This window comes from Akebia trifoliata, chromosome 11 (assembly GCF_017979445.1).
Source record: "Akebia trifoliata isolate Shusen 1 chromosome 11, ASM1797944v1, whole genome shotgun sequence".
Classification (NCBI taxonomy): Eukaryota; Viridiplantae; Streptophyta; class Magnoliopsida; order Ranunculales; family Lardizabalaceae; genus Akebia; species Akebia trifoliata.
The window spans coordinates 40,570,172-40,641,799 of NC_141385.1; the positions used below are offsets into that span (position 1 = coordinate 40,570,172).

At 34.4% G+C, this 71,628-nt stretch overlaps 5 protein-coding genes across 10 annotated transcripts in view; 3 read left to right on the top strand and 2 right to left on the bottom strand.

Annotated features, from left to right (window-relative positions):
* Window positions 1-5,112: 5,112 nt before the first annotated feature.
* Window positions 5,113-16,078, bottom strand: EMB3006 (embryo defective 3006). Its single transcript, XM_086458828.1, has 9 exons — window positions 15,920-16,078; window positions 14,958-15,080; window positions 13,554-13,622; window positions 12,838-12,867; window positions 11,066-11,098; window positions 7,134-7,204; window positions 5,884-5,965; window positions 5,499-5,591; window positions 5,113-5,374 (listed from the first exon to the last, which is right to left on the bottom strand). Exons 2-9 carry the CDS (start codon window positions 15,060-15,062, stop codon window positions 5,333-5,335), a joined length of 525 nt encoding a protein of 174 aa, XP_086314954.1. The 5' UTR covers window positions 15,063-15,080; window positions 15,920-16,078; the 3' UTR covers window positions 5,113-5,332.
* Window positions 16,079-27,983: 11,905 nt separating this feature from the next.
* On the top strand, window positions 27,984-34,758 carry LOC147391667 (E3 ubiquitin-protein ligase SINAT2-like). Of its 4 annotated transcripts, none has more exons than XM_086458296.1 (4): window positions 27,984-28,307; window positions 30,665-30,921; window positions 31,350-31,736; window positions 34,235-34,758. In XM_086458296.1, exons 2-4 carry the CDS (start codon window positions 30,709-30,711, stop codon window positions 34,553-34,555), a joined length of 921 nt encoding a protein of 306 aa, XP_086314422.1. In that variant the 5' UTR covers window positions 27,984-28,307; window positions 30,665-30,708; the 3' UTR covers window positions 34,556-34,758. The 4 variants fall into 4 exon arrangements, with proteins under 4 accessions (XP_086314422.1, XP_086314419.1, XP_086314421.1 ...); XM_086458293.1 differs by having other exon boundaries at window positions 27,988-28,307; window positions 30,529-30,921; XM_086458295.1 differs by having other exon boundaries at window positions 27,988-28,307; window positions 30,537-30,921.
* Window positions 34,759-36,803: 2,045 nt separating this feature from the next.
* On the top strand, window positions 36,804-54,133 carry HGL1 (heteroglycan glucosidase 1). 3 transcript variants are annotated; one of them, XM_086457641.1, is made up of 23 exons: window positions 36,847-37,271; window positions 39,200-39,491; window positions 39,588-39,656; window positions 39,750-39,887; window positions 39,994-40,111; window positions 41,554-41,636; window positions 41,980-42,075; window positions 43,140-43,308; window positions 43,385-43,527; window positions 43,600-43,686; window positions 43,864-44,049; window positions 44,577-44,744; window positions 46,360-46,480; window positions 46,604-46,673; window positions 47,173-47,260; window positions 47,367-47,487; window positions 48,632-48,825; window positions 48,948-49,056; window positions 50,089-50,244; window positions 51,146-51,248; window positions 52,681-52,854; window positions 53,359-53,504; window positions 53,781-54,133. In XM_086457641.1, exons 1-23 carry the CDS (start codon window positions 37,102-37,104, stop codon window positions 53,972-53,974), a joined length of 3,195 nt encoding a protein of 1,064 aa, XP_086313767.1. In that variant the 5' UTR covers window positions 36,847-37,101; the 3' UTR covers window positions 53,975-54,133. The 3 variants fall into 3 exon arrangements, with proteins under 3 accessions (XP_086313769.1, XP_086313767.1, XP_086313768.1); XM_086457642.1 differs by having other exon boundaries at window positions 37,131-37,271; window positions 39,153-39,491; XM_086457643.1 differs by lacking the exons at window positions 50,089-50,244; window positions 51,146-51,248; window positions 52,681-52,854; window positions 53,359-53,504; window positions 53,781-54,133 and adding an exon at window positions 49,178-49,944 and having other exon boundaries at window positions 36,804-37,271.
* A 2,534-nt stretch (window positions 54,134-56,667) lies between these two features.
* Window positions 56,668-62,552, top strand: LOC147391669 (uncharacterized). The gene is made up of 5 exons (XM_086460158.1): window positions 56,668-57,054; window positions 58,322-58,823; window positions 59,229-59,430; window positions 60,563-60,976; window positions 61,944-62,552. Exons 1-5 carry the CDS (start codon window positions 56,742-56,744, stop codon window positions 62,304-62,306), a joined length of 1,794 nt encoding a protein of 597 aa, XP_086316284.1. The 5' UTR covers window positions 56,668-56,741; the 3' UTR covers window positions 62,307-62,552.
* A 7,953-nt stretch (window positions 62,553-70,505) lies between these two features.
* The window catches only part of LOC147391670 (ubiquinol oxidase 2, mitochondrial-like), a 4,310-nt gene continuing 3,187 nt past the window's right edge, over window positions 70,506-71,628 (bottom strand). Inside the window, exon 4 of the mRNA XM_086459244.1 lies at window positions 70,506-70,819. Within this exon, the coding sequence (XP_086315370.1) occupies window positions 70,760-70,819 (60 nt within the window). The 3' untranslated portion in view covers window positions 70,506-70,759. The remainder of the gene's footprint in view (window positions 70,820-71,628) is intronic.

A 71,628-nucleotide genomic window follows, 5' to 3' on the forward strand; every position in this document is an offset into this window, starting at 1 on the left:
CCTATTATTCAAGTGCATATTTTTCAAAATTTCCAAAAACCTACTATATTAGTGTTGTTTTTCAAGTTGGTATGAAATACCTCTAGGATTAATTGACCATTGACTCAACCTATTGCACATAGGACTTTTCTAGGGGGGCGGTGTGTGTGATTGTGGGATTAGTCCCACCCAAAGGGTGAGGATACCCACGATATCAAAAAATTAAGACTCAAAACGATGGTTTTAAAACTCGTTTTGACACCTCATCTCGTCCATGAACGAGACCGAGTCAATGCATGATTTTAAATCTTGTCCAAGATCGAGAAGACTCCTCTAATATGTCTCAGTATCATCCACCAACAAGAAAAATAGACAAGTCAATGAATTAGACGGGATTTAAAACACACGTTCATTTTTCTCATTGTTGAACAAGATGTCTCAAACGTATCAAAAAACTTGTCTGAGATGACTTAATCTCGTTTATAGATGAGACGAGACAAGTTTTAAAACTATGGTCTTCATTGAGTCTTTTTTTCTTCTTTTTTGATATCGCAAGTATCCTCACTCTTCGGGTGGGACTAATCCCATGGTCACATGCACCACCCCCTTGAAAAGTCCTACGTGCAACAAGTTGAGTCAAGGGTCAACTAACCCTGGAGATTTTTCATGTTAATTTGAAAAACAACACGTGTATGATAGATTTTTGAAAAATTTACACTTGTACGGTAGTTTTTGTAAAACTTTGAATGGTAGATTTTTCATACTAACTTGAAAACATTATTATTCGAGTGTAGATTTTTCATGCTAACTTGAATTAACAACACTTGTATTGTCGTTTTTCATAGGTTGTTTTTTGGTAATTTTCCAAAAATGACTATTCAAGGTTTATTTTTATACTTTTAAAAAAATCGTAACTTTTATTAAAAATTGTATTTAATTTAATTTTTTTTAATTTCCCATTTAAATTACCTTAAAATTTATATTTTGTTAATAAAATGAAATGTGGAGGTACAAGAGTAATTTATTTTAATTAATTTTTTTATTAAAATATATTTTTAATTAATTTTTTATTAAAAAAATGTTAAATAAGAGTTTGAAAATATTAGGGTATCTCTAATATTGATCAAAATATGGTTTTATATTTAAATTATTCTTAAAAAATTGTAAATGTAGAGACGTGGAGGCATGGGAGTTATTTTTTATTTAAAAATATTTCAAATTAATTTTTTTATTTAGAAAATAATAAAACGTGGCAATATGGCATGGGAGTTTTTTTCTAATTAATTGTTTATTAAAAACTATATTTTTAAGAGTTACTATTGACACACCGACTTTTACTAACGCCACACCAACTGTGTGCGCAATTCTTTTGGTGATTATTTACATAGGAATTGGCATGGCATTAGTAAAAGTTGGTGTGGCAATAGCAGCTCTCATATTTAATTACTTTTTTATTTAAAAAATGTTAAATAAGGAGTTTGAAAATATTAGGGTATCTCTAATATTGATCAAAATATGGTTTTATATTTAAATTATTCTTAAAAAATTGTAAATGTAGAGACGTGGAGGCATGGGAGTTATTTTTTATTTAAAAATATTTCAAATTAATTTTTTTATTTAGAAAATAATAAAACGTGGCAATATGGCATGGGAGTTTTTTTCTAATTAATTGTTTATTAAAAACTATATTTTTAATAGTTACTATTGACACACCGACTTTTACTAACGCCACACCAACTGTGCGCAATTCTTTTGGTGATTATTTACATAGGAATTGGCATGGCATTAGTAAAAGTTGGTGTGGCAATAGCAGCTCTCATATTTAATTACTTTTTTATTAAAAAAATGTTAATTACTTTTTAAATTTTAAAATTATTTATTTATTTATTTAAAGATTTTAAATATAGACCAAAGTTAGAAAAGTTCTTTTTTTGCTTTTTACGGAGGTAGAGGATTAAGTTTAAATATTAAGGTGAGGGATATTTTTGTAATCGAACTTTTTTGGTGTCCACTCACATCTACTCAGCGGGCTTTGACTCGTTGTAGTGGTAAAAAACTTAGAATAAATTCTCTCGTTCTAATAGTAAAGATTCCAAATCGATATATATCACGATTTTTAAACTCGTCTGAGATCGAGATGTATCATCCGAGTTAACTCGGTATTAGAGCTGAACGAGACCAACTCACAAAGTTATTTTTGACCGAGTTTTACGTCTCACAGTGTGATTTTTTTAATTATCTCATGAGACATCTTAAACATATCGAAAAACTCGTCCGAGATGACTCAGTATCAGAGCTGAACGAAACGAGACACGATACCAAGTTTAAAAACCATGATATATATTAAGATTAATGTTCATCTTGACGTGGTGTGGTGGTGCCTGCATGTCTTATAGGTGTGTTTTCTCCGAGATATGAATAAAATGCATTTACGAACATGCACGTGCCACCACATCAAAGTGTCTCCCGTGACCCTCCTTTGAGCCCACTTGTATTGAATGCATTCCCAATCACATGAGCCCACTTGTATTGAATGCATTCCCAATTTACAAAAGTACCCTCATTAGACTTGACGTGGCATACATTGGAGTGTAAGTGAGTACTGTAACGAAAAATTTTGTGAGAAAAAAAAAATCTCTTGAAGTTTGCTTAGTAATATATGAAATCCATAAAACTGTGTTATTTGTTGAAATAATGTTTAAAACCTGTTTCATAGGGCATTAAATTAGAGGAGGCAAGGTTGTCGACTCGTGTATTTGTTTCTAGTTCACCACTTGTCTTTCTTTCTCTTTTCTTCCTTGTATCTTTTATATTATATTAAGGCGCAAATTTTCAGCATTTTTGTCAAATTACCACATTTGTTTACTCCATATCTTAGTGCTTAAAACTAAAAATAAATGAAAAAAATTCAGCACTATTTTTATGCTTAATTTTTGCATTGAAACGATAAGCACTTCTCTTTTTTGGCACAGATAAGTATGCCCTTATACTTAAAAAGACCTCTCTTATATCCCATGGGTAATTGTATAAGCTCCCCACAAATTAATAAACCCACACCATAGCCTAATTGTTTTATCTTATATGGGTTAAAAGGATACTACCTCTTATATACCATGGATAATTATATAAGCTCCCCACAAATTAATAAACCCACACCATAGCCTAATTGTTTTGTCTTATATGAGTTAAAAGTTTCGAAATGAATTGATTTTTGGTGAGGATGATCTTTACAATGAGGAGATCATCCTCACCAAAAATCAGCCCATCCCGAAACTTCTAACCCCATCAAAACAAGTTTAAGAACCGTAAATCGTCATCTTTTTTTTTTTTTTTTTTTTAAATCAGTTTTGATGTGGTTAGAAGTTTTAGAATGGGCTGATTTTTTTGTGAGAATGATTTTTAGACCATATAGATCATCATCGTCAAAAATTGGCTCATTCCAAAAACATTAAGCCATATAAGATATTAAAAAAAAAAATTGGCTATGGTGTAGGTTACCCTTATTAATTTGTAGGGCGCTTTTATAATTACATATCATTCATTTCCATCGAAAATTATTCATCCAAAATTATGTTCTTTCATCTTTGAAATAAGATGATAGGATGATCCAACTATTATTACGAGTGAGAAGATTGTGCATGTTGTATGAACAGATTTTATGACAATGTTAATTTCAAATTTTGGTGACTTATAAGACATTATTGATTTAAAAATAAAAATTATTATTTAGAAATTAAAAATTTGAGTATTACTTATTATTTAAAAATGAATTGTATTTTAATTTTATAAGAAATAATATATTTTATTGTGTTTGATAAGATATATGCACTTGAAACATGCAAACAATGTATAATATGATTGTAAAGATAAAAAAGACAATTTAATGCATAATAAATATGATTCTGTGAATTTAACGCTTAATTTTAATGACTATGAGGAGACTAGTGTGATTACCACATTGATAAACCATTTACATAATATTTCACAAACCAATTGCACCTCAATTTCTTAAATTATTCAAACCCTAATTAAATAATTTCATAAACCAATTCCACCCCCAATTTTTTTTAATTATTCACACCCCAATTAAATATTAAAACATTCTCTTCAAACATTACAAAACTTCTGTTGGCAAAAGGCTAAAAAAATTTGACAAAAATTATGTTGCCGCCTCAACTTTTACTTATTTTCTACCATCATTTTTACTTCTTTTGTTTTTCATTGGGTATAATGAGTAGAAATTGGGGTGCCAATTGCAACTTTGTTTTGAGGAAAGAAGAAGACATACCTATAGGCACCCCAACATTTACTTATTCTCAACCGTTCATTTATTTTCTTTATTTTATCCTTGGGATGTATAAGTAAAACACCTCCTTAATAGAAACTCAACAGAAAATTGCTCATAGAACAAGAGCATCATCAAAAAAATTCATCAAATTTGCCATTAAATTTTAATTTTAAATTTGAGAGATCTGTGAGAGTTTAGTAAAAAAATTCTAAATAAAAAAGATTATTTTTTGCCATTAAATTTTAATTTTAAATTTGAGAGATCTGTGGGAGTTTACTAACCGGCATTTTCAAAACCTTAGATCAAGCCAAAAATCTAGAGGGCTGTGATGTTGGATTTGCCTATTTGGTAATCCTTTCGAGGTCAACTACCCTTAAATCTTACTATGGAAAGTGTTTCTCTAAATTATTTTACAAAATTTTAGCCATCCATTAAATGGATGGGTCCATTTGAGAATAACCCATTAATAAAAGAAACAATCTTGATTCTTTAATCAGTATTTATAGTATTAAAAAAAAAATGCTTATCAAATCTATCCAATTTGACATATAAATTACATATCACTATTATCAAAGTCTTATCCCAAATATTTGAGTTTTACTAAACAAATCATGTTCAACCTTCTTCTTTTTCTCGCCCTATTTTTCCAAATCTTTATTTTTCCCTATGTGCCCACGTGCTTTCATCGTGTGTGCTATATATTTTTCATCATTTGGTTGTCATAAAAGAAAGTTGGTATGATTTAACAACCATTCAAATACAAAATAGAAAATTTTCGATTCAGATTTTTACATTTAGAAGTAATTTTTCAAACCACATTTTTTTAACTTTTGAACTTCTAAAAGTAAGGAAAAATAATTACTTTTTAAAGTGTATTAAAACAGGCTCTTAGCTTTTGTCCAAAGTGAAAAAGGTTTAATAGATTTAGCATGCAGTTTAGACATACATTCGGAAGCCAAAAGATATAGCTGAAGACATCCAAGGGTTCAAAAAAAAAAAAGAAACAGTAGTAGTTCAGCAAAAGCAATTTGCACCTTCAACACACCAATTTGATTATGGAATCCTCTACTGTGATATCTGCCCATAGTTCACATTCCAGCTTCTCAACTGCAAAATTCACAAAAATAAAAAGGACCAAAGCACCCTATTTACTTCCATAAAGCATGAAAATAACGATTTCTAAATCCAACGAGTAACATCAAGAGTTCAGGACATAGGAAGTAAAATTTACCTTCCCAACAGCGTCTGCTGTCACCGAGGAGTCCTGACTTTCCTTCTTGAGGGATTCAATCTGAGCTCTCATGTTGCGGTTCTGTTGTATAGTCTGAAATTCGAGTTTAAGAACCAATCACGAGAAACGAACTGACTTGAAAATTTTATGGCCCTTGTAGAATAAGGAACATTCAACATTGCTACAAAACTATAAGCTATATTGCACAGTTGCTCCAGAATGAAACGATGAAAGTGGACTAGCTCTTTTTCTTAAAATGAATAACCTTAAAATAAAAGATCTTCCTGCGTTTTAAGAATCTTTGGAAAAAAAGAATGAATCTAAGAAATAAATCAGACTATATCAAAATTAAATACAAGTTCAACAAATTTTCGTCGTTTCTTACCTTTTCCAGCAAACTCGTCAAGTAAATGATTTCATCCTTCTTAGCTTTAGACACCTCTTTCTTGACATCAATAAAACTTGTCCTGCATTTGAATCATTGTAACTGTCAAATATGGTGGATATGTGCAACTATATGTTGAATTTTTTTTCCAAAAGGCAAATTTTCGTAACTCTATAAGGACTCGGCTGGAGTTGCAAATGCACTTAAAAACTTATCGCTTAAACTAATTTTTTTTTTAAAGTACCTTTTTTTTTGCAAACCCAATGTAGGCCAAGATCAAGGGGGCTGAGCTGTCATTGGGATCGACATGGCCCACCTTGGTTCAGGCTCTATATGGTCCTTCGGTCCATGCAACCTAATATAGATAAATAGAAAGAATACAAGAAAAATACGAGAGAAAAGAAGATCTATTTTAACCATTTCCCGGCGAGCAAGTAGGCTAAAGCATTAGCACTTCCATGGTTGTGATGCAGTCTGACCTAATCTAATCAATTTTGCTAGTATTAGAAAAGCTTATACAATAAGCTTCGAATTGAGCAAGAACATCATGTAACACCAGTTGTATTTATCATGTAAATACAATTACATGTATTTATGTAGGCAAGTCTCGCCTTGGGAATGGGGGTGGCTGCCTAGGCAACAAGGAAGGTTTGTCACCTAGGTGTATGCAATTGTTTAGAGTATTTGACAATCTTGGAATACTATAAACCAAAAACATTTCAAGTAGAGATTATTTCATTCCATTTACTACGCAAGCAAAATAGGAAAAGGTTTTCGCCCATAACAATTTTATGTCAGATATATTTAGAGAGTTGTTATTAGCACCCCAACTTTTACTTATCACGCCCCAATTTCTGAAATTATTAATCACCCCCCAATTAAAGATTGAAACATACTCTTCAAACATTACAAAGGTTTGACTCAAATTATAATCTCAACATTACAGAACATTGTAACACCACTTTTCAAACAATTTCAGTAGTTGTTACAATTAAGATTGGGCTCACATAAAATCCTAAACCTAAAAAATAGAAACCTAGCACACAAAAAAAAAATGAGAGAGTTTCTATCGACACCCCCAACTTCTGCTTTTTCTCAACCATTCAGTTATCTTGTTTATTTTTAATTAGGATGTAATAGTAAAAGTTGGGGTGCGAATAGCAGTTCTCTCTATATTTATCAGAACAACAATTCCATTGAGAAAATAAAAAATTACTCAATTTTTGTTCAAGATATTAGAAGGTACTTACTTTTCTTTAGATAGAATGTCTAGAGCCTGCTCCTCTACAAGTTGCTCTACAGTATCAAGAGTGATGCAAACCTGAGGAATAAAGAATTGGAGATCGTAATGTTCATTTCTTATACATGTTTGCACTATTAAGCAACCTAAATAAAAATGCAACACACCTGAACCTAATACAGACCACATAAAGTAATCCTTTCACGCGTTCGATTGTAAGGAGGGGCATATCCCTCCCTGACCAAGTTTTCGGAAATGCCCCTTTTCCAAGTTTTCTAATTCTTCACTATTCATGTTCGGTTAGCTCTCTTCCTTTTGGATGTATTCTTAGGAGTTAGAACACCAAATCAAAGTGGGAGATGATGACTCAAGCAAGAAAGAAGATGGGCATCATAGAAACAGTTTTTTTTATTATTATTAATAGCAGGAAAAAACAGCAAACAAATCGGGGAGGTCAAACTGACCTACACCAAAAGAAAAACACAAGAAAAGAAAAGAAGCACAAGGAAGAGAACACAAAACACCAAGCTAGGCCTTTGACAAACTCTTAGCAAACTAAAAAGTCCTTGAAGAACACCCCTTTGAACTCCTTAAAGATCTTGCACCAAAAGAACAAAAGCCCAAGGATCGACATACATAACTCTTGAGAAGACTGCTCCTTCCCAACTGAATCCATTCCCCAAAAACTTCTCTCCCGGTACCCGGCACACAAGATTCCACTCCAAACTAGAGAAGAAGTGCGCCCGTGAGCCCAAACCTCTTTTACCAAGGGGCAATGCAAAAGAAGGTGATTTAACAAGCAAGTGCAACAACAAATATAGTTTGTTTTTCCCTTCCTTGTCATGCAACAAGTAGTCCCTGAACATTTTGTCCATTTTCAACTTCACACTCTTAGGCAGCGAGAAAAGAGAAAGGAAATACACAGGAATACAAAACAACGTACTTTTAATCAGAGTTAACTTACCACCCTTGGAAAGATATCTAGTTTTCCAAGACCCCAATCTTCTAGATATCCTCTCCACCACCGAATCCCAAATGCTTTCTCTTGAAGGATGCCCCCAGAGGTAAGCCCAAGTATGAAGAAAGCAAAGAACCCACGTTACACCCCAAAGAAGTTGCTAGAAACTCCACATTCGAGACCTAACCCACAGAAATACTTTGCTCTTGCGAATATTCACCTGTAACCTTGTGACCACTTCCAAACAACACTCACCCAAGAATCTAACTTGACCAATGTCATCATCTAAAAATACTAACGTGTCATCTGCAAACTGTAACTAAGTGACCAAAGCACCCCTTGCACAAGGGCCTAAAGCCTCCCAAGTCCCCATTCTCCCCTGCTTTACCAATCATCCTCCCCAAAGCTTCGACCACTACCAAGAACAAGAAGGGGGATAAAGGATCGCCCCGACACAAGCCTCGAGAACTCTTGAAGAAACCTTCAGGAAAGCCATTACCAAGAATGGAGAAGGTAGGTGAGGAGACACACTTCATAATCTAGTATATCCACTTATGACCAAACCCTACATCAAGCTACTCCAACTTACGTGATCATAAGCCTTTTCAACGTCTATCTTACAAAGTAAACCTGACATTCTTGATTTCAACCTCAAATCCCAGCTTTCGTTAACAACTAGGACCCCATCCATGATCTACCTCCCCCTCACAAAGGCTCCTTGGCTCATGCCAATGATCCCATCCATCACCTCTTTCATCCTTATGGCAAGCAATTTCGATAGGATCTTTTAAGTAGCACCTACCGAACTAATGGGTCTTAGGTCTGCAATATCTTCAATCTCCAGCTTCTTTGGCACCAAAGTAACAAAGAAGCAATTTGACACAATATCCAAAATACCATGATCATAAAAAATCCTTCAAAATTTCCATAAGATCCCCTTTAATCATATCCCAACAAGTTTTAAAGAAGCCGAATGTGAAACCGTCCTAACCGAGAGCCTTATCCGAGCACAAACTAGAGATGGATGCCAAGATTTCCTCTTCCTCAAACGGCCTTTCCAACCAAACCCTTTGCATCTCAGAAATGCTATCAAACTGCAACCCATCTAGCTTGGGTCACTTGATGAGTTTTAGAGTACAACCCGGTGTAGTAATCCACCACTCTCTTCCTCACCTCATCCTCCCCCTCGATCCAAGAACCCCCAATCTTGATTTTTAAAATGCGGGTTGCCCTCCTATGAGCATTTGCCATATGATGAAAAAACTTGGTGTTCCCATCCCCCTCTTTAAGCCATCTTATCCTCGATTTCTATTTCCAACTCACCTCCTCCATATTCACCCTTGCTTGTACTCTTCCTGAAGACCACCCCCTCTAACCCTTCCCCTCGGAGAAAGAGGCCCACCCTCTTCCCTCCTATCTAACTCTTCCAATTCTAACAAGATTTCCTTCTTCTTCACCTCCACTCTACCAAATACCTCCCCTATTCCACTCCTTTAGATTCTCTTTGATGAATTTTAACTTCAGTCTAAAAACCACCCCCGGTCTTCAGATGAAAGTTGCACTTGACCACCAACTATCGATTAGCTCCTTGAAATTACTATGCAACAGCCACATAGTTTCGAACCTGCAAGGAGAAGGACGCCTTGAAAACTGCCCAGTCTGAAGAAGGATGGGACAATGGTCTGACGTCAGATTAGGAACAGACTCTTAGGAATGCCTTTGATGAATTTCTGTTATTAGACTTATTTGTTAGGTCCAGGGTAAGTTGGCCTTTCGAATTAGAAGACTTTAGTCGATAACTTGATTTTGATTATTACTGGACAGTAAGTAGTACTAGTATTATCCTGGTTTCATATGCAGTGTTATGTTTTGTTTTGTTTTTTAATGGATAACCTAGACTTGAACCCACGACCTCAAAGTTGTTTTGCAATGTGTCAAACCAACTGAGCTATGGGTCAAGCCCTAAGCAGTGTTAATTCTAATTTGATCGATAATAGTTACATTTTATTCATAGATTCTAATTGAACTCCAGATCAAGCATGACTCAGCCGACATAAGGATTAATATCTGATACAAAAGTCATAACATTAGTGCTCCACTTAATTATATAATCTTTAAAGGAAAACAAACTTGTCATAAAAAGTATTGACATTAAGAGAAAAAATTGAGGAAACATAATAAGGATGGATTTTATATTTGCAAATGTGGACGGAATGAGTCGTAACAATATAGTACAGAAATAGTTGTGGCATTGTAAGACTTGAATGTGATGATGGGCTCTTTTCCAGTTTCCAAGGCAAATGTAATTGTAGAAATTCACAAATTGCTTGGACAACTATAGTGCAAAGATGGGAGGATCGGATTAGTACTCGATGAAAATGAAGCTAGACTTACCCAGGTATGGTCGAGAAAGAATGCGGGCTAGAATAATTCATTACTTTCATCTCCTAAAGAAAAAGTTATAGTAGAACAGAGATTTGTCTCTAAAGAAAACTCAGATCTGAAATGTTCCAGGTACCATTCTAATGTAGCTATAATCGATGGATGCAAATATGGTTGATGTTCTTCTTGAGATTCCCCGTATTTTATTCTCAATCTTCTGTCCATCAGCTATTGGTGAATAATTTTTATATCGGGTTTTTTTTTCCAGACCAGTTGGGTTTATTGGTAAATAGTTATCTTCAATTGGCTAAGCTACATATCATTGTGCTCTGTTCTTCATATGTAAACTAACTTGGATGAGCTAGAAAGAACCCCCAATAGTATAACAATTGAGGATCACATGCTATTCAAAAAGGTATTTTTGGAAACAATACACACCCATTCAATAAAGCAACCAATTTGAGGCGGAAATTATAAGGAAACAATCAACAAGCTAGATTGTCTTGCATCTTGAATGGAAAATTGCATCCTTAGAATTTTCAAACAAATATTCCTCTAATATTAACTGGAAAGGAAAAATAATAAAAGCAGCAAAAACACACCTTTGTTTCAAGACATATTGACTCAAACTCTTCCTGTGAATTCAAAAAAGATAGTTTTGGTTAGAACCTAGGATTCAAACTATAAGATCCATGCCAAACTTTTCAGAATGAGAAGAATGAGAAAAGAGAATGAATGGGCATAATATTCTTGAATCAACAACTCAAAGAAAGATGATATATATATAACTAGAGTTAAACATCCTTCTATAAAAGCCCTTGCTTGGAATATTGGAAACCAGGGAATCATCGACAGTGACTAACAGCAATTTGGAAAAAAAAAAATTAGTAAGTGCATTCGCAAAGGACTTTGACCATGGCGAAGAGAAACAGAGACCATCTCACACAACTAAGACAAATTAGGTTTTAAGACTAGATTTTTCAGTGGAAAGAGATTATAATTATAAGTAGGTCCCTGCCTAGTTATCCCTCTCTTACCATATGATGAGTGTGACCAAGAAACTTAAGAAGAGGGAGGGATGCTTCAAGAAAAATATCATTTTGTTGAATGGGAGAGATGAAACTTCCAAAAGTAGATATGAGTAGGGTTTCAGGCATTTGAAATTTGTAAACATGGTCCTTTTGGGACTTGTGAACAGGGGCCTAGATCCTTGGATGGAGTTGGGACTTGGGAGTCAGGAAAGGTATCTCCAATCTTCAAGTTTCTTTTTCTTCGTGCACCTTCTAGATTCATGGTTCCAAATCTTCGATGAGATTCTAGGACAGTCATTGGTGTTAGCATTGCATTGTTTTGGGTTTTTCATAATCTAAGCACAGTATTTGATCATAGATGTCCACTATGATCAATGCATTATTGGGGTCCAAAATGGCTCCTCAAAAAATCTCAATCTAAAAGGAAGCAGTTGGGAGGTCAAAATCTTGTTACTTTGCTCTCTGAACTTGGCATTTCACCTGACCTACTGTTCCTTCCAAGGTTGCGTTCTTTGTTTCGGCACTTATCCTAGAAAAAATTCTCATTACTGGTCAACTGATCAGTAGGGCATATCCCTAATGAGTGTTCCAAGTTTACAACACAACGAAGATTAGATCATAGTATTATCCATTGTCCTTTCCTAGGTGGACATAGACTTTTTTTCTTTTCCTCATGTTTGGAGTCCGTTGGATGGTTCCCAATTGAGCTATAGATCTATTCAATAGAGATCCAAATAAAATTATCTTTCGAAAAGGTAACTCCATTCAGCCCATTCTTCCATTTGCAACTTTTAGGGCCATTTGGAAAGAAAGGGACAATCGTGGTATCAACAATAAGGAAGTAATGGGGACATCATCGTGTTGAAAGTCAAGGCGCCCTCATATAAATGGACTTCTATTTCAGGAGGGATCAAGGGCATTCAGATAAAGGACTTTGTATTTCACTGGGAGATTCTTATTCCAAGGTATTCTTAACCATCTTTTTTCACCATTTTCATTTGTATTCCCTCAATCTATCATATTTCATATATTCGGCTGAGGGTTTAAGTGAGTTCCTCTCTCACTAATCCCTCATCTCTCAAAAAAATTTATTCAATTCATAGTCTATCGAGAAACTGCTAAAGTAAATTCAATTAACTGATACCTCATGTATCAGTATCATACCACTAAATTAGATTCAAGACATCAAAAATCCGGAATAATTTATTATACGAGCATTTGAAAATTATGGCAAAAAGAAAGCTAAGTAAAATGTTCATTAGTACACAAAGCTAAACAATAAATCGTACAAGAAGAAAATAAAATAAGCAAAGCAAGAAACAGATGATATCAAGAAAGTGTACCTCGATATTTTCATGAAGAGAAGTGATAACCTGAAATAAAGATAGAACAGCACGGAAGATTGATTAAACTTATAATAATTTGAAAACAATCAAAAGATAGTCAATTTGACATACAGGGATAGATGAAGTTATGCAATGTAAAATCATTTTGTTCGGGAGCAAAAATATTTTTTGATGATTCATAGACCATCACCTAACCCAAACGTGGACCATGGAAGCCAAATTTCTAGTGAAATCTAAGAAACGTGATGGATTAAGGTAGTGAGAGCAGATACGAGAAGAGTACACTCCTGAACTAAGAAATACAATATATTTTTATTACTAATGCAGCAAAAGGAATGTGGATTAAGGTAGAGAGAGCAGATAAGAACACACTTGAACTAACAAAAGAAATGACTTTAGACAGAATTGAATGGTTGGGAGAATGCTTTAATGAAGATGATGACGAAATTACATATTCCACTCAATATATTACTTTCTTTGATTTAGATGATAATGAAATTACATAATCCACTCAATATATTACTAATGCCAAGTATTATAAACGGAGTAAGAACCAAAGTTCGTTGCAAATTTCCTGAGCCATCACTAATCCTTGATTTTGCATTGAACAAAAACAAAGTATTGGAGAATCCATGACCATTAGAATTTTCAAACTTAATAAATCAGAACCATTAATGTCAAAATGCATGGTTTCCAAATCAAGAAAAACCTACCTGAACGTATAGCTGAAAAAGACTCTCTTGTTTGGCTTTGTCGAAAGTCGAAAATGCTTTACAGAATTCCTACAATTTCACGTAGATCAAAGAAACTGTACACGCATAAGCATCATAAAATGGATATTATACTAATGAATGAAATCTTCAAGACCAAATACTAGAAGGGTTATGCCATCAAATGCTATAAGAAATCATCATTATCAGTAAAAGTGAAATAAATTGAGTTCTTGATTAGTAATCAAAGTTAATTTAATGAAAGTAGAAAAGAAAAAAAAAAACATCTTTGATAGCCAATGCTCAAGAAAATGACCGAAACCGCATCTCTTGATCAGTGTACCCAAGAACACATCAAGCTCTCGCAGGATCCAATCGTATAATGTGGTATTTAAGTATAAAAGAAAAAAAAATAACAATAACAAAAGTGGGCGAAAGAACCCCCTACCCCCAATACAAAATGAAAGGCTCTTGAACCCTACGGCGTCGGCCATATCACTCAAGAGTGCAATTTTGTTTTGATCGATAAATGACTAGAATTTCATTAAGATAAAAAGTAATGAACAAAGACGAGAAGAGACTTCCTCATTCAAATAGAAAATAAGAAAGCCAAAAAAAAAATTCACACCAGGTTTTGTAAGTTACCCTTGTACGTACCTTTTTGAATCAGCACATGAATGATTCAAGTATAAATTCTAAAACCTCATCATCAGGTACTTTGGATTGTTGAGCACTAACTTATATTACCTGTCAGTTGGGGCTTCTTTGAGCTTTCACTAGGGCACAAAGGTTGTGCATTGGGGTTTCAAATCATAGGATTTCATGTTTATAGAAAAGGCAGCATCAAAAGTTGTTACCCAGATAGTTTAGAAGAGGTTCATATCCACAACAGATACATAATTCTAACATGTAAATTCATATTCATGTTCTATCCTTGGCATATATATATTTGATAGGCAAAGAGAAAGATTTTATTAAGAAGATAACATAGATAAATGTCATAAAAGCCTTAGTTTCACAATATTTGAGGTTGTGGTTTAAGAAGATTTTTTTTTTTTTTCTCACAAACCATTCATTTTGAACAATTAAGACAGGAATATTTTAGGATTCCACCACTTGTTTCATAAATAAGCAGAAACCTCATAATTGATCATAGAAAACTAATACGTTAATATTATAGTAGGAGATAACAAAACACAACGATAATTGGTTGGGTGGTGGGAGGGGCAGAAGTGACCATAAATTCCAACCAAAACAAGGACAAAACTTCTTAATGGGTTTAAAAAAATTATTTCCTACTTTTTCACAATGCAGAAAACTATATAATGTGGGGAAATTTAAATGGTTAAGAGAGATGACTAATGTATATTATTCAAGAAGAAATCAAGATTAAACAACTACAATCACCTCTTTGGAGCACGCGGTTAATAGAGAACGTATACCCAACTTAAATGACTTCTTTAGATTCAATTGCCTTAGACCCGAGGGAGGAAAATGACCTTCTTGGTCCATGGATGAAATAGTGTGCACCTACAAAAATGAAGCAACAATATAGTGAGCCAAACCAATAATAAATGCTCGGTAATCACGCTTCGGGTCCATATAACATGAGGAAAACTATGTAATTACAGGTTATATTCCTACGATGGTTTTAAAACTCGTTTTGACATCTCATCTCATCTATGAACTAGACAGAGTCGTCTTGGATGAGTTTTCCAATACATTTGAGACGTCTCGTTCACCATGAGAAAAATGAACATTGGGTTTTAAATCTTGTCCGATGCATTGACTTGTCCGTCCGTCTCGTAGCTGGGTGATACCGAGACGACTCAGGTAATATGTCTCGGTCATGGACGAGTTTTGAAACCATGATTCCTACCCATGTTTCATTATTCAATATATTTTGTCATGGGACACAAATATTCCATTTACTATGTCACAATTATGAACTATGAATCATTAAATATTCCCATTCAAACCCATTGTAAAGAAAAGAAATCAACAAAAATAAATATACATTGAAACATAAATGTTCAGATATTAAAATTAATTTAAAGTATATTTCTTTCCGTGGACAAAACTCGATACTTCAAACCCTCTTATTAGCTCATTCGGAAGACTAAGAGTTGAGGGGCGTCTCTTTGTTGGGTTCAATATATCAAATGAGAGCTTTCGACGTCTTATTCTCATGTGGTTGCTTACATTTGGGCTTTCCTTGGGATGAATTTCAATCAACGTTTTGTACCCATTTTATCAAACATGAAGAGAGCACAAAATTTCATTATAAATATTACATAAGAAATTAAACACATTTCGTCTTTCCACTTAACAAGAAACAACTAAATATTAAATCACGGAGAGAGAGAGACCTGATGAAGGATATGGAAAGGCAGTTGGTCTTGCGGAAGCCGGAACGAGAGTGAGACTTTCCTCTACTGTATATTTGTAGAGAGAAGGAGAGAGAACCCTCCCAGTAAATTATTTGGTAATTTAAAACATAGAAGTTCATGTTTGGATGAATATTTGAGATACCACGCTATTTTTTCAAATTAATGGCATACCCCTTGATCTCAGTCTTCTTTGAGAGACTAATAAAATTGACCAAAATGCTCTCATCTTAATTCACTAGCCAAAATCCCTTCATTTACCTACATCTTCTAGAAAATCCTCTAGGAGAAATTATTTTAGTCTATTGAACTACATCTTCAACCTCTTATAGAAAATACTGAACTTTTCTACCCGAGATCGAGATATAACTTATTCTTGATGTTTGAGCATTGTAGGGATAGAATCTCAGCTTGAAGATGAGGTTGTTTGAGTCATTTTATGTTAATCTTCTAGAGTAGAACAACGTCAAGGAGGATTCCATCATCGATTTAAAAGTACGGAGTGAATCTCAAATAACTACCAAAATATGGATGGGTATGTGTAAATAACCTATTCCACTTAAATCATTTGATTTTAGGAAAAATTACTTAAAGCATCTTGGCGAATGGACTTTTTTTTAAATAGTCCCTAAATTTTGGGTGATCTCTTAATTGTTCATTTAATAAATTTTTATTTTCTTAACAATCCATAGATCTCATCTCCCACATTTCTCCTGATTAAATGCCTTAACCGTTTGAACTCATCATTTCCATCTAAAAAATTGGATTATTGGCATTCCAATCAAGTTTTAGAGACTTCATTCCATCGAAAAGAATTTAAGAAGGAAGAAAAAAGGTATTTTCAATGATTTTTTCATATATTACGAAGATGTGTGTGAAAAATTAGGGTTTTAAAAAAAAAAATCTTAATTTTTTTTTTATTATTATTTTAATTTATGAAAATCGATTAAGAATGATTCGTTTGAGTTGAAATCATCTCAACAAGTCATTATCTCAAGTTTTAAGTCGATCTTTTTATGTATTTTAGTCCAAAAAAAATTAAAAAAAAAAAATGAGTGGGTTTTACCAATGATGAACCCGACCATAAAAAATTGTGAAATCGACATTAAATAAAAAAGCATCAAGTTCAACAATAAATAAAAAGTGGTGTTTTCGACAATAAATAAAAATAAAAATACAGTGAGTTCTCCAATAATGAGGAACCATTAATAAATAATTTTTAAACTAAACATCCTATCAAGCTACCGTAAAAAACTTGAGGACTATTTAGAAATAAATCCTTTCATCGGGGTATTTTAAGTAATTTTTCCTTGATTTTATGTGTGATAAGAAAAGTTCGTGCGGTATTGTTAGCTTTTGAAATATTGAACCCTCGCTTACTCTTTCTTTTCCCAAAATAATAATAATTTGATGGTCCAGTCCTCTTTCACTGGACCAAATAGGTGGAAAGCGAGGTATTTTGACTACCCTCGCAACCACTACCTCGATTCGTGATTGAACCAAAAAATTGGATCAGGTTGGGTCAATGTGGTGCAACTAATCGGATCAAATAATGCGATAAAATAAGGAAAACTATTGGAAAATCATAGGATCTATGTGATTGAAAATGGTGAAAAATATTTTTCCAATTAAAATGTGTTTTTTAGGTATACGAGTGGTCATTTGCAGGGAAAACAAATTCTAACCCAAAAATGATTTTTCTACCTCGTAATAACGTGTTTATCTCAATATTATTCCCACCCCATAGTGACAAAGTTCTCCAAATTTTTTTAGAAGTCATGATTAATTCACTATTATTTCAATTGGCTATTTTATCCCGATTTATACATCTTTATAATATATTTTAATATGAATTTTTTGTCATTTTGATTAATAATATGTTAAACAATGGTATATTTTTAATTTTTTTCACCTTCTAAAGATTTTTTTCCTACCTTTTCCCTTATTTAATTTTCTTGAATCCCAACTTTGTCACTCTGCCCACCCCCAAAATCACAAAAACAACTCTCTTTTAGGCGCTTTCCCAAGTGCAATCAAATGGTAGAGTTGATCTTCCAAATGAAATTATTTTCCTTCCTTCAAACACAAGGACTCTTGAGTTTATAGCTAAAGTTAATCCCTTCTGTATGGCGAGTAGTTCGTGATGTACTACCGACTTCGGCTGAGAGCTCCCTGCGTAGGCAACGATCATGTCTCCGTAGTGATCTCTAATCAACGCTCCCTCACCACCCCGCTTAGCTCGCAAGGATCCGTCCGTGTTAAGCATGTATTCTCCTTCGAGCACAGGTGCCCTTCTAGAAAATGTTGAATTTACCTATAGAGTCTCTTAAGAAATTTGATCTCATGGACTGCCTTATTATTTATTTTTGGTGTATGTGTGCCTATGTGTTCACGACTATGTTACCTGGTTGGTCGGTTGGAATTTGGATTTGGGATTTGTGGTTTGCCATTCTAGAATAAACCTGGTTTGTAGGGGTAGGTAGAGATATTTTGTTTCTTGGGTTGCCTTAGATTACTAACTTGGTTCATTTGTCCATATATATATATATATGGGAAATGTTCAGCACCCTAAGCTTTACCCTACACTTTAACAAACGTGTTTTGTCCTACATGGGTTAGAAGTTTTGGAATGGACTGATTTTTGGTGAGGATGATCTCTATTATTAGAAGATCACCCTCACCAAAAATCAGCCCATTCCAAAAATTTTAACCCTATGTTTACAAGTTGAAAAATCATGGACTGTCCATTTTTTGTAAACCATTTTTGACGGGGTTAGAAGTTTTGGAATGAGCTGATTTTTGGTGAGGATGATCTCCTCACCATAGAGATCATCCTCACAAAAAATCAGCCCATTCCAAAACTTCTAACCTATGTAAGACAATACACGTTTGTTAAAGTGTAGGGTAAAGCTTAGGGTGGGGAACGGGACCCTATATATATATATGGGTCCCTTTCAGCAACAAACATTTTAGCAAACATTTTGGCAAAACATTTTTCAAAACATGGGTTAGAGGTTTTGGAATGGGCTGATTTTTGGTGAGGATGATCTCTACGGTGAGGAGATCATCCTCACCAAAAATCAGCCTATTCCAAAACTTCTAGCCCCATGTTTACAAGTTGAAAACCCATGGACCGTCCATTTTTTGTAAACCATTTTTGATGGGTTAGAAGTTTTGGAATGGGCTGATTTTTGGTGATGATGATCTTCTCACCGTAGAGATCATCCTCACCAAAAATCAGCCCATTCCAAAACCTCTAACCCATATTTTGAAAAATGTTTTGCCAAAATGTTTGTCAAAATGTTTGTTGCTGAACATTTCCCTATATATATATAGGGAGGGAGGGAGGGGCATTCTTTTGACAAAATCCTAGACAAAATTCTAGATAAAATATTTTGTCTTATATGGGTTAAAAGTTTCGAAATGGGATGAGTTCTTGTGAGAATGATCTCTATGGTGATAAAATCATCCTTGCAAAAAATGAGCCTATTCTGAAATTTCTAACCCTAGTTTATAAATTGAAGAATTATGAACCATCAAATTTTTACCGTTAGTTTGTAACTACTTTTCATGGGGTTAGAAATTTCATAATTGACTGATTTTTTGTGAGGATGATCTATGGACTATGGAGATCATCCTCTTAAAAAATAGCTTATTACAAAACTTTTTAGTCATATAAGACAAAACTTTATCTAAAATGTTGTCTAGACATTTATAATGTTAAAAAATTTCATGTCAAATAGAAATAAATTAATATAATAATCCAAAATTTAAATATAATAAATTGATTTGAATCAACAAACCAATTTTTTGGTTGGTCAAACCCAATCAAAATTTGGTGGGTTCATGGTTCGTTTGATTTTATGAACGCAGTACGAACCGTACCACGAATTGACTTGCTTCATGCCGGTTCGTGATACATACTAGTAACAATGAATTGGGTAACATAGATTTCCAATACTGTGTGTTTTCTCTTAGAAGTGAAAGGCATGGCTTGAACAATGATTCTACGAAGAGCGAGTTTAGTTTAGATTCTAGAATCCAATGTCACGTTTATAATAAAATCAGTTATCTCGTGACCAGGATCAACTAGAATCCTAGACAGGGTTGTGTATCTTTTTAGTAATCTTATAGTGCTTTCCTCTTTGCATTTTTTGTGTGCTAAAGTGGCCTTTTTGCTCTCCGATGTAACATATGTAGTCATAAACATGGACACGAGGTCAAGGAAAGGAGAACTCTTATTTATAGGCTTTGAACTAAGCATTGTTCCCAAAATCAACATTTGCCAAGCAAGATTCAAGATTTTGAAGATCAATTACCATAATTTAATTCTAACAATCCAAGATCATAATTTGAAATCAAAATCAAAAAATTTGAACCAAATGAATAAATGATAGAGAGATGAGCATAAAGCGTGGGAGAGGAATAAGAATCACCACATGCAACCGTCGATGGTCAAGGGCTCTGTCTTCAGTTTGAAGCCCATGGAAAAATCTCAAGTATGCATCAAAAACCTAAAAGGCATATGTGATGCAAACGAAACCCTTACACCAAAAGCACTTAGGTCCGTTTGCAATGGAGTTGACGCTCATTATGGCAGCTTTCACCTAATACTGTTATTTCAAAAGGAGCATATCCTCTGTAGTTCTAGTTTCTTGTAGCTCCCTATAACATTCTTCTCACAGTAGAGACGTAATGTTGTAAACGGAAATTAATACATCAGGCAGGTAAGGATCATATCTTAGATCAGAATGGGGGAAAAAAAGTATTTTTAAGCCAGATTAAAGGATTTGAAAATGAACGGTCAATGTTGAACTCCAAAAATTATGACGGAGGGATTTTAATGTTGCTGCCATGTGGTGTTTTCTCAACGGATTAATTGCACTGCACTAAACTACATAAAACTAGGACTATAGAGGATCCACTCCCTATTTCAAGACCCTCGATAAATAATAATTTTCTCAAGAGGGTATGACTCTTGGCTACTTTAACTTTGGTATCATTCCCAACTCCTGAGCCCCAAGTAATTAGTCCTTCCAGTAGGTCATTTTTTCCGAAGTGAACTTGTGATGTGTTGTGCTTGTTTTAATACCAAATTATACAAGGGTTTTGTTAACACGTGCCCTAAGGGCACAAGTTAAAAGTGCAATAAATACACCAAGAAAATTGAATTTTATACCAAAAATACCCTAAAAAGGTATTTTGTTCGTCAAATGCTTATTCCTAAAGTGTATTTATTGCACTTTAATGTGTGGCCTTAGGGCACACGTTAACAAGACCCATTATACAAATCCAACCAATACATCAAAATCACCTAGGTCTCAGTGATGCAGAAAGTAATATTTCTATCCATTTTGGATAATAATATTAAGTCAAAATAGGATCATGTTAACATGAGCCCCAAGGGCAACCGTTAAGGTGAATTAAATAAGTATTTGAGGATAATTTTTATAATAATTTTTTAGGCAATTTAAGTGGAAAAATTAGTTCCCAAGGTGATTTTAATGCAGGTGTGCCCTAAAGACAAACGTTAACAAAAACCCGTCAAAATATTCCCATAATTTAAAATAAATTGTCAGTAACAAACCCGGTATGATGGATCTCAAAGCGTACAGTTTGAATAGTTTTCCAAATGATCCATTTTTACATAACCGGATACATTTGAGATTTGATTCAGATCCACTTGCCATTGAATCGGGTCATTGGCATACTCAATCGACTCCCTAATGTGGACAAGCCCAAGAAACGTAGATCTATATGCCTCGAGATACATGACTCCCTTAGGATACACTTTTATGGGGAAGTGCAATTGTGTATCTCGAGACGTACAGATCTATGGTTCTCGAGCTTGTTGCGTCAAGGAGCCGATTAAGTCTGCCATGTGGCGAGTCATATTATCATGACTCTTTATAATAGTCGTCCTGTGCTATTGTGTAAAACGGAAAAACGGATCAGGGTAGAGTAAGGTACTGTTGAATTGACACGGGTTAACCTGATCCATTTCAAACCAGATATAATGATTGTATACAGCCGACAATATTATGAGGACAACCACCGCCACTTGTTTGGAGTATGGTGCCATGCATGCATTATCACTTAATTAGTTATTTGATGCTACCTTTGAACAAATCTGATATTGACACTCGAACTGTTTATATAACCTCTCAATGATTGAGTCTTATAATATATTATTCATTAATCTTATATTTCGTAGGTAAAATGAAAATTATAAATACAATTAACAGATATTCAAATAAATTTTTATTTTATATAAATAATTCATTTTTAATTATTATAAAATATTATTTTATATAGACTAATATTTCAAAATATGAGAACAGTAGTCTTGAATCTCAAACAATTCAATCTAATGGATGGTTTACAATGATTCTTTGTCTTGATTACCATTCTTGTTTTTCATCATTTGATTTATTTTTCTTTTTAAATAGAGATATTTACGAAAAAGTGACCAACTTTTGACAAATTTACAATTTTGGCTCACTCTTCATTTTTATTATTAAAGCGTGAACAATAACGAATTCTAAAGTTTTTAAAGTGACTATTTCGCAGTTATGTTTGTTAACACTTCTAAAGCCTGAAGTCTAGTTTTTGTTTTCTGAAATTTATAATTTAAAGTCTTATTTTAAAAAAGTTATTTTTTTATCGTTTTAAAAAAAAATTTGTTACAAACAAAATTTTTAAACATAATAGTCATTTTGACAATATTATATTTTTGTAGTTCTAATAAATTGTTAATTAAAAAACATAACATGTTATACATAATGAAATCATCTACATATTTAATTTCGATTTCTGAAACAGAAACACTAGAACAAAAAAAATACAAGTAGACATCATAGATGATAGAAATCTGAAACACCAGCGATATAAACAGATTCTACTTTACAAAAAATACAAATTTAACAAACAAAAACAAAAGGAAAAATGGATTGAGATGTGAACTAACTAATAAAAAGAAAAAGTGGAGAGATCTTGACAATACAGTTGTAGAGTAATAAGAGGTAGAAAAGAAATGAGAGACAAAAAAATTAAAAATAAGGGTTTTAAGATTTGTATAAAGAAGGGACAAGTGATAGAAATCAATGCTTTGAGAAGGTATTTTAATAAAAAATAATAATTCAGAATTCATAAGTTTTATCCAATACTCCGTCATCGTTGAACCAAAAGTTTTGAATTTTGATTCTTAAGACTGAAATCTAAAAAGAAATAAATGACAATAAAACTTCTGAAGTCTGAAATTTAAAAGTGGACTACCTCCATTCAGACTTTGGAAGTGTTACCAAACACACACTTAAAGTGACAAATTCACTTTGAACATGCGAAATAGTCACTTTTTTTTTTTTTTATTTAATTTTTTTAACAAAAATGTGATTATTCATTTTTTTATAATTAAAAATGAATAGTGAGCCGCAATCGTATATACCTCATTTTTAGCTCACGAAAAAGTAATTCACCCTTTTAAATAAATTTAAAAAATATTATATCAAAAGACTTCAATGGAACATTATCAACCATTACAGCTAAGTTTCTTTCATGATTATCAAAAAATAATATTATTTTTTATCCTTTAAAATGAAAAGATATTAATTTTATTGAAACTATTTAATGGTATTTTTATAAATATCTAAAATCTCAAGAATTATCTGGAAATAAGAGAGCCAACAAAATCTTACTTTTTGGTATAAGAGACAAAATATTAAAAAGAAAATTAAGGTATTTCTTGAAGGGATATTCTAACGTCCAGGCCTTCGTTGAGATGTTAGCATCATCCACAGCCATGCTTATTCCGTAAATATTCTTCAAAAAGTATTTTCATGGAGAGCTGCTATTGGCACCCCCAACTTTTACTTATTATACCACAATTAAAAATAAAGAAAATAAGTGATTGGTTGAGAATAAGTAAAAGATGGGGTGCCAATAGAAATTCTCTTATTTTTTCTTTGCTAGATTTCTATTTTTTGGATTTAAGATTTTATGTGATCCTAATCATAATCATAAACAACTACAGAAGTTGTTTAAACAAGTGTTATAATGTTGAGAATTGAGATTACAATTTGAGCCAAACGCTTGTAATGTTTGAAGAGTGTTTTTGAATTTTTAATTGGGATGTGAAAAATAATTTAAGAAATTTCGGTGTAATAAGAGTTGAGGTGCCAATAGCAGCTATCCTTTTTTTTTTTTTAGTTTTAATATCAAAGAAATGATTTTGTAATCAATTTTTATGGTTATTTTTCAAAAATAATTTTATTATTGGCATAGAAAGTCCTTAACAATGCCAACAAAATCTTAAAGAAAAAAAAAATTGGCACTAAAAGGGGAGGTCTTGAGTTGATTCCCAACTTAAGGGCCACCTTCAGGGATTTATCTTAGAAATTGCCAAGTGCGTGTGGGGGAGAGGACTACATATGCCCTGAAGATTAGTCAAGCTTTTATCGGATATCTTGGTATTGAAAAAAACAAAAAAAATATAAAATAATTGCTATTAGCAAACCAAAATTTACTAATGCCACACCAATACCTATGTAAATCACCAAAGAATTACATACAAATGGTGTGGCATTAGTAAAAGTTGATATGGCAATAATAACCTTCTAAAATAAACATGAATAATGCTTAAGTGATCTTAGACTTGAATCTCATATCACACTTCTTGACCTGAAAGTGTATGGAAACCATAGATTCTTTTATTCGAGATCAGAGTGAAAAATCATCTATGATTCCTATCCACTTTCACGTCAAGAAGTAGAATATGAGATTCCAACCTGAGGTCACTCTAGCACGACTCAATAAACATATAACATGTCTATTCAAGAAACCTAACAATTTTGGTAGTATATTCCATTTTTTCAAACATTATTTTTTCGATTGTTGAACCCTTAAAAAAAAAAAAGGAACGATCAACAAAATCTCAATAGAAATTGTTTTAATAAAGAAAAATTCTATGTTGACTACATTAGTCAAGTTCCTAGCTTGACTAATTCTTCTAGGAACATCAAATAAAGGGAAAATGGACTATAACCGATTACTTCGTATGTGGGATTAGCTGATTTTCCCTTAACGTGGTGTCCCCAAAAGTGTCAGTCAGGTTAGTCCTACCTCATATGCAACATAAAAAAAATAGATGTTTGAAAATATATAATTTTCAATACCAAACCTTTCTTCCAAATCAAAGTCAGTTCTTGACTGATTTGATTTCAACGTTGAAATATTTGAACTAGTTTTATTTTAAAACATGATTTAGATGGGAAGTGTGAAACCGATTTTATGTTGAAAAGTAAACTCACGTGAGATGAGAAAAAAAAACAGGGAGATTTTATTTAAAAAACTCCCTTACTTAATCAAATTTGTACAGAGCAAACCTTACCTTATGAATCATGCTATCATGACTAACTTAGTAAACTCTAAAATCTTACTAAGGGTCTTTGGGCTCACATGAATTATCAAACTAGCAATCCAACAACACACACTTCTAGGTTTCATAGAAAATCTCAGATTAAGCCGACGAAATTCAAAAAGTAAAACCCTTTTTAAGCTTGATTGTAGGTATTGAAATGGATGACTACTGAACTCCCAAATTTAAAATCAAAATTTACAGTGAAAAAAAAAAAAAATATATATATATATATATATATATATATATATATATATATGGGAAATGTTCAGCACCCTAAGTTTTACCACACACTTTAACAAACGTTTTTTGTCCTACATGGGTTAGAAGTTTTGGAATGAGCTGATTTTTGGTGAGGATGATCTCTATGATTAGAAGATCATCCTCCCCAAAAATCAGCCCATTCCGAAATGTTTAGCCCCATGTTTACACGTTGGAAAATCGTGGACCGTCCATTTTTTGTAAATCAATTTTGATGGGGTTATAAGTTTTGGAATGAGCTGATTTTTGGTGAGGATGATCTCCTCACCATAGAGATCATCCTCACCAAAATCAGCTCATTCCGAAACTTCTAACCCATGTAAGACAAAACGCATTTGTTAAAGTGTGGTAAAACTTAGGGTGCCGAACGGGACCCTATATATATATATATATTATATTTCTTTTTTTTAATTCTTAAAATTTTATCCTTTATAACTGTCTGACATTAGATCATGTCTTTGGATGCTATAAATTGAATCAATAAGAATCCACTCCAAGGTATGTTAAGTATACTGATTAAAAAAAAAAAAAAAGGTATGTTAAGTAGCAAGTGAACGACATAAATTTAAATTTTATGACGTGGATACCACTCCAAGGTTTGCTCGATAACAACCTTAATAAATTGAGGTTTAGTGGGTAACTAATTTCATAAAGTAAGGTTCTCTTGGAGTTCTGAGAACTTCAAGGGAGATTTTGTAATAAAAATGCAATAGTTGGGCCTGCCGACTAAATCTCAAAAAATTAAAAGAAAAGTGTGGGCCCTCAAAGCTACCAAAGACTTATTTGAGAATTGAGATAGCTCTGGCCTCTTCAAAACCATAGCCTACCTTCATTGACCAATGTTTAAAAAAAAAAAACATGATCTCATCAATATTGAGACGTAAGCCTATTTTTACTTTGATATTTTTTAGAAGGTGTAAATACCTTTATTCCTCTCCTTATCTTTCCCACGAAGGGATTCGACTTTTTGTATGATACTAAGGGTATATTTGTTACGATTTTTTGTTTGGCAATTTTTTGGATTTTGAGTCGAAAAAGTCAAAAAAGCACGTTTGTTGATAACAATTTATGTTTCGTTAGTTTTTGCCGAAAGCCCAAAATAGTATTTTTTGAGAAGTCTTGCTGTACTATTTTCATGCGAGAGGCCCTGATAGAAGCCAACATAAAAAAACGTATTGGGGTAAAATGACGATTTCACCCATCATTCTTCTTAACTCATCAATTAAATAACAAAATCAATTCAACCCCTCAACTACTTTTTCATTAATTTTTACGATAAACAAGATTCTCTTGGAAGTAGTTTTTTGGATTCTAAACTTCTACTTCTCCTAAACACAAAATCCTAAAGTAAAAAAACTAGAATCCATAACAAACAGACCCCAAACTAAGTATTTATTAGACTGGGTCTTTCAGGTCAATTGACACAAGTATCTTTACTCGCTTGATGTTGTAGCTCTTGAATCCATTGATTGAGTTAACAGTCACTATCATCAACTCCAACACTGACTCACCATCGTCGTAACCATTATCTAGCTCCATCCATCATGCTCATAATCATCCCATTGTCATTGTAAGAGATGTTAATAGATCAGACCAAACTCATAATCAAATCCAAAAATTGTGAGGTAGTGTGTAAAATATATTATGTCATTAAATATATACATACAATCCCATTAGATTGTATTCACATTCATTTTGGTTCATAGTATTGACATCCGACAAAAATCCTATTTGACAAGGATCCAATACTATTTTTATCAAATACGATCCTTATCTTTGATCCTAGATCCGCCTTAATTCAAAATGCTCCCAATTTATTAACAATCCTAATCAATAATTATGGTTGCATGGGGAGTCATTTACATCTAGATTTACAAAAGAGCCATGATAATCTGACTATCCCACATGGTATACTCAATCGATTATCTAACATGACAAATTCGGGAATCGTAGATATGTACTCTTCAGGATACATAGATCTCCTGAGATACACTTTTTATGGGGAAGTGCAGTTGTGTTTCCTGAGGATTGCAGATCTATGGTATCCAAACTTATTACGTCACGATAGTCGATCGAGTTTGCCATGTGAGGTAGTCAGATTATCACGATTATTTACAAAATTATCCATGCATCAACATTGATACTTATAAAAATACATTTAAATAATGTTTTTCATCTTTTGCATCACGTGCATAGCACGTATCCCTTACCCCTCGCTTTTCTTTCTCCTTTTTTTTCTTTTCTTTGCTTTTATTTCCTTTTTTGTGCCATATGAATGAAAGCAAATTCATATTCATCTTCTTGGAGTTTTGTGATACCCGTGCAGCATTTTAATCCAACAATATTCACCTTCTTCACGCCACGTGGCTTTCTCTTTGGCCCACTAATACCAAACACCAATCCATGATTTTCTCACCTACTGATCCCTCCATCAACGTTACGACTTTCGTACAACGCAGACTCACCTAATCGATTCTCCTCTCTACTCCACATTTTAGTAAACTGCTGTTGGGAGGATGAGTTTCGCTTAGAAATGGACATTTCGAAGCAGACAGACTCACAGAGCAGACACTATTATTTCCTGAAACTCATATAAATCTTCTTCAGAAAGCGAAGCACGGAGCTTCAAACTCGCACGCGTGGCAGAGAAAAACTAGGGTTTCCTTCTTGTATTTTTCTTCTCGACCTTTACCTAAGGTGATGAATCTTCACCGCTTTTTTCACTCTTCGATTTCATCGTTGTTTTGTGGTTCTAATTCGTCTTCACAGGCAGATAATCCACCATTTTTTTTTTGGATTATTTTGACTCTCTTAATCTCTCAAATTCTTAGCGTTTTCATTTGCGGGTTTTTCGAAAGAGCTTCGTATCTGGTAATTTATTTTCTTTGTTTTTGGTTTGTGTTCTATTTTAAAGTTAGGATTTTGGTTTGAATTTGAAAATCTGAGGTTGTGTGAACAATGATTTGAGTAAGGTTTATTTATTAGGGTTTTGTTGGATTTTTTTAATATTGATAATTGCGAGAATCGCGATCGTTATAAACTGTTATCAGTTTGGCTCAATCGCAATGTACCAACAGTTTCTGTGAATTCAAGCAAAAAAAATGCCTGATTTGATCACCTAATTTACTAAATTGGTTCTCGATTCGTAGGATGTTTTAGGTAAATTAGGCAACATTGATCTTGACTGCTAAACAAATTGATTATGAAGCTTATTGGTGAATAAGTTCGTTTTTGATTGAGTTTTGCAAGTTAGGTCCTGCGTGGAAGCTTTGAAAACAACTTATCCTTGGAAAAACTTCCCTTAAAAAAAAAAGTTCCGCTGTTTTCAAACTTGTCCGAAATCATCCCAAAGCAGTAGAAATTTATTGCAAAAAACAATTTGAGGGAAAATTTTCAAAAGAAGAAATTTCAAAGGTCCTTAAATTTTTTTTGAGACACAAAAAAAACTATTTAAATAGGTTTGAGAAATTGTTGAACCTGTTTGTTGTTTCTATAATCCAGTAACCGTTGGATTGGGTATTTAAGTTGATTTCCAGTTCGTCGCTCCGTTTTTATGGCTTTTGTTATGTTAATTTTATATAGGGAACATAGCATATCATGAGGATGAGATTTGCTACAAAGAATTATATACATAATGTGGTCATTCCAGACTGTATATTTGGTGCAATCGTTCCATTATCCATATTATTTGTATACCCTACCCTATGTAGCACTTATTGCATTTTGTCCCATATGAGCATCGGGCATTAAACATTTTAATTTATTCTAAACTTTAAGATAAAAAAGAAAGAAAACAAGATTTTTTTTCCATGGGGGTCTGAGACTTGCCATGGAGATGTTGAGGTGGTGAAAAAACATGGATCCTTCTGGTTTGCCACCTCAGCATGATAAATTGATTAACTAAACCTTAACTCAAGCTATTTGGGGTTGGCTACATAAATGCTGTGCCGCCATTTCACTATTTCCATGGGCCACATACTTTGTTAGTGACTTTGTATCTTTTCTTATTTCCTCAATCCATATTATTTCTCTACATCAGCTGCCAGGTGTTGGGAGAAAAATAAAAATAAAAAAAACCTTGCCGCTCCACTTAAAAGGTTTGGGGTGTTGCTCCAGAAAACTCCTTCCTCATTTTATATTTTCTGCTATGTGCATTTATTGTAGTTTTCTCATTATTGAAATCTAACTAATAACGATATTAGTTGTGGAAGTATTTTAATGATATTGGTAACTGCAACAAACTAAATTGTCTAGCTTTTATGTAAGACAAAATGTAAATGGATTAGCATTTATCAATTTTTTTTTTGATTAGTATCACTTTTGGATGTGATTTTATAACAATATGACAATGTTATAGCAGTGTCAGTTGTGACCATTAAGTTGTGTTAATAAATCATCGTTATCTTGTACATCTTATCCATATAACGGCCCTAAATATAATTGTCATTACAAATCATTAGCTCTGCTCAGAGGCCGCCATCTTGCTATTTTAGAATTGCCTTTTCTCTTTAAATGCATTTCCAATAACATTTCATCATTTATTCTCAAGTAATATATATATATATATATATAGTGATAGTAATTGATATTAAGAATAAATTGTCGGAAAGAGCAAAGAATTAGAATAAAGTTCTGTTGTAACGTCCATTATAATGGTGAGTTATGATTAAGGTCCACAACTGCTACTCAATTATTTTGTTATTTGAAAATTGAAACCTTTCCTTTGGGCTCTTTCTAGTTCCTCCCACTTCTTTGGACGTTCTGTCGATCATGCAGTTGTCAAGCCTAAAATAGCTCTAATTGTTCTCGGATTAATTGACACTATAGTATCATCTTAGTTGTAAAATTAAACATTAAGTATACTTACGTTGCCATCAACTTATTCTTTGAGAAACCTGATCTGATGTTATTTTCTTAGGTGGTCAGCTCTACTAATTTGGATTCTTGACTCTAAACCTGTGAGGGTGGTGGATTCATATGAGCCTGAAAAATTAGTCAATATATTGAACACATTACTTCTTGAGAGGGAGTTGATTTATTGCAATGTAATATAGGTTACTGGCTGCCTGGATTTTCAGAAACCAAAATTGGTCTTAGTATGGCTCCAGGAAGTAGTATTTATAAGGAGATTCCTGAATCTCAGTCAACAGATATGGAATTATGTACTGCCAATGATCAACTGGAGAATTTCCAGCCTAGTAAGATTTCCAATACTTGCGGCCTTAAAGGAGGAATATCATCTACGAATGGTGTGCACGAGCTTCTTGAGTGCCCCATTTGCACCAAGTTAATGTACCCTCCCATACATCAGGTCTTTCTCCTCTCTTCTAGGCCAATATTCAATTCCGTCTCTTTGTTAAAATGGAATGTGACATTGTTTCCTATTAAGTTGGTTCTCTTATTAAATAAAGTTTGCTAGACGTGGATGAGTTGTGCACCCTCCCGATTCCCCCCGTTTTCAATTAATTAATTTTTTAAGATAGATTCTATTGCCACACTAACTTTTGCCAACACCATCCCAATTCATATGTATATCACCAAAGAATTAGCACACTTATTGGGGTGGTATTAGTAAAATTCGGTGTGGCAGTAGAAGCTCTCTTTTAAAACCATGTTATATGTAAGCGTTATGTTTAGTCAACCCACATTTTTGGGATGGGGCATTGATGATGTAAGATTAATGTTTATTTTTATTTTTATTCTACCTCATTTATTTGCTCGCATTGTTGCCATTTGTAGTGCCCCAACGGTCACACACTCTGCTCAGCTTGCAGACTTAGAGTACATAACCACTGCCCTACTTGTCGCTATGAATTGGGGAACATTAGATGCCTTGCTCTTGAGAAAGTGGCGGAGTCACTTGAACTCCCATGTCGACATCAGGATCTTGGATGCCCCGATGTGTTTCCGTATTACTGCAAATTGAAACATGAACAGCTGTGCAGATTCAGGCCCTATAATTGCCCCTATGCTGGTTCGGAGTGCCTGATCACTGGTGATATTCCTGCGCTTGTTTCTCACCTGAAAAATGATCACAAGGTGGACATGCATGATGGGTGCACTTTCAACCATCGATACGTCAAATCCAATCCACAAGAGGTTGAGAATGCTACATGGATGCTCACTGTGAGTCTTTTTTTCCCCAATATTCTAGTTGGTTGAGGTTAGCAGACATGTTAGTCAATGATATATGGGTGGCCGGTTTTGAATTTTTTATTTATTTTTCTGTTGAAGTGTAATATTTATTAATAAAAAATGAAAACTGATGATTGAGGTGACCATCATGATACAGAAAGTACACTAAATTAGCCGTTTGGATGCCCTTGAACTCTTCAAAAAACTTGACCCAAAAAAGAAAAAGGAAAAACTCCCAAAATGGTAAAATTAGTTCCTGAACCAATTATCCTCCCTTCTAAAACTCAGTTGTTCCTCTTCTTCCAAAGATCCCAACAAATCACAAAGGAAAGTAGGGCTCAGACCCATAGCTCAGTTGGTTTGACACATTGCAAAACAACTTTGAGGTTGTGGGTTCAAGTCCAGCTTACCCATAAAAAAAAGAAAAAAGAAAAAAGAAAAAAAAAACAAACAAACACAAAGGATAGTAAATACCAACTCGCTCTTGAAAGGCTCAACATTGCCAACTCTCTCAAAGCAATTGAACTAAGGGAGGGAAACATCCAGAGTTATCAAATGACTGTGAAACAATATCACAATGATTAGTCACTCTGAAATGTTCAAATTGGAAATGTTGGAGTTACTTGTAATAGTGACAATACCCACTTGAAGTTCTGCAATTTTTTTTAAATCCAAAAGTCAAAGGCATATCAAATAGAAATTGTACCAACTCAACAGAAAAAAGTATGTTTTGATTAGCTGACTATGCATGTATCTTTTCCTTGGTCCTAACTCCTAACACTCTCTTTGACTAGTTCTTTTTGTTATATCTTTCTGATTCTTTGGTTGCTTAGTAAAATTCCTTTTTATTGTTAAAGGCAAATTCTTAAAATATTTTCTGAGTGTCCTGGATCATTTGGAACTTGCAATTAATCGCACAGAATTTATAATGATCTATTTGATGCAGGAAATTGTAGGTACCTTTTGGCTTTTCTCTTTTATTATTAAATTCTGGATTTTTGTGTGAGAGGGTTTTGATGTGTCTTATTCATGTGTCAGGCACACACCGACCCTCGTACTCAGATGAATCTTAATTTATCAAATATTTTGCTTAAGCTATTATGTATATACTTGTTTACATGATCGTTATTTATATTAACTTAACTAAATACATATATTATTTTTTTACTTCTTCATTTTCTTGTGTTTTATGTATTTTATGTATTCTATATTTAATATGAACAAAATAGCAGGTGCCACCTCAGTGAGATGGTAAAGTCTGTCTGTGGTATATATCACAGGCCTAGGATAGAAAGCCCATTTTCATACTTACACCTATCAAATAAAATAAGTTTCAATCTGAAAAAAAATATTTTAGTAGTATATCTTCTTATTACAAAACTATCAAGTAGAAAATTATCTCGAATTATACACTAAATAAACTTTATGGTCGTTTCGGTGTATCAACTTTGCTGGGTTGGTATGCCTGGAACTTCGCATATGCATCTGACACAAACACTTGTTTCCATTTCTAATTTACATCTATATGCTAAAAGACCACCGTGGGCCCCACTCCCTTTACCTCCCTTATAAATAGGGGCTGGGATTTAATCTCGCTACGAATTTCGAGGACAACTTTTAATTTTATTGTCTTTCTTCTTTTATTATTGCCTTTCCTCTTCTACGTCCCTTTCCTAGAATTCCCCTCCAACTTTATTGCATTTCCACTTTTCCCCTTTTTTTTTCAATAACCTCCAACTTTATTGTCTTTCCTCTACTACTTCTTTTCCAGTAATGCCCCTTCAAATTTATTGCTTTTCCAATCCTAACCCATTAATCCTAGCACGGGCAAACTCTCGTTTATTATTCTTGAAATTAATACATCAGATCCAAAGTGCAGTTTCTGTTGGAAAGTCAGATCTCATTCATTGGCTTCTAAATGTGCTATTAATGCAGACTAATCTTTTCTTATTTAAAGTAACTGATGATCCTAAATCGTTCCTTAGAAAATTTGCTTTGTTAGATCTTGGTGTTTAGTAGAACTTCTAAACACCAAAGATGTTGATTCCAACTTCCAAGGACTAGTCTCTGGTTAGTAGTGGACATGTGACTTGGGTGGCAAGTGCCACAAGTGTCAGGCATGCGCCTCCAAAAATTTCAGACATAGGGGCATTTTAGTATGCAGTATACATAACTCAAAACAAATTTTAGAAATTGAAAATCAAAATTGGCATGGTTGGAAAAAATACCAACTTAATTTTATACCAAAATTAAATAAATAAATGAAACTAAAATATGGACTACTTATGAAATAATATGCCATCCATTTCAAGGGTGTAAAAAAATTCCAACTTAATTCCCCCCTCCCCCCTTTTTTTACGTTGTTTTTTGAACAAAAATGACCTTTTTACCTTTATGCGGGTTTGGGTCTGGCACTGTAAGCCTAAAGCTCAACATGGACGGAGTTTTATTTCATTTGCAGTTGTAATATTGGTTTATTTTTTCTACAGGTTTTTAATTGTTTTGGACAACATTTTTGTCTCCACTTCGAGGCCTTCCTGTTGGGAGTGGCTCCAGTTTATATGGCATTCTTGAGATTCATGGGAGACGATAATGAGGCAAAAAACTTCACCTACAGTCTTGAAGTGGGTGGGAATGGTCGGAAGCTAACATGGCAGGGTGTGCCAAGAAGCATTCGGGACAGCCACAGAAAGGTTCGGGACAGTTATGATGGGTTAGTCATCCATCGCAACATGGCACTCTTCTTCTCTGGTGGAAACAGGCAGGAACTGAAGCTACGAGTGACCGGTCGTATATGGAAAGAACAATGATGGGGTGAAATGATCCCATCGACCCAATCCCCAAGGTCTTCATTCCTTCGTTGTTAATTTATTTGTGCATAAAGTTAATCCAAGAACAAAAATTGGTATCCTATATGTTGCTTGCTTCGAACAAAAATTGCCCGTGAATTAATGGATTTATGTATCTGATAGTCTTCGACAGTAACCCAATTGAAGTGAGTGATTTTTAAACATGTCGAGCTATTTGAGTACTTGATGATTGGTTGATGACAGGTGTTGATGAGGCTGAAAGTGAAACTGTTTGGAAACCTTTTCCATGGGAATTGCTGAAGTCCATATAATGGTTGTTTAGTTCGACCAAATCGTAGGAATTAGCAGACAATGATTTATTCTCGCAAAAATTTAGGGTCTGTATGTGTTATGTTTGTGCCTTGTATTTTGTTGCCAGAGTGGAAACCATGATCTTTATAAGAGCTGGAATCATTCTCTAATACAGGGTAAACTATTTTCGTGTCACATTTGTGGATGTAGGCATAGTCATATTACTCGTAAATTGTGTTTCTTGATTGTTTTTGTTCTAAAAAAATGGTTTTTTTTTGTGTAGAAAACATGATTTGCAGGTGAACGATCATACCATTAGTCCTAATTTGGGATTTTGGTGTCTTATTTGTGGATACTTTGATAATTATAGAGAGTTGTTAGTGCTACACCAACTTTTACTAACGCCACACCAACTGTGTACAATTCTTTGGTGATTTATATAGGAATTGGTCTGGTATCAGTAAAAGTAGAGGCTTTGATTTTTATATAATTTTTATATTTGCTGATAATAATAGTTTGGAAACATTTAAGAGGATAGTTTAGAATTATCTTATAAGTTAGGAAGCAGAAAGCTACTAATTTCAAACCCTAAAGGACTTTTTCTGGGGGCCAAAAGTGTTGGAAGAATGTTTTTAAAACTTGTCCAAGACTTGGATGACTCGTCTAATACAACTGAGACGGATAGATAAGTCAATATATCGGATAAGATTTAAAACTCACATTCGTTTTTCTCATTGTTGAACGAGATGTCTCAAATGTTTTGGAAAATTTGTCCGAGACAACTCGGTCTCATTTACGAGCGAGACATCAAAGTGAGTTTTAAAATCATGGTTGGAAGCAACCCCAAAGGTGTTCATTACCAAAAGCTACCTTAACCCTCACGTGGTCACACGTGCGTGTGTATTTTAAGAGGCTTTCTGGAATAAATTTTGCTCGTGAAAGTAAAGTTAGTCACAGGATCATGTGTGTCTGTCACCTACACATGCCAACTTTTTCACTGATTTTTTAACAAAAGAGAGACTGTTTGTTCAAAAAAGTGGACAGAGTCGGCAAGTCACCTAACGCGGCCCTTGATGCAGGTTAACTTAACCAAAAATGACCTAAATACCCTCTTCTTCAACCTCTACCTCTAGTCAAAATCATGTTTTTTCTCCCCAAACTCAGTTGCCTTTCAAGCTCTTCGATCTTTATGGCGAATTATTTTTAATCTATTAAACCTTGTCTTTAATGCACCTTGTAAGAGGGATTTCTTTCTAAATCCACCATAAATTTCTTGTGGTTGCCCCTTACCCTCCTTTCACTCGGTGAGATCAATGATTAACATAGTTAAGATTAACAATTCAAATATTTGAAATTGACCTTCGTTCCAATTTTCAAATTCACCTTTTATAGTTGTCGGGATAAAAAATTGTAAGTCATTAATCTCAACATTTGAGCATGAATCATCGAGATCAATTATTCAAATTGTTATGATTGATGATTTGAATCATTGATCTCAATTATTTGAATAATTAATCTCAATGATTTGATTTCATCATTCCTTAGGGGCATTAATAAAGAAATATTTTACCATCTCGATTGTTCAGATATCTCCCCAAAACTTAGGGTGCATTTAAATATCACATCCCTATCATTGAATCTATTAAATATTTTTTTCTAAAATGTTTTATCATAGATGTTGAAGATAGTAGATTTGGGAAGGAAAAATCAAAGGTTTTGGACTAGAAATTAAAGATGAATATATCTCTAAATCATTAATATGTGATGAGATTAGACTGACATCAAGGGGGGGGGGGGGCATGTCAATAGTTTGAGAACACAGGGGTATCTCAAATATTCACCAAAACATGGAGGGGTGTCTCCAAACATACATTTGTCTTTAATACGGTTGATCTTTAAACCCTTCGATTGAACCGACCATTGTACGGGAATCGATTCAGTTGGATAGAAATGGTGTCCATAAAAGCCCAAAGAGAAACAAAACGACAACAAAAGCCATCAGATATTCCTCAACAATTGAAGCTAATCACCACGTGTCATCTTCTGTTCCGTCCACGATTGAGATACAGTGCTCTTCAGTAGTAAGAGCGCAAAACTGATAGAAAAACGAAGGAGAAGCATGGGAACTGTAGAGTGTGCGCAATACGCACCTCGTCTAGATCAGCATTTACGATTACGAAGAATCGAATACTAAAAAAATAACAATTATTTATAGATTTTGTTGACTGTTAGGCGCTTATAATTATATTATCTGAATGGAAGTACAAGTGTTAAGTAGAAGCAGAGGAGTGTTGTTAGATCGCTCTCTCTCTATTTCTAGGGTTCCAAATGCGCCTTTTTTGAAGAATCTGAAGCTTAGATCCTTCAAGCATTCCATCGATCCAGGCTTGTTATTCACTTCTGCTTATCTGCTCCCGATTTTCAGGTTCATTTTATGAAGTATTTGATCTTTTAGTATAGTTGATTGATGAAGTATTTCTTTCATTTGTTGATTTGATTCTAAGTTTTTTAATGAGAAAAATCGATTGATGTTCGATCTCTTTTTTTTTATAAGGACTTTTTGGAGTTTTGATGTGGTAATTGAGTGAGTAATTAAAGTATTGCTTGCTTGAGAGGATCTTTCATCTGTTTGTTCTTCCATCAATCGCTTTGTAAAGTTGAGTTCAATTTTTTATTTTTATTTTCTTATTAGGATTAAGGTTCACCGAATCATTGGTGAAAATTAATCAGATAGAAGAAGAGAAAGAAGAAGAAAAATGGAGTGAGTTTAGATGATAGTGTGTTTGGTGAGAGTAAGATAATATGATAGGTGGGATTGCGTGATAACATAGTTGCGAGATTAGGAATGAGATTTGATCAACCAATGTAATATTGCGTAAACAGATTAACAGACCTTTCATCTGAAACCCTGAAACATTCTTGAACTTCCCATGAATATAATTGTAGTATTAGATTTCAATATATTTCCATGAAAAATACTGAAATATTCCCATTTCCACAAGGCTCAAAATGAAATTCCATTAAAGGTTTCTTTTGTGTATTTTACGTGGAAATAACTGTTTAATTAGCTTAAAGTTTCTATGAACAGTAAATTCTGATTGAAAGAAACAAAGTTTATGTATAGAAATGAAAGGTTTCAGTGAGGCTATTTTGAAAATAATCAAAATTTTCATGGCTAAAATTTGTAAAATAGTAAAAAATTGTAATTTTCCTGTAGAAATTGATTGCGATCTATGTATATCTATATATAATCTTATTTTGATATATTCTAAGCATAGTAGCATATATACATATATAAACTACATAAAATCACCACGTTCTAATTAGTTGAATATATTACTACTTTCTTCATTAAAATTTAAAATTTGGAAATCTGTAATATTCTATCAGTGTAGATGAGTTTTTAATCCAATGGATAGGATAAGTTTTTTTGTTTTTTTTTGTTTTTGAACCCAATTATCAACAATGTATGGATGGTTAAGTATGTATTGTGAATTCTTCTTTTGAGGCTACTAGGGTTTCAGGCTCAGTTTTGGGATTAAAACACAAATGTTTTTTCTTGTACCGTTCTTCTTTGATTCTCATTTTGAAGAAGATGATTGGATCATGCCTCGTGGACATAGGCTTCAAAGCTGAACCACATAAATCTTGTTTTGCTTTGATCTTTATTCGCTTTTCTTGTTTCTTCGTACATTGTTTTGAACAGTTAAGTTCATTAAATGTAACAAATAATCTGCTCATTTAAGCAAGTGTTTTACATACATATGTCATAATTCTACATGATTATTCTCATTTCCATTTATAATATAGTTGTTTTGGCTGCTGTGCTTTCAAATACCTAAGCCAACTTTTATAACAACTCTATTGATCTTTATTTGCATTCTCTATATACTTGTTTATTGCAGTTTGAGTACTTAGAAATTCTGTGAATGTTTAATCATTTCCTATAGTTGCGATGAAAATTTCCTCAATATTTCCATCATTTACTTGAAAGTTGTATTAATTTTCGCATTGATTGCCGTATTTCTTTTTCCAGGCTGACTGATGAAATAGACATCAAAACCAAAACTTAATACCTTGAACATGTAAATGAAACTGAATTCCAATTACTCAACTCATAAGCTATTTTTGAAATGTCGCTACTATAATGTTGGTGCCCTCCCATTTCATCATTCATATATTTTGGATTTGGTCATCTTTTGATAGATTTGTTTGCTAGATCAAATGTAAAGTTACCTGCACACTCGTTAAATCTTTGTCAGAAGATCAGTTTCTACTTCTGATGTTTGGATAATGCAAATAACAGGAAAATTGACTGAAGACAAACTCCCTAATACAAATTTTGGCATGCAGAAGGCATAAGCATATAAATAGTTTCAGTGGTGAAAGGTTAGCATCCAAAATGACTGACTACAAAGGCAAGGCGGTCACTTCAGACGTTACTTCAGGAAATATGGTTTTTGAACCTATATTAGAGGAAGGGGTTTTCAGATTTGATTGTTCTGGAAATGATAGGGGTGCAGCATTTCCAAGTCTTTCTTTTAGTGATTCTAAAGTTCGGGACGCAACAGTCATGATTCACAAGGTGCCCATGTGTACCCCTACTTTTGAATGTTTGCACGGACAGCAGATTGTTAGTGTTGAGGTCAGTTGTACTGCTTTCTCCAATGTTATTTTATTTCTTAATTCATAGATTTACGGTTTCTTTTAGTAACTCGATAATATTTTTTCTTTGATTTAGCTTCCTACTGGAACCTCTTTTTATGGAACAGGAGAAGTTAGTGGACAGCTTGAACGGACCGGAAAGAGAGTAAGCCACTTTATTTGTTCTTCCATTAGTTGAAAGTGTCAATTTCCTTTTTTTTTTTTTTTCCAAGATTTTAAGCATCTCTGTTCATCACAGATATTTACATGGAACACGGATGCATGGGGTTATGGTTCAGGAACTACATCCTTGTACCAGTCACATCCTTGGGTGCTAGCTGTTCTTCCAAATGGAGAGGCACTTGGGGTTCTTGCTGACACGACCAGACGTTGTGAGGTCTAGCATTTTCTTCTTTATGTCATAGATTATCCTTCAATGTTTCACCTGATCTATGATAGATGTATGATCTATGTGTATGTTAATCAAACACTTCTTTGAACAGATTGACTTGCGGAATGAGTCAACTATAAAGATTATAGCTCCAGCATCATATCCTGTCATTACATTCGGTCCATTTGCCTCGCCAACCGCAGTCCTGATTTCTTTATCGCATGCAATTGGTTATTTCTTAAAACCATTAGACTTTTTCTTTCTTCAGTTTTAAGTTATTTTTACTGCAACCGTTTTTTCATGTTCTTATTCCAGCAAGTAAAAGAAGTATGTAACAAAAGGAATCTACTTTGATAAAACACATTGGGCACGTACGGCCAAGTTTTTCATGTCTAAAATTCATTCCTTGGTTCTGTATTTCTTTTGGTGGGTAAGCTGGCATTGGAGCTTGTGATAACAGCGTGAGAACTGGTGATGCAGGGCAAGATGTTGAAACCATAGATCTTGCACAGAATCAGGGCTTAATTTTCAAAAACTAGGTTGAGATTTTTATGGATAATGATGCACAGAGGTAAAAAGTGTAATTTAATAGGTTGCGTTTTCCTAAAACCAGCTCAAGTTTTTACTGGCAAACTGGTGTTTAACAAATGCTCCTGGGGTGGTTTCAATTGAACTTTGTTTTAGGGGTTGACATAGCTAGCACCTAGGTGCCGGCTAGAGTGTCCTGTGGTTTTAATGGGCTTGAAATATACTGCTAATGAGGTAGAATAGTATCTGAATTCAGGGAATATCGAGGGATTTTGACGAGGGTTGAATGATTGAGGAAGAGAGGTAAAGTGGTTTGGATGCATGATAGTGGAGGATAACAGCTGCTGAGCAAGTGGGGTAGAATAAGGATTCTAGTACAGTCTGATGATAAACAGAAGTAAAACTGATGAAGAAGATACAGTTTACAAGAAAAATGAAGTAAAGTCACCTCTTCTATAGGGTTCCTTGAATTGGAGTCTCAGCAATCTAGGATTTCTGGAGGATGGAGTACTCTGTCCCCAAGAAAGTGTCACATCTGATGGACATAATCCGTCACAACAGCCAAAATTAATTAATCCCAGTATATTCTTTCACTTGTTGATTACACTTCTTATATAGCTCAAACAAAAACAACCTTCTGTAATAGGTAATTTAATAAAGAATATAACTTCCTAAAGAAATTATCAAAAAAAAAAAAAAAAAATCCTTTAGAAGTAAGTTTGCTAAATTTTATAATGGAGATTGCTTTCTATTGGAAGTCGCTACTTTATCATTTGGACAAAGAAGACTTACAGGCTCTATGCTATGGGCCTACACCTGGGTTTCTTAAATGGCTCAAAACCACACTTACTTCTTTTGTTCCACACACACCATCCCAATGCAAATGGAATGGAACCCCACACTTTTTCTTCAAATCCATACTGTTCAAATACCAACTGTGTACAAGATCTTAAGACTCATGCACACTGGCAATGTTAAGAACAATAGCATTTGAAAAATAAAAGTTAATTTATTGTGGGGCTGCTGTTTATTTGTACAACAAACATTTCAATTTCAACTCTGGGTAGCGTGGGGGTAACTTTCTAATTGTAGGATTCTTGATATTGGTTTGATTCCTATAACTAATGTTTCTCTCTTCCATTAGGAACTGTTTTTATGCCTCCAAGGTGGTCTCTGGGGTATCATCAATGTCGTTGGAGCTATGACTCGGATGCAAAAGTTCTTAAGGTGGGTGCTTTATTATTTTATCAAATAGACATGTTGTTTGTGTAAGTTCTTAAGATAAGTGATCTATTGTTATGTCAAATAGACATGGACTCTCTGAATCTTGCAAAAGTAATTTCAGTTCTCACATCAATAAAGTTCTCAATGTGTCAATTGATGAAGTATTTTTAGTAAGGTTGCATTCATCTTGGAGCCTCATAGTTTACTGGGAAAAGCAGAATCATTGATCTTTGTTATTGCCAAAATTAGCTGTGGCCTTAAAATATGCTACTGCTATGTTGTGATTTCTGACTTAATCATTTGCTCTGGTTTTCTTTATCTCAACTTTGTACATGTGCCTATGCAGGTTGCCAAGACATTCCGAGAGAAGGGTATACCTTGTGATGTGATATGGATGGACATTGACTATATGGATGGTTTTCGTTGTTTTACTTTTGACAAAGTACGTTCTCAAGCTGATTTTTATTTTTAAATACAATCCCTGGTCATATTGACTTGAGTAGTTACTCAGTAATTTATTCAGTATTACTTTTTAATAATGTAAAACTAGGACATGGAGAAAGCCTTTGACCATATGGCTGGTCCCTCCTTAACTATATGTTGAACATTATGATTTGAATATGAAGTGGAAGAGATGGATGTTTGCCTTTTGTATGCATCACTCCCTATTCGTATAAATGACTCCCCAGCTTGTTGTGGTAGAAATTCGAAAGATTTGTGTCAAAATTTTATTCCTTATTGTCAATAACAACTAATCAGCAAACTTTCCGGCATGTATTGGTACCCCAGTGAGATGTTTGCATCAACTTCTCCGTTCTAAGTACAAAATCTGTCTGTATCAATACCCTTTTGGTTCAGGTTCAGCATCAGACTTTTATTCCTTATCGCCAAGACAACTAATCACCAAATTTCCTCGCCTGTACATGTGCTGCACCCATTCCATTACCAAGTCCCATCTTCTAATTTGCTAGCTTTTGTACTTAAAACAGTGAGGTAGTTGCTGCCAAGCATAATATTTTTGGTCCCTATTCTCATTAACTCTACCATTATTGTCTCTGTACACCGATTTTGACTGGCAAAAAACATTTAAGTGAAAAGAGAAATTCATCAGAGAGTCCTTACGTACAAGGAATTCTTACCTACCCCGTTATTGCTCTGTCCTCGTTCAAATTAGCAATTCTAATTTCTTTGTATATGCTTACATAGAAAGTTTGTCTCTACCAAAACTTTGACTTTGGTTAACCTTGTTTGTCAGACATCATCATCTTTTAGTTTGAGATATTTTTCTTATTTTTATGTTGGAAGTCTGCCCCATTATTTGTGTATGAATGGGTTGAGGATTGGCTTAATTTTTTATTTTTAACAGTAATTCATTCATCAGTTAGTACAATTATGCATTGATTTAAGTTGACAAGTTTGGCTACCTTGAATTCATACCATACCCTCATATTGTTAAATGACAATTTGCTTCTTAAGCAATTATTAACGATTATAATCATTCCTCAGGAGCGCTTCCCTGATCCGAAATCTTTGGCGAATGACCTTCATCTCAATGGGTTCAAGGCAATTTGGATGCTCGACCCAGGGATTAAGCATGAAGAGGGTTATTTTGTTTATGATAGTGGTTCTGAAAAGGACATATGGGTTCAAAAGGCAGATGGACAACCTTTTGTTGGTGAGTTTCCTTGATGCATTTAGCAAGATACTTATTTACGACTCCCAAGCATTAAGTCTCATTGTTTCATTCTTAGGGAAGGTATGGCCTGGACCCTGTGTTTTTCCGGACTTTACACAAGAGAAAGCTCGTTTATGGTGGGCCAAGCTAGTAAAGGATTTTATTTCAAATGGTGTCGATGGAATATGGAATGACATGAATGAACCTGCTGTTTTCAGGGTAATGCTCATAAATCTTGGTAACTTGAATGTCTGCTCTATTGGTTTTCATATCAACGTTGTTACTTTACAGACTGTTACAAAGACGATGCCAGAGAGCAACATTCACAGAGGAGATGTTGAACTTGGCGGTTGTCAGAGTCACTTACATTATCACAATGTAATTCTCTTCAATTCTGTTAGTGTATTTCCTGATTGACATGGTTTATGGTAATTCTTTTACAAAAAACTAAAATGAGTTTACGTAGACGTTTTACTCTCATGTTGTGCTTTTAGTGGGCATCCATTTTATTACAGAAGTCTAAACTAAAATATTTTATATCAATTTTCATTTTAGGTTTATGGCATGCTTATGGCAAAGTCAACGTATGAAGGAATGAAATTGGGTAATGAGAACAAACGCCCTTTCGTTCTCACAAGAGCTGGGTTTATAGGCAGTCAAAGGTATGCTGCAACATGGACTGGAGATAACTTGTCCAATTGGGAGCACCTTCATATGAGTATATCCATGGTACTTCAAATGGTAAGTATATTATTCTTCTATTAAAATTGAAGATTTTATGCTTCATGTGTTAGCTAAAGGTCACAGATTTTACGGGGAAGTGAAGCACTTAAATCTGATCTAGATTTTTGACAGAAGCTGAAGATTGTGTTTGTTTGTGCCCCTCATTTGGAAGTTTATTGCCGAAGATACCTCATTTTAGTGTGAAGTTTTAGCTGCATGTGTTTAAATTTAATGTTGCATAGACTTGTTTTTTATTTAAGAACATAAAATTACTTAGTTGTTGTGATGGTATTTCTTATTTGTTTATGTTTCTGAATGATGATCGATGTGGCAATCCCTTTTCTTTTATATGAAAATAATTGATTTTGAATCTTGAAGTTCAATTATGTGCATGTTTCTTGTTCATTTTTTTTTCAATTTTTTTTTTTATGAGTAAAGGTTTTCAATTTTTTTTAATTAGTGAAGGCTTTTATTGAGAAGCTAGAGAAAGACACTAGTGGGCCATTTTGTGGCACTGTTGTAAGTCACATTTGATTTCTGTTCAGGGGCTCAGTGGTCAGCCATTATCAGGACCAGATATTGGTGGGTTTGCTGGGAATGCAACACCAAAGCTTTTTGGGAGATGGATGGGTGTGGGTGCTATGTTTCCTTTCTGTCGTGGGCATTCTGAAACTGGCACTGTTGATCATGAACCATGGTCTTTTGGGGAAGAGGTTTGTTCTCATCTTACTAAACACCATGAAGTAATCACTCTTCCAGTTTGCAACTAGTGATATAGATCAAATTGAATATTTTTTATTGCTATGTGGAATAAGTTCGAGAATAAACTTGTGGCATCAAGACCAAATGAGAATCCTAAGGTCTTGAATCTCAAAAGCATAAAAACTGTGTATGGCTATCATATTCTCAGGACAAGATGTTGGAAATCTTTTGGAGTGTGTCCTTTTCTATCTTTAGTAGTTTTGAAAGTCAATCAAAATATAAGTTGCATGTGAAAATGTCTCACTCGGTACTTCTTGTCCTCTCTTTACTGTGTACATGCTCTTGTTCTTTATGTTGGATTTTAATTTTTGTATTGCTTCAATTTTGGTAGGTTTACTTGACATCCCTTGTGTTGTTTTGTTCCTCTGAAAAGATGTATCGCATTACATCAGTAAAAAAAAGATAATTTTTCCACTTGCTAAATTAAAATTATTTGTGGCAAATATATCATATTTATGTGTTTTCTCTTGTCTATAAGCATATGATACCAAGAGATATCCATTCAATAATCCATTATTATAATTATTTTGTGCTAAACTTTTTAAAATAAAATTTCAAGTCCATGGATCCTATTTATTGGGGTTTGTCAAATCTGACTCTCCATACCTATGTTGAGAAGAATTGTAAAAGAAGACAAGTCAAGTCCCAGTGAGGGCTTGGCAGGGTATTTATAATAATCAGAGTGAATGTAGATAAGTTCCCTTACAGAGCAAAACTAGAAACATTACATAAAGACATAAAACTAAACATAACATATTCCAATATGTTGAACTTGTTAACCCACCAACTACTCCAAAAGATCAATCTGTTGGAGAGGTGGAGAACTATGAATCTAAGAGGGTCACGGGTCTTAACTGGGGTGTGACACACCCAGAAGTGGAGGAAAATATACACTCAACACCCCTCCTCACCCATAATGGTGGAAAGAATCGAACCCGTGACCTGTATGAACCATGGACTCTGATACCATGTTAACCAACCAACCAACCAACCACCAACTACTCCAAAAGACCAATCTGTTGGAGAGGGGGAGAACTATGAATATAAGGTCACGGGGCTTAACTGAGGTATGACACATCGGAGAATGGAGGAAAATATACACTCAACGCTCCCCCTCACCCATAAAGGTGGAAAGAATCGAACCAGTGACCTATACAAACCTAGCGCTTTGATAACATGTTAATAAACCAACTATTTCAAAAGACCGATCTGTTGGAGGCGGAGAACTATGAATATAAGAGGGTCATGGGGCTTAACTGGGGTATGACAGGCCCGAGAGTGGAGGAAAATATATCCTCAACAGAACTTTGATACCCAAACCTGTATCCATGCAACATAGTGGGGATGGCTGCATTTTAGTTATTATCTGCATTTTCCTTTCTTATAAGCTTCCACATTAAGATGTATCATGAACAGAAAATAGTCATCTTGCTTTGCTGATTCCTATAAATCCTTGGGCAGATGTTTCACTTGTAGTTTTCAGTTCCTGGTCTTGATTTCACCTGCTTAAAGTTTTTCAAACATGTCAAGCTTCCCAATAACCATGTTTTCTGTTCTATCCACTAGTGTGAAGAAGTTTGTCGCCTAGCATTGATGAGACGCTACCGCCTTATACCTCACATATATACTCTTTTTTATATGGCTCATACGATGGGTACTCCTGTGGCTGCTCCTACTTTTTTTGCTGGTAGTCTCTCTTACCTGAGAAGCCGATATCTATTTTGATGGGAGTTTGGGGAGTGGATTTTTCCATGTTTTTTGGGTTATGACAGTGCTTTTTTATGTTTTATTTTTTTTCTGATTCATGTAGATCCAAAAGATCCAAACTTAAGGAAGATTGAGAATTCCTTTCTGCTGGGGGCAGTTCTAGTACATGCAAGGTGCCCACTCTTTCCTATGGATGTGACAATTTACAGTATTTTCTTATCAAATAAATAAAAAATCTAGGGTATGGCATAACTCATCTACACATAGATACAAGATTGAATTTTGTTACATAATATGACTTCAAATTGCGACTTGAATACCTTCATCTCTCTCTTTCTCTCTCTCTCATTGTAAATCCATACTAGACCCACCTTTTGAATTTTGTTACATAATATGACTTAAAATTGCGACTTGAATACCTTCATCTCTCTCTCTCTCTCATTGTAAATCCATACTAGACCCACCTTTTGTTCGTGTCCACTAGGGATAAAATAATCAAAAGAAAAAGTCAAAGTACACTGAGTACCCTTTCTGAAATCAAATGTTCGCTCAGGAGCCTTATATGAGATAAAGAAAATCAGGGTCCCCTCTTTGCTAGAATTTCTATGATTTTCTATAATAATCAACAAAAGGAACATTGTTCTCTAATGTTTTTGTTTATTTCTGCATCAGCACTGCGCCAGTTCTGGATCAGGATCACTTGCAACATGTGTTGCCCAAGGGAATTTGGTTGCGTTTCGATTTTGGTGACTCACATCCAGTAATTATTTCTATTAACTTGGATCCATTTCTTGTCAATAATAGATTATGGTGCTGCAGTTCATTTGTTGATGGACATCTTTTCCTTTTTTATCTGGATAATGCAGGATTTGCCAACACTCTATTTGCAAGGTGGATCTATTATTCCTGTGGGTCCTCCTCTTCAACATGTTGGTGAAGCAAATCGAACTGATGACTTATCACTTATCGTAGCTTTAGATGAACATGGTAATATTTGTTAGGCGTATGTCTGATAATAAGTATTCAATAACCTTTTGGCTACATATGAGTAAACTGTTCGTTAGTTCTCTTTGAGGACTGGTGCTGAGTCTTTATTGTCAATTTTCTTCACTTCTATCTATTGAGCAAACTGTTAGATATCTGCCTCCCTTGTAAAGATGCATTTTGGGAATGTATTTATTCCTGGAATATTTGCAAATTCAACTATGAAAGATCTTAGACTACTTCATGTTTTGTTTGCACTTGGTACCTGAGTTTGTTGAGATTAAATTTTGGATTTCTTTTGCTTGTTACATGATATTTTCACAAATTAATTATTGAACAATTCTCTGGGATGCTTCTATAAAATGTTAAATATCCGTTTGCTAACTGCCATATGAATTCAGATTTGAAGTGACTATATTGCCCCGTAGATATACAGACCTTTTTTTTTTTGGCTAGGCTAGCAAGGGTAGTTAGCAATCAACGTGAAGGTGGGTTCAACAAGATTTGAACCTAGATCGTGGGATCAACACTCCACATGCCTTTACCAACTTAGCTAAGTTGGGGCCTTCTACTGACCTTACATGCACAAATAAATAAATAACGAAGCAATGTATATTTGGTGTTGAAGGATCTATTCTGTTGCAATAATTGGATCTGGTTTTAGAGTCTAATAAACTTGAAAAATAATTACTGCACAATTCATTTTGATAGGATTTACTGATGTTTACCACGAACGCAGGGAAAACTTCGAACTGGGTTTTCTTCCAATGGGAAAATTAAATTCTTATTTAGTAGCAGGCACACACACATTCTGAATCTATGAATCAGCAGGAAAGATATACATTGCTTCCATTTTTCATTCCTTTATAATAAATTTTTTTAGGTCATGGGTGTCTCTGGTTCTGGTGAGACCTCCAAAGTGCATTAGTTTTCTTTGACTTTGTTGCCACAGTTAGATCAAGTTTCTTTCTTTCATTTATTCTGATGTTATAGTTTCCCATCTTCCTGGATCAGTGTGCCAATTATTACGTTTCTCAGTTTCTGCCAATGGGAGGGTGTTTCTAAAAAAACATATCAGTAGGTTTAGTTTTCTACTGATTTGTACATCTGCATTTATTAGTAGTGGTATAATTAATTCTTTGTACAGGGAAAGCTGAAGGTGTTCTCTTTGAGGATGATGGTGATGGATATGAGTTTAATCAAGGTGGATACCTATTGACGTATTACGTTGCAGAACTTGTATCTTCAACTGTTACAGTAAAAGTTTCAAAAACAGAAGGATCCTGGAGGAGACCCAAACGTCGTTTGCATGTGCAATTGTTGTTTGGTGGGGGTGCTATGGTATGTTACTTGCTTTTAAGTGCAAAATGAATGGCGAAACATGTAATGATTAAGATAATAACTGTTCCAAATGTTGTGTGTGTGTGTTTGTATGTTTCTGAATTTTGATTTTCCTTGGAAAGGTTGATGCATGGGGCACTGACGGAGAAGTACTACAAATTATAGTGCCTTCAGAATCCAAGGTGTCTAACCTAATATCCACAAGCGAGAAGCAGTACAAGACTCGCATGGGTAATATCCACTATCTTCAACAATTAAGTTTGACTATTTAGCAGTGCCATTCAACACTTTATTATTTGCAGTAGTTATGAATTAATAAGATTTTAGCTGACCCCAAATTTTTACTTTTTAGGGCTTCATCTTAGGCTGGTTGTCCGGGTTGGGGATCAACCTGAGCCCAACCCAAGTCGGGTTGGTTCATTCTCATTAATATTAAATAGTTTAGTAATAATAAGGGCTTATATAAAGATAAGTGGTATGCAAAAGACTATTAAGTTTGCAATTATTTGTCCTAAAGATGTGTTTCAAAGTTTACATACTTGAAATTATAAGCAAATTTAAAGAAGATGATTATGATTTAGTTAAGTAACCATTTCTGTTTACTATTAATCACTATTTCTAACAAGGCAAACATTGTGAATTGTGAATGAGAAACCAATCGGGTTCTGGCAACCTGATGCCTATGCCTAAAACCAATCGGATTTGATTTGGTCATTTTTTACCCAGACCTGAGACCGAATCCAAGCTAACTGTGCCCGGTCAGGTTCAGGTTTGGCCCGCCCATGTTGCAGCCCTATAAATTTTTGAGGTTAGGCTTTGATGGTGATGACAAATTGATAAGATTTTCTGCTCAACCCATGATTATAACCGTTCACTTTGTCCATGTGGCTGGTCATAATCCATCTGCAAAATCTGTCCTTTTTTAGCCGCAAATAATATGTATACATAAACTTAGGTTGTCAGTCACACTTGGTCTGTAATAGTTACATGGTGGGGAATTTTGGGTTGTGATTTGCTTTTGGGGAAGAAGAAAACTGGGGAGTTTCAAAATGAAAAATACACATCTAATCTCCTCCTCTATGGATTTTTTCCCCCTAAAGAACATTAGCAACTCTTTTGAATGTTTTCTTGTTTACATGCTAGGACTAATAAGACCCCCAAAAAATCATGACATCCTGTCAAAGTGTCTCCCCCACCGCATTGGATGCTTTTCATTGTAGCTACTGGTTATCATGAACCTGTCTGATGAGTGGTCAAATGCAGAAATTGCTAAGCAAATTCCAGATGTGGAGGAGGTTTCAGGACAGAAGGGAACGGAACTTTCAACAACTCCCATTGAACTGAAAAGTGGTGATTGGCTTCTTAAAGTGGTGCCTTGGATTGGTGGTAGAATGATATCTATGACTCATCTTCCTTCTGGTAATATTCATGCTCCTCTCCTAATCTTTTTCTCATTTCTCTGAGAAGATCAATATGTTTTTTTTTTCCCTTCTACCTATTCTGATACATCTGCGAACAATAACATGTTCTTCAATGACTTGACCTTTTACTTGTTCAGCCCTTCTCTGCCGTAGATGTACTCTAAACTTTGAATTGATAAGTGTGATATTAGTACGTAACATTTACATGTGTCCATTTAAGCAATGCATGTAGACTATGTTTCATAGGAAACAGAAATACTTTCCAATATAAAGAGAAGCTGAGATTTTGTGTAAAATTACTTAGGAAAGGGAATTAAAAATTCCAGTTTGAAGTGATGGTAGTGGAAGCTTCTATGCACATCCATTGCTTACTTGAAATGTCGCTTGGAGGATATACATTACTATTTCATGTGCAAATTAAATTATCAATCGCAGGTGGTGCCAACACTCTTGAAACCATAGGAGTAAGTTATCTATTCTTATAGGTTAGCGGTGGACTCAGTGAACAAAAAAATTAGTAAAACTGAAAACCAGAATGGTACTTGATTATTGAAAATATTATTATGGATTAATGGGATCAACTAGGTGTATAAACATTGGTTTGAATTGACTTGGGTGTTTTAGTGAGCAATAGCCATTTCAAAACTGGGACTGTTTCTGTAGATTGTTGTATTCAATGTTATAAGACATGTACAAAAAAAAAAAAAAAATTGTTACAATATGCAGGACATGAAATGATATAAAATGATACTGATCAATCAAGCCTTATGCGTCTGAAATAAAATTAAGAAAAACTGAAGTTGTGACACTGGGAAAACATTTATATGGAGTGTTGGAATAGGTATTACGATCTCACTAATTGATTCTTAATTCCCTGGTCTGTTGATGCTTGCTTTCAGGGACTCAATGGCTCCATAGCAGGGTTGAAGTGAACGGGTATGAAGAATACAGTGGTGTCGAATACCGGTCTGCTGGGTGTTCTGAGGAATACACCGTCATTGAGTGAGTTAATGAACTCATTTCCTTGCATTTATTATACGAAGAAGCTTAAGATGATGATATTTAGGGTGTAACTTTTCCACTGAAATATTTAAATTACAAGCCCTAATATTGACATCAGCCAAAAAGGGAAACATTTGTAATTTGGTTATTTCAACAGAAAGTTCAGTGTACTAGTTTTATAAAGGCGAAATCCATATCTTCTGTGAATACCATGTTTATATAAAGAAATAGGGTAGCATCAGATGCATCAAATCAATGGCTCTCTAGGGCCTCCACAAGACTAGCAAATCATACCCACACAAACCTTAGATAAAGTCCTCAACAAGACTGAGGATAGGTCTTTAGGTATATTTGTAAATATTTTAAAGTATTTGTACGCCAACTTATGTATGTAAATATGATGATGTCACATACTCTGGTCTTGTAATACTGTACCTTCTTACAACCAACTATTAAATATGACACTATTGATGTCTCTATTCACAAGTACACGTTGGCAATGAGGTGGTTTTAAATAACATGACAGCAGGGCTAGGGGAGGTGTTTCCTGAAATGTATCAAATCTGAGGGGTCTTGCTAGAAGTCATTACATTAAAGATGGGAAATTTAATTTAAAAAATGTCCATATCCTTTAGTCTAGACTCCAGACACTGTTAAAAAAAAAATCCATTAGATCTCATATACTAGCCTGGTTCAAGATTTTATGCTATCTATTTTCAAAGTACTCCCCTCCATTGGACTGGAAACTTGATCCTAGTGTAGCCTTGGGCACGAGACATTGTGCTGCAAATATTTTATCCCTTTTAAAATCTATAATTCCATTCCTGAATCTTCTCTATCTAATATAGCCTTGCAACTTCCTCTAAATCATATACCCTTTATTTCAGAAATCTTTTAGTGGTTGAAATTTGACTATGTATTTACACCACTGATTTTCATTATTTCCCCCCCTCATTCAAGGCATCATTTTGTCTCGGTATTTCTTGGTTGAGATGTTTTGGTCATGGAGAGGAGCAGAACGAGACATCCGACGTTCGGTTTGTCTTATAGTGTCTTGGTCACGATGTGTATTTTTTTTTAAACTGACCAAGACGTACCTCCAGACTCATCCAAACCATGCTTGCTTCCACATCATTATATTCCTAAGCATTCAGCTCTCTTTTTGTCACTCTGTAATCTACTGCCACCTTTTTGTCGAAGATCTATACACCAAAGCGTTACTTAAACAAGGTATTATCAAAACCTCAATACATGGTTCTGGTTGGGTTCAAGAATTCAAGCCAACCTGCCAAAAGGGGGTAAAAATCACAGACAAAAAGATGATTTATTTGGGTGCTTATCATTCAAGAGCTTTTAGAATAATTGGTTTGGTTTTTCTTCTCTCAATTTGTTTCTGATTACCATTACATATTGGGATTTCTTGATGTTGCAGAAGGAGTCTTGAGCAGACAGGGGAGGAGGAGTCTCTTAACTTAGAAGGGGATGTTGGTGGTGGACTTGTTCTTCAACGCCAGATATCTATTCCAAAAGATGACCCCAAGGTTCTGAAAATTGACTCTGGAATTATAGCTCGCAAAGTTGGTGCTGGTTCTGGTGGATATTCAAGGTTTGTCATAGAAACAATTATTTACGATAGCTGCTATTGGCACCCCAACTTTTACCCATTAAAAATAAAGAAAATAAGTAGATGATTGAGAATAAATAAAAGTTAGGGTGCCAATAGAAACTCTCGTTTTTTTTTGCTATATTGAATTTTAAGGTTTTATATGAGCCTAATCATTTTTGTAAACAGCTACTGAAATTGTGCTGAACGAGTGTTATAATGTTGAGATAATAATTGAACCAAACCTTTGTAACGTTTGAATGGTGTGTTATAATCTTTAATTCGAGAGTGAGAAGTAATTTAAGAAATTGGGGTGTAATAAGTAATAGATGGGGTGCCAATAGAAACACACTTATTTAAGGCAAATATTTATTTAACTGTTCTTGTTACCAAAATGATGCACATGGCTTTGTTTTAGCAGATCTGATCATATAATCTTCTTGTTTGATGAATAGTTTGTTATTCTTCTTCGTCTATTAACACTTTCTGATAATGGCTGCCTTGAAGGTTGGTTTGCTTACGAGTGCACCCAATGTTCACTCTCTTGCATCCTACAGAAGTTTTCGTGACATTCGTTTCTATCAATGGATCTAAACATGAAGTATGGCCAGAGTCTGGAGAGCAATTTTTTGAAGGGGATCTTCGGCCTAATGGTAATTTTCTTCATCTCACCTTCATACCCTCTTCACTACTTTAGTCCTGATAAGTTGCTTATTGTGAAAATCTGATTTTAGTTAAACAGATCTATCAGATTAACGGATTAGGCTTGATTGTGAACAGAGTCGAATAGAGGAACAGGATTCGTTTAGTTGACCCAGAAATCTTCGGGATAAGGCTTTGTTGTGGTCGAAGATGGTTAATCGATTAACTGAATTTATCGTAGATTTGATTGTTTATTTGTTTTTTCTTTGCCATCATTTGCTTCTCAGGGAAATGGATGCTGGTTGACAAATGTTTGGGCTTGGGTTTGGTGAACCGGTTCAACGTGAGTGACGTTTACAAGTGTTTGATTCACTGGGGGACAGGAACGGTTAACATGGAGTTGTGGTCAGAAGAGAGGCCAGTTTCAAAGGACTCACCTCTTAAAATCTCCCATGAGTATGAGGTGAAAACAATCTCATAGTTGCCCACATCATTAATAATAAAGATGTAAACAGGCTACCTTAAACGTACACAGCCATCTTGTTTGAATTAACTGTTGGGGTGCTTCATTTTATTACTGTCTGGGTTTTACTTGGATTGTGGAACCATGAGCCCAAAGGAAGGTTGCAACTTCAAGAGTTACGTGGCAAAACTAAAATAAAATAATACCCTTGCCTGTGTGTTTTTTTTTTTTTTGGAGTTGTGCTGGAGTAGCACTGAAATGTACATCGTTGGGAACATTTTTGACGTGGATGTGTGTCAGAATCATAGTTGTTTTTCATCGAGATTTCACTCATATCTCGATGAAAAGCATCTGTGGTTCTCCCATGATGTACATTTCAATGTTACTTAAGCATCATCCCCTTTTTTTTTTTTTTTTTTTGGTGTGTGTGGGGTGGTGGTGGGGAGCAATGTTGTTTTATGTATTATTCCAAATGTTTGGGATAAGGTTAAGCGTTTTTTCCACTCTGTATAGAACCACGTCTGATCTTATTTAAGGAGATAATGGTATTTCTATAAATAAGTGAAAGATTTAACGTTCAAAAATTGAATTTTTAAATAATCTTTTTTTTTGTCAAATTAATTTTTAGTAGGCCTCAAATCTTTGGATTGGAGGCGGCGTTGTTGTTAATTTACCAGTTTGAAGCCCATTTATGTGTCATTCCTGATCCCATACGCTTTAAACATTAGTTGAACATGTCTTATTATTCTCTATCACAATCCTTATTAGCAATCTCCCCTCTAATTCACGAAAAATTAATGAATTTTTTGATTTTTTTTTTCAAAGAACATATTATTCTCTGGATTATTGAATTATTATGAATAATTCACCTATTTAACTTACAAAAGAATAAAACGTTTTTAGTTTTTTGTTTTTTTTAATGAATTTTTATAAAATTCGATTGATAAGAAAATGCTACTTGTTGGATGTTGTCACAAGTTCGACTTTGAAGCAGTCATATTTCAAAATTTTGGAGTTCTTGCATATTTAAAAAAATAATGATATGCCCTTCTACATTTCTTTGAGATATAACTTTAATCTTTCGAATTCATGATTTGTCCTTTAATTTTGATCTTTTATAAACAATGGAACAATAACCTTAATGCCCTCATGATCATTGTGGAGGGATAAATTTGCAAGTCACAAAAGTAACTCGGCAAACTATTTGAGATATTATCTGATCTCTAGGTTCCAACCTATCAATTATATCGTTTGGGTAGTAGAGATTTCCACCCAGCCATCACTCGCTAGGAAAACGATTAAGGAGAATGTGATTTTGGAAAAGGAGGTGCACAAATCCCTGGATTCTTGGGATTTCAACACGATATGCAAGAAAAGGTTCTAGTCTCAAAGATTCCCATGCTTCTTATCCGAAAATAGAAGAAGATTAGAGGAATACGTGGAAGATAGAAACTCCCACTCTATAAATAGAAGAAAGAGTCACACACAAAGGTACGCGATTTGACTCATAAAAATTCTATCAAATTTTCTGTGGGATCTAACTTAACCATCGGAGGCTTTGTATATCTATCAGGGAATAAGGACAACCAGAGAAGATCCTGTACATTGAGAGAACGAAGATCTCGAGGTGATTACAAAAATTGCCTCTACAATCACTACTATCTTTATTACCATAACCATCACTACTAGATCATGGCTTTCACCATCACTATCATATTGTTGAATTTTTAAAATGAGACGTATAATACATGCGTATTTTCTGTTTATCAAAATTTTTACTGGATTTTTGCAATCCAAGATTGAATAGAACTCGAATTTTTGCAAAGGGTCACCAATGGGTTAATCTGAACACAATCTGTCATATTGGTTGTTTATGTTAAAATCTTATCAGTTCTTGTCTGATAACTCCAGCATTGGATCAAGGATTTGGGTTCCAATAGATTCCGAACCTATAATGATCCAATTTATCGGATCAGTTTTGGGTTAATCCTGTCACAAAATCCATAGTGTTTTACAATATATAATTATTGTTTTAATAATTTAATATGATTTAATATACATTTTATTTATATTCTTCAATCATTTCTACTTGGGTTGGTTTAGAACCAATCCAAAAGTATTAACATTTTGATTGGATCGGGTCCAAAGTTTAAAATGAGTCATCCATTCCAAACGTGTTAAGATCGGGTCTAAATGTAATAAATTTCTTATTGGATTGGTACTTATTCGAACCAATCGGATCCAAAACCAACCCATTTGCAGCCCTGTTAACAAGGTGAAGGAGAGTGTTCGTTGTCCAGACCACCTTCTGTGGGCTGGAAGCGTGAAACTTGTGTGCAAGTCCAACAATATTATGGGAGAAAAGACTTAAAAGTCCTCTTTGACTCCTCCACATTACAAAAGCAGAAGTATGCCCTTTGTTTATAAAATACCATCTATTTAAAACTAAACAACAATTACAGCATCCAACAACCAATAAGACTCTGCCATGTGTAAGGTTTCACAAGATAACTTAACCAACACTGCACCTTACTTTGTTTTTCATCTGTCTGTTTCCACGTGGCTGAATTTCATTGGTCTTTTGACGATATTAGACTCTAGAAGAAACCCAACGTTAAACAAACGGAGGCTTAGAAAACAGGATGTAATTTACTATGTACCACACAGCCCACATATATTAGAGTTGGATTTAATACAAATAAGGTTTTAAGGTTCCAAAGAGCAGAGCAAGATACTTACAACATTATTTCTTGATTTATTTTTCTATTCGTTCTTATATCTATCAATGCCGTCCATCGATCACCAATCGCAACCGTCCATTGCAGCATCAGAACCAGCTGGGCCCAAACAGATATCCAATGAAACTATAAAAAATCAATTCGACGATCTTTTCGAATCTCTAGAAATTGGCTACGAGATCGAAGGTGACGAGAACACGAACAAGTGTAGGTGGTTGATATCACAGATCATAGGAGGTGATGTGGAATTTGATTCACCATTCGGCCTTCGTCGCATCACCTATTCGGATCATACAGCTTCAGGAAGGTTTCTTCGATTCGTCGAGGAGTATCTGCAGACACAGGTGCTCCCATTCTATGGTATGGTATATGTTCTTAGCTTTTTTTTTTAATGATAAAGTACCAAAACGGTCGTGTCTGCGGCCAAAATTACTTGTCCCACAATCTTTTCAAAATATTTACCATGTATCATGTACCCGTTTTGGTATTTAATTTTACGAAAATGGGTGCCTACTATAAGGTTACGTACTTTTTTAGCCTTCTTGTGAACCTTAAATAGAAGACCATATGTTTTACCAAGTAATGAAAAAGTCATAATTATATTTAGGATTTATTTGGTAGAAAGTAAAGGTATAAAGATAAATTCAGCTAAATCAGTATCTTTTTGGTAAATCAGTTTAATGTCCTCATTTTGGTGAAAATAAATAAATATATATCAAAACAGGTGTATATGACCCTTCTGATAAATTTTAAGAAAAGGTGGCTGAACCAGTAATTTTTGCAAAATACTCTATCCGTTTTGGTAAAAATATTATGATATACATCTCTAAGCATGGTTTTAAATCTCATTTGATACCGAGATGACTCACCCAAGTCATCTCGATCTTGTTCAACAATGATACAAATGTACACTGTGTCTCAACCTTCACATAATCTTGCGAGATAAAGGACATGTCTTGAACGATGTTTTAAAATTTTTGGCCAATTCAACCAGGAGTTTGTAGATTTTGATTAAAATAATTAATTTTTTTAGAATTATATATTTATTATATAAATAAAATATGATTTTATGACTAAATATCTTCTAACTTACCTTGTTTTATTAAAGAATTATAATTACTTTAATTTAAACATATGTAAATCAATCATGATAAACCGAGTCAAATGATTTGCCTCATCTGAGATGAGTTGACTCATCCGAGACAACTCGGTCTCGTTCGCATCAAACCGAGTTTTGGAACCATGTCTCTGATACATTAATATAAAATGACCATTTTTAACCTCTTATCGCAAATCTTGGTTTTTCTCCAAAAACCCTTCATATTCAATTTATAGGAAAAAAATACAAAAAACTGCCAACATCTTCAACCTCAAATCAATGGTGATGGGTTGAAAAAAATTGCTTTAGAGATTAAATTAAAGTCAATAAATAGTTAAAAAAAATACCATTTATTTTACTTGGGCCCCCCCACGAAGTTAATAGAGGTACCATGAATGCTGATCCTGCACTCCAGCAAGTTGAGTAGCTAATCAACTCCCTGAAACCAAAATGTGATTTTACATTTTTACTTACATGGATGCTTAAAAATAGCTCAACTTACAATACTTCTTTTCTTGATAATCTCAGGTAACACACACACAGTGGACAGTTACGTGGGCCTCCACACAAGTAAATTAGTTCATGAAGCATGCAGTTATATCAAGCGCTGTATGGGAGCTGGACCACACGATGCACTATTATTCTGTGGGTCCGGAGCCACCGCAGCTGTCAAACGCTTGCAAGAGGTGATGGGCCTTGCAGTCCCCTCGACCATCCGATCGAACGTTGTGGACTCCCTCGTGGGCTCGGAAAGATGGGTTGTGTTCACGGGCCCGTACGAGCACCACTCAAACCTACTCTCTTGGCGCCAAAGCCTAGCCGAGGTCGTTGAGATCGGCCTCGATGAGTCCGGACACATAGACCTCAGTTCTTTAGCCTATGCGCTCGAGTCACCAGATTATTTTGGACGGCCGAAGCTTGGATCCTTCTCGGCTTGTAGCAATGTCACCGGAATCTATACGGATACTCGGGCACTCGCTCGTGTGTTACATGAACATGGAGCATATGCATGCTTTGATTTTGCTTGTAGGTATGTTTCTCAATCATCAAATTCGGGCTGGGCTAAAAAATCCAACAATCTTGATTTGGGCCCCCATGAAGTTTTTTTTTCAATAATTTGAGGAACTCCTCATGGTTTTGGTAAAGTTCAGTTACATCCCCGGTTTTCAAACTGATGATATATCTCCTTGGCCTTGACAGTGGTCTTCTGTTACAGATATAAAATTTACCGAAATACCCTTACTTTCTAAATATCCATTTTTTGTATATTAGATCTTAAAGGCAGTGGTTTTTTATTTTTATTTTTTTAAATACAAAGGGCATTTCAATCATTTTCTTTATTCTCTAATTTTCATCAAAATCTATGGGGTACCTTAAAATTACTATATTGTTTATCTAATTTTCTTATATTTTCTATGATCTACCTGTGAAACAGTGGGCCTTATGAAAATATTGACATAAGATCGGGTGAATCGGATGGATATGATGCAGTGTTCTTGAGCCCTCATAAGTTCATCGGAGGGCCAGGAAGTCCCGGGATTCTAGTGATGAGTGAGGCCCTATATCATTTAAAGGGCCAGCCACCTTCCACCAGTGGCGGAGGAACAGTACGCTACGTCAATGGCTACGATGATAAGGTACATTTTCTATTTTAATGAGTTCAATGACTAATTGGCATCTGCCCCTTGATGTGGATGATTATAAATAATATCGTCCTACGATCAAAATCCTTATATCATGCAATCGAACGGTTTAAATTTGGTCAATGATCCATCAAGCCCACCAATTTGAGGTATAAGATTCATGATATGTGACGATATCGGTTCTACGAACTAAGGGATCAGGATCAGTTTGCATTCTCAAGGATTTGATTCAAAATAGGACCTTATTAGATCAACCATTGCCCTATTTACTATACCTCAAACTGATAAAATGTGAGGGCTTATGTAAATTATGATTTATATTTTTTTGAATAATGCTGAAGTGACCTCTAGATACAAGTGAAAAATCTATGGTACTTTTCCATTTTCATGTTAGGGTGTGCGATACGAGGTCCAATCTTGAGATCACTCCAGCAGTATTCTATATTTTTTTATTTAAATATATGAAGGATAACATTGGAGTGACCTCAATTCACACTTTGCTGATGTGGATGAAACTATAAATGCTTTTCATCGAGATACAAGTCAAAAGTATTTATGATTTTATGCACACTTCCACCCCAAAAAAGTGTAAATTGAGGTCAATTTTAAGGTGAATCGATATACACTAACTTATTCATGTGACATAATCAATTGTCACCCTAATGTGACAAGTTCAAGAACTTTAGATTGTTCTCTTCGGAGTAAAGAACTACAATTCCTCATAAAAAGTTATAGCTATGTCTTCCGAGAAGAGCAGATCTAGGGCTCTCAAACATGTCACATCAAGAGTGTCGATTGAGTATGCCACATGGGTAAGTCAGATTATCACGACTCTTTTAAGTACCTCCAGCGTGACTGGTATACAAAATATATTTACATTGAAAAAGGCTGGATTCACTTAGCCAGACACTGGGTTTAACACTGTGCTGACATGGCAGTGGATAGAGAACAGTTGTTTTTTTTTTAAATTTATATTTCAAAGAAAGAAATCTATGGTTATCTGTGCATTACAACGTCAGCGCAGCATTGAGTGAAGCGTCCAATGGAGTCAGTGTAGCACGACTCAGTTATATTTTTTCCCGAGTTATTTTTTTTTTAAAAACTGACAAGTGTCACTCTCTGATAGGACACGCTTTATTGCGAGGACTTGGAAGAACGAGAGGACGCAGGCACACCAGGAATAGTGCAGAAGATACGTGCGGCATTAGCGTTTCGTGTGAAAGACTTCATGGGACACGCGTACATAAGCTCTAAAGAAACATCACTAATAGAACGTGCGATGGCTAGGCTATTAAAGAACCCACACGTGCGTGTGCTTGGTAACAGTTACGATAAGCGTCAACCGATACTTTCATTCTTGATCTACAGTGATGGAAGTCGTCCTGGGAAGCACTTGCACTGCCGCTTCGTCACGAAGTTGTTGAACGACTTGTTTGGGATACAAGGGCGTGGTGGTTGCGCATGTGCTGGTCCCTATGGTCATGTTCTACTTGGCATAACTAGGTCACGTGCGATAGCAATTCGATCTGCCATTGAGAAGGTAATATTCTACTTTTTATATCCACACCTCAATTTTTTTTCGAGAAATTATTAACACACCAACTTTTACTTATAATAATAACACACCAATCTACATATAATATAAACATACTAATTTCAAAGGATTGGTGTGTTATAAGTAAAAGTTGATGTGTCAATAAAATTTCTAATTTATAAAAGGTAAACTTTTTGGGCTATATCTCTTGGGAAGATGTTAGTTTCCAATCGTCAGAAAAACTTCTTTTGGACCAAAAATAGGTTTAACTTTTGGACTCTATCAAAAGTCAAAATTCAAAAGTGGGCCAAATATCGAAGTCGCCCTCAAACCAACTTTTGAATTTTCTAGCTTTGAAAAAATCCAGATATTACCTTGAGACCAAAATACCCCTGAGATGTTTCTATGAATTTTTTTTTTATAAGGATCAAAATGGCCCAAAATTTTATGTTAATGATCAAAATATCCACTTAAGCTATTTTTCATCAAAAGTCCTACAATTTCGAAAAGCACTTCTAAACCCTAAAAACACTTGTCCCAATTATGTTACTAAGGAGGCATTAGGGAACTGCTTCCTCAGCTTCCAACCCCCAAAAGCATTATAGGGTATCAAAGCATTGGTTTGTTACTTGGTTTTCTGTTCCTTGCAAAAGGAAGAAATTGAAAATAAGCCAGAAACAGAACTTGCCCAAACCAACTTTCCACATTTTAAATTTGTGAGAATTTCAATCGAACTTCAATTTCCTTTTTTATCGTTTTCTTATGAGAAACCTTTTGTTTTTACTAATGATTAAATACTCCCAAAATGTTTCGAGGATATAAATTTATAAATAACTAACAAAATGTCCAAATAAAATATTTCTAGATAGCTTTCAAAACTTGTATATGTCACAATGGCCATTTTTATAAATGTTAATGTGCCCACAAAAGACCTAAGTTTTCTATTTCTAAAGAATTCTTGTACATGGTATAGGGATACGAGGGAGTGAAGCCGGGATGGACAAGGGTCAGCTTCAGCTACTACACGACGATGGAAGAAATGGAGTTTGTGGTCGACGCAATTGAGTTCATTGCCACGTATGGTCACCGATTCCTTCCTCTGTATCGATTTGATTGGAAAACTGGCGATTGGAGCTTCGATACCAATAACTATGAGAACGATATCAAAGGACTATTAGCTAAAGAGGGAGAAGAATGCGACACCAATAAAATACATTCTTACACAAAATACATGAATTTCGCAGAATGTATTACAACCGCATTGCCAGATTTTCCGAAAAATCTTTGTAAATTACCGAAGGATATTGATCCTGAGCTCGTGACATTTATGATTTGATATTATGTGAAAGGGTTTAGGGTTTATTTGTTTTTGCATGGAGAGGGGGCACCCATATTTCTGTAATTCTTTTTTTTCTTTATATATTAAAATCAATTTCATATTACTGTTCATTCTTGTTTTATATAACATGAGTAAGGATGAAAATAATAAAGAAAGATAAAATTATAAAGAAATGCGTTTGTATAAAATATAGAAGTAATCCTAATAAATGATGGAACGAAAGAAAAAGAGTCTGATTAGCCATAGTTAATAAGAATCTCACCCTCAGTAAGGTCCTTGGGCTCACTTTATGGCATCCAAAAACATGAACTGATGCTTTAGGGTTGTAGAGGACAAATTTATGAGAATTTTGAAAAAAAAAATTCCGATGAAAGTTATTTTTCAACGTTGAATTTCAATTTTAAGTTTGGGAGTTATGTAGAAATTCGGTAGCCATTCATTTTCAAAACCTTGGATCAAGCTCAAAAGAAATTGTTTTTTTAAATATATATATATATATATCGGATATGAGTTTTTTGAAGAAACTACGAGGTTTGTAGTTTTGGATTGCTAATGTGGTAAATCATTTGAGCAAAACAGCCATTAGCAAGGCTTATAATCTTACTAAGTTGAAAATGTTTCTCAACGAAAAACAAATTGAAATACTTTGCTCATGTATAAGAATTAAGAAATATTAACCTTGAGGGGTTGGCTCAATGGCAATTTCGGACCGAAAAGCGATTAATACCTCCAGGTTGTGTGTTCGATACCCAAGATGAGCATTAATTCCTCAGGGGCCATTGGCGAGGGCCCACCCTCACTTACCTGGTGCGTGCATAGTAACAAAAACCGGTGATTTTTTGAAAAGGTCACATTTAAATGTGACTTGCATCCCTAACGATTAAAACGGTTTTTTTTTTTTTTTTTAAACGTGAGTTTTTTCTAAGTGAAAAAAAAAAAAAAAATCATCGACTTTTTCCGATTTTTTTTTTCATAGGGACAAAATTTTAAACATTTTCTCTTTTTCTTTTTTTAATGTGGGATTTGATGCATAACAGAATTTGATAATTTATAAACATAAAAATATGGGATTTGATAATAATAACTTGATTTTATGAATTTTCATTAGATATATATTTTTTCATAACTTTTAATGTCTTTTTTTTTTTTTTCATTTTTTTTCCCCACCTTTTCTCATTTTTTTCTTTTGTTTTTAACGTTTTTTTTTCAAAGTTTTCCCTTATTGATTTAAATCTGTACTCCGACTTTGTGACCATGGATGCATGTGAGGTGCGGGCGTTGCACGTGCACTGGGACTAGTTTATGGACAAGACCACAGTTTATGGACTGGGCAAAGCCCATATACGGGCCTGGTCCACTGTCTACAGGGACACCCTGTTATCAAGAAAAAATAAAATAATAATTAAGAAAAGACACTTAACAATTACAATTAAAAGGAGCGTGTAAGTTGACAGTTTTAAAATTATTATTTTATTTAGATGTTTTAAATAGTTTTTTGATCAATATCATTAAACTTTCTTTATGGTCCATGACTTTGTGGGCCTGATTGTTCCTGTATTATTCAAACATTTTCATTAAGAATCGATTACCAACTTTTTATGAGATATAAGGTTTTACAAAAATGGTCAATTATTTTTGTAGAAATTATTGAATCAATCATATTTTCTTCTTGTTTCGTCCAGGAACGAGTCGCTTGATATATTCGAATCGTCTTGTTCAACAATGAAAGCCCTCCACCTTATTTGAGAAACACATTAGGTTTGAGACGACTTGTAGATCCGTATCGTTGGTGGACAATACTGAGATGGATAAGATAAGTCGTTTTGGTCTTGGATGAGATTTAAAACCATAGATTTAATTCAAAGTGGACAACAACGACCTACATCAAATAACTGTATTCATTTAAGAAAAAAAGAATTACAAAATCGCTACTAGACTGACATGGCAAGGGCACAGAACCATTGATCGCTTTCCTTGTGTATCCCAAAGAAAAAGATCCATGGTTCTGACCTTGCCATGTGGCCATGTACACATCGAGTGAAAATTTTCAATAATTCCCGAAATATACATATCTATTTTAATACTTTCCCCCAATCACACTGAATTTGGTGTACAGCTCTAACTCCATGAGTTAGATTGCAAACAACTCCCCAAAGTACACGATCTATCATCGAACAGTCTTTTAGTGATCTAGACATGATGGATAAGGCTAATGCAATAACAGTTATTTAGATTCGGTCCTGTGGAATTTACAAATAAACCATCTTGAATTCATCGAAACAAATAAATATCCCTCTTAATGCAAATCAAATCAAGTATTAAAACAAGTCTGACTTTAAAGCGGGCAGACTGCTTCAAAATTTTGAAGGAACCCTCTTCGTTTACAAGACACGTGACATCTTGAGTTTATTTCAAAATCCTACATTTGTATCAAAATTTACAAATGCCACGTGTGATCCAATGGAGAGGGTTCCTTCAAAATTTTGAAGTGGACTTATCCGTTTCAAAGTTTTTTCTCATCAAACAAACACTTGGTATAACTTTTCTTACCCACTTAAGACCAATAAAGATTAGGTTTCATATATTTCAACGACTAAACAAGACAAATTAATCTAATTTTAATATTCTCTCATTTGTCAACAAATATGAGGCTTTCATCTTCAATGTCATTTTCACAGACTTATATAACAAAATTGGTTAGGGTTGGCCTTCTAATTCACCTATTAAAATAATCGTAAATATAAATAAAGTAAATAAATAAATAAATATTGAAATGGGTTTTTCTAGGTTGACAATCCAAACTTCTTCACTATAGTGGCAGGGTCTTCATCAAGGGCGGTGCATTAACCACCTCAGCAGCTCCTTATGTGGCAAGCTTAACTTCCAATGATGTACCGCCATGTGGCAAAAAGTGTATTTGCTTCTTTTGCCATAAAAAATAAATAAGTTTCAATGCATAGTAGGGTATAGGCATGACATGCGCGAAGGCATTATCCATACGACCCGTTCAAAGAGTTGGTTGTCAATATGTTCTCCAAATAAACTATAATTTTAGAACTCGACTTGAACATACACTGAGTCGAGTCAAATTAATAACTCTTGAGTTGATTCTTATTAGTAAAACTATATAAAATTTATAACAATCATAATAAATTGACTAGAAAAAGACACTCAAATACACTCAACTGACGTGGAATGTGCATGATTCCATATATATATATATATATATATATTTTGAATTAGTTTAGTATTATTCAATTTATAAATTTTATAATCTATAAAATATAAAAAAAATATTTTTAAATAGTTTAAAACAAATAAAAACATTTATTTTTTGTTCTCCACAAAAATATTATATGTAGCCCAATTTTCCCTTCAAATTTATGAACTAGTTCAATGGTTCAATGGAAGATTTGAACTTTTAAAGAGTATAATTTTCCAATTCAAACACTAGACTCATTTGAAATTTACATCGTTTCACATGTTACTGATGTGGAGGTGCCCACAGAACCATTACTGCAACATTTTTCACTTTTTAAAGTGCAATCAAACCAATGGAGCGGAGGACGGATTTTCTAAGTGATGGAGTGATCGGTACTAAGTAGTTTTCACTAATTGGGAGTGACCTCAATTCACACTTTGTTAATGTGGAGGTGCACACAAAACCATAGATATTTGTCATGACTCATATCTCGATGAAAAAAATCTATGATTTGTACACACCTCCACGTCAGCAAAATGTGAATTGAGGTCATTCCTGCATTATTCAAAGAGTCGTGATAATCTGACTACCCCACATGACACATTCAATCGACTCTCCTGATGTGACAAGTTCAGGAACCGTGGATATGTACATCTTGAGATACACAATTTTCTCGAGATACACATTTTTATGTGGAAGCACAATTCTGTATCCTGAGACATACAGATCCAGAGTCGATTGAGTGCACCACGTGGGGTAGTCAAATTATCACGGTTCTTATTCAAATTCATAGTATTTTTGTTCTCCAAAAAAAATATTAGACACCAAAATTTTTGCATCTTTTGACTTGGCAAGTTGGTTTCTCCGAGTTTCGGGACAAGTCACCATTCAATCCAATTGAATTGAGTTGAGTTACCAAGTTTTGAGTCGACTCGACTCAACTGAGTTCTAAAATAAACATGCAAATAAGGACCTTACTTACCAACAGAAACGTGACAAAGAAAAGAATCAAATATTAATCTAAAGTCACTCATGGTTATCAGCTCCAAATAACAACTCTTCCTCTACCATCTCTTCTTCTACATATACACCCCACCCCCCTCTGAGAGCTAGTTTGTGTAGGAAACTTAGAAGGAAAAAAAAATTAAAAATCAGAATCCAATACTCCAAAGAAATGAGGAGTGGCCCATCACCCTTGATTCCATGTCTCATGGTTGGGATTTTAGGATTGGTGATCTGCGGTCCGATCCTGCTTGAAAATGTGCCTATTCTGTTTCAAATACAAGAAATCTTGTTCTCTCTTTTCGTTGTCGTTCCACTCTTATTATTACTGGTAATTCATCTTATGAGTAGATTCTTCCCCTCAGTTCATATGTTCTCTGGAACTCAACAACAAAGTGGGTCGGGCTATGATGCAGATGGGTTTGGTTTTGGATCTTTACTACTAATTTTGCTCTTTCTTGTTCTCTATAACTTCATGTAAGCTCTATATTAGTTTGGTATCACAGGAATCATGTATACAGCCCCCTATTATTGTATAATTTAATATTTTGTTCTCTCTTAAGGTAAATGAGTTTGAGTTAATTTTAGTTTCGAAAATTGCGATTAATTAGTTTTATAAATTATTAGTATCAAACAACTGCAAAAAATAACGAATTGTTTCTCTTTTTGATCAATTTATAAGAAATAAGGAATTTGAAGTACTATTATGCTTTTTAGACCAAAAAAAAATACAGATACGTATTTTGCTAGAATTACTGAACCAGCCATGTATTTAAAATATTTACACAAAAGGTCATATACCCGATTAACAAAAATGGTTATCTGAAGAATGGATTTACCTTTATGCCCTTAAGTTGATGTAGGATCACAAGAAGGACAAGTTTATATATAAATATACGGAGTGGTTCAGCGGCCCCAAAGTTTGCCAAACATTGTGCCAAACATTTTTCAAAACATGGGTTAGAAGTTTTGGAATAGGCTGATTTTTTGTGAGGATGATCTTTATGATGAGGAGATCATCCTCCTCACCAAAAATCAGCCTATTCTTAAACTTCTAACTCCATCAAAAGTGATTTATAAAAATTGGACGGTCCACGATTCTTCAATTTGTAAACTAGGGTTAGAAATTTCAAAATGAGCTGATTTTTAGAGAGGATGATCTCTTCACCGTAGAGATCATCCTCACAAAAAATCAGCTCATTCCAAAGCTTCTAACCCATATTTTGAAAAATGTTTGGCACAATGTTTGACAAACTTTAGGGCCGCTGAACCGCTCCCAAATATAAAACCCAATTCATTCTACCCTTCCATGTTTTTTTTCTCTATCCAAATACTTTTATTTCCCCAAACTCTTGTGCAAGTAGATGAGCCCATTCATCAACCATGGAGGTTTTTTTTCAAGCATGGCAACCAACCATTACCATTAATCTCTTTAATCATAATTTTGGCATTGGACATGTAAGGCATCATCATCATTGTCTACACCTTATCCTTTTGAGGACATAGTAGCCATTCCATCATTGTTAAGCTTAATTATCAACATTGTTGGTATTGGACATGCGAGGCCTCATCATTATCATCATCCACCACCACCCATCATCATCCACACTCCCATACCTTCAACTACTAAGGATCGACAACATTTTTGAATCCTCTCTCATCGTGTAACCCATATCTTCATTCTAGCCATATTCCTTCATATCTTCTTCGATTTTTTTTTTTTTTTGGTCATCTTCATCCATGTCATAATAGTTTGGTCATATAAAACCCAATTTTACCATATTGAGCTTCATTTGTCACAAATTTAAAACAAATGAGCTTCACCTTCAAATTCTCAACATCACCCTGCCTTCAATCTACAACAAGAAGAAGTCTTATTCCAAAGATTTGGAGTCCGCTAATCACACACTAAAGTCAAAAAGATGATTCTTCACTTCTTTCTCTGATATCACACAGCTCCCAAATGATAAAAGAACTCATCTTTCTTTTCCGAGGAATCCTTCATGAAGTGTTGGGAATAACATAATGTTTCAATCTTTTCAACCTTAGTTCTGTAGGAGCAAGTTATAAAGATCGAGAAATAGAACAATCTGATTCGAACAGTTCTCAATTGCCATGAAACGATCGTGGATTCCACTCAAACCAAAGCTAAGTGATCAAATTCATATATGCTTTCACTGTCTCAATCTAAGTTTGTTGATCAGGATTTTCTAGTGTTGAATTGCCTATATAGCTCTGACATAGAAGTAAACCCATATAACTCATTAAGTTCTGTCCTTGCACGCCTAAATTGTTCTGTTTGATCCTTGCCATTGTTCGATTCTAAGGTCAAATATGAATTCCAGCGCTACTAAGTAGCTTTAAGGGTTCATGAATTCGAAACCAGGTTACGATTCAGTCTCAATTTACCATACCAAAACCATACTAGGACTTTAACTTGAATCTTGAAACCCAACTGCCCATACTAATTAGGCTTCATAGCGCAGTGACCATCAATAGGCTGACCCATGGTTTACCATATGTTGAGTTCTTCCATGTCTTCTCTGGGTCGGTCGAGTGGCTCCACTCCTCCCCAAGGAATACCCACAAGGAAAAGATGGAAAACTGTACTATTAAATGCCAACCTCAGAGGGGATTTATAACTATACTACATTGCTCTTTCCCTCCCATGTACAAATCTGTATTTCCTGGCAGGGATAAATCATAAACCAACGTTTTTTTAAGCAGAAGTAAGAAGATGGGAGTTTTAGCAAAGACGTTAGAGAAAGATTGGTAAATTATAGTGCCAATCAGGTTTTCCAAAATATATACCAAAAATGGTAAAACAACCGTTCCGTTAATCTAACTTATTTTTTCAAAATGGTGTATTTTATATATATTTTAACAAAAAAATCTTTTATACACTCTTATCAGAAAACATAAAAGAGATCGTTGGAGAGGCAACGGAGAGTGAATGTCGGAAAAAAAAATTGCACACAAAGGCTTCAAAGAAATTCTACCATAAGGAAGCCTAGATAGTGAAGATTGAGGAAGATTTAAATTTCTCTGATCTTGCTTTTATATCATGAGTCAGGTTCCCTTGCCTCATGAAGAATGACTTTTTAAAAACACATGATCCCAACCGCACAAAATCCAATTTTGAGATTTATCATCGAGATAAGTTCTCTAAGATATGTGTTATCACGATACACATAAATCTCAACTGTTGAATTTTGTGTCTAAATGGTTGGGGTCACGTGATTTCTCATGAGTTAACAGAACCCAACCCCTGTATTTTTGTAGGTATTTTGGTAATTATTACAAAATCTAGATCTTTTCTTGGTCAAAGGATATTAATTATTGGTTACTATGAAAAAATCGAAAGAGCAGAGACAACACAATAGCACAAAACACAAGGATTTACATGGATCGGTAGTGTGCCTACGTCCATGGAACAGAACAAGAACAATCACTATTTTCTCATAAGTTTTACAGCCCTAAAGATCTCTCTTAATATAACTGACAGTTACTATACCATCTTGGAAAAATAAGTTGTTCAACAAAAGAGTTATATACCATTTTGATAAAAAAAAAAAATTGAAAACCTGATTGACACCATTACTCATCCATCTTTTTATATCATTTGGAGAATTTTCTCTAAGAAAAACTTTTCATTTCAAATTTGGGGGTCCATCTCAAAATCAATTGGCAATAAGTGGAAAGGCAATCAATTGGCAATAAGTTGAAAGGCCGAGGAGCTTATAAGGAGAGAGATAAGGCAATGAGTGTCCGATGTGGGACTGACTCAACATGCCTCCGCACGTGTAGGCCGAACTAGGCCAAAGAACGTGGAGATATGGATTGGGTGACATGGAGGAGAGAGGCCCGCTCTGATACCATGGTACATTTGGGGGTCCAACTCAAAACTAATTAGTAATGAGTGGAGAGGCTTAGGAGCTTATAAAGAGAGAGACAAGGCAATGAATGTCCGATGTGGGACTAAACTCGACACAGTATATAATGTGCCATTTATATTGTAAATAGAAGTGCAGTCAAAAGCAAGTACAGTATAGTTATAAGTACTTCCTAACAAACATCAAGAAAAAAATGGGGAAATTTTGAATTCAGATATTTTATTTACAATACAGCCAAACATTAAATTGTAAAACTCATACCATAGCTAGTTTTATTGATGAAATGGGACTCTCTTCAGTTGATTCTATATCAATTGCAGAGATGTTAGGTGTCTCCCTCATTGTGAGTAACTTCAGTGATATCCAAGAGGAGCTGGTGATTCCTTCAGCTTGTGTCCTTGATAGTGTATGTCCTGCAATTCATTCACCAAAAAAACCAATCCATTATAATAAAACCCACTTTGTATTAAAATTTATAAAATCCACTTTCGTTTTGAACTAAATCAAAATGTCATGGCCGAAACATTCCAAGATGGCATGAAACTTCAAATATATTGCCATTATGGATAGTTTGCACCATAATAATAACATTATGGCATTACACCACTAAGTTATGGAGGTGGACCAAGGACCAAGGACCATGTAAAACCTAGACTGAGGACCTAATTTAGGCCACATGGACTGCCACGTCACTCTAGATGACATCTCAGATCTTTAGTGTGCATGGTTTATATAAGGTTTAAAAAATGCCTAATCTAAGACTTCGAAGATGGACTGGCATTGAAATCCCAAATTTACAATTCAAATTAACAATAAAAAAGATCTTTTTCCAAAGATTATTGAGATATTTACGAAAAAGTGATTAACTTTTGATGAATTTACGATTCCGGCTCACTGTTCATTTTAATTATCAAAACGTGAACGATAACGAATTTGGAGGTTTTTAAAGTGACTATATCCCAGGTTTAAAGTGACAATTTCACTTTAAATTTGCAAAATTGTCACTTTAAACGTGGTTGTTCACGTTTTGGTAAATGAAATGAATAGTGAGCCAGAATCGTAAATAACTCATTTTCAGCTCACGAAATAGTAATTCACCCAAGATTATTTTAGGGTCCATAAAAAATTTTAGAATATTTTTAAAACTAAAAATTGTGGAGAACGCTAACATTGGACATTGTGGAACATGCCTATACTTGCCATGAAGCATTAGACGTAAGAA

What these genes read in the sequence shown, in the direction of transcription:
- EMB3006 (XM_086458828.1), bottom strand. Translation starts at nt 15,062, where the DNA reads ATGGACCAAGAAGGTCATTTTCCTCCCTCGGGTCTAAGGCAATTGAAT. An exon ending in CTCTTCATGAAAATATCGAG is followed by an intron (nt 11,099 to 12,837) that starts GTACACTTTCTT and finishes TTGAATTCACAG; the next exon opens with GAAGAGTTTGAGTCAATATG. An exon ending in CAATATGTCTTGAAACAAAG is followed by an intron (nt 7,205 to 11,065) that starts GTGTGTTTTTGC and finishes TTTATTCCTCAG; the next exon opens with GTTTGCATCACTCTTGATAC.
- LOC147391667 (XM_086458296.1), top strand. Translation starts at nt 30,709, where the DNA reads ATGGCTCCAGGAAGTAGTATTTATAAGGAGATTCCTGAATCTCAGTCA. An exon ending in TGTACCCTCCCATACATCAG is followed by an intron (nt 30,922 to 31,349) that starts GTCTTTCTCCTC and finishes TGCCATTTGTAG; the next exon opens with TGCCCCAACGGTCACACACT. An exon ending in ATGCTACATGGATGCTCACT is followed by an intron (nt 31,737 to 34,234) that starts GTGAGTCTTTTT and finishes TTTTTTCTACAG; the next exon opens with GTTTTTAATTGTTTTGGACA.
- HGL1 (XM_086457641.1), top strand. Translation starts at nt 37,102, where the DNA reads ATGGAAGTACAAGTGTTAAGTAGAAGCAGAGGAGTGTTGTTAGATCGC. An exon ending in AGCAGATTGTTAGTGTTGAG is followed by an intron (nt 39,492 to 39,587) that starts GTCAGTTGTACT and finishes TCTTTGATTTAG; the next exon opens with CTTCCTACTGGAACCTCTTT. An exon ending in GCAGTACAAGACTCGCATGG is followed by an intron (nt 49,057 to 50,088) that starts GTAATATCCACT and finishes GGTCAAATGCAG; the next exon opens with AAATTGCTAAGCAAATTCCA.
- LOC147391669 (XM_086460158.1), top strand. Translation starts at nt 56,742, where the DNA reads ATGCCGTCCATCGATCACCAATCGCAACCGTCCATTGCAGCATCAGAA. An exon ending in ACAGGTGCTCCCATTCTATG is followed by an intron (nt 57,055 to 58,321) that starts GTATGGTATATG and finishes TGATAATCTCAG; the next exon opens with GTAACACACACACAGTGGAC. An exon ending in TTCGATCTGCCATTGAGAAG is followed by an intron (nt 60,977 to 61,943) that starts GTAATATTCTAC and finishes TACATGGTATAG; the next exon opens with GGATACGAGGGAGTGAAGCC.